This window comes from Lactuca saligna, chromosome 9 (genome assembly GCF_052625555.1).
Source record: "Lactuca saligna cultivar CGN05327 chromosome 9, ASM5262555v1, whole genome shotgun sequence".
Classification (NCBI taxonomy): Eukaryota; Viridiplantae; Streptophyta; class Magnoliopsida; order Asterales; family Asteraceae; genus Lactuca; species Lactuca saligna.
The window spans coordinates 157,602,851-157,674,939 of record NC_136425.1 but is presented as its reverse complement, the minus strand read 5'-3'; positions in this window follow the sequence as shown (position 1 = coordinate 157,674,939).

The window sequence follows — 72,089 nt, the reverse complement described above, 5'->3', positions numbered from 1 at the left end:
TAACCTTGGCCTTCTTTCTAAATGGAAGTGGCGGTTTCTTAATGATAAGGGCGCTCTTCGGGTTAAAATTGTCAAATTTTGTCATAGGGAAGGTGGTGGTTTTTCGGAAGATTCGAGAATAGGAATTGGAGGGGGTATTTGACAAAAGATTGAAGGATCCATTAAAATATTATATGATATTTATTAAAATAAAAAAACTCATAAAATGATATGTGAAAAAGAAATTAATTCAAAATAACCACAAAATAACATTACTAAATTGAATGAAAGTATGACATATGACAAAAAAACATTTATTTATTAGAGTAGATTGTTAGGCCAAAAACCTTTTCATACTTGTTATCTATAATCCACAAATTCTAAATCCAAATCTGTATATAACATTAATTCTGCGGATTTCAATTGGGAAAATGACCAAAGAGCCAACATGACGATGATTCTTTGTTATGCATTCAAGGCTATGGGTATTTTGTTAATTTTACGAGTAAGAGATAACATTAACACCTAAGGACGATAGTTGGGACTTGGACAAGGTCACTAGTTTCGGGGACAAATAAAGATCAAGGGACCCATTGCTTTCCATGTTACGTGTTCTATCAACAATGCAAATCGACTCCCGTTAGGTAGGTATTATTGGTTTGTTAAAAGGCCTAAATTTTCTCTAATTTCTATAAAACCTTGGCTTTATTTGAGCCCTCGAAATTAATTACATTAAAGATGTATCAAGGGGATAGAGGTATATTTAGTGTGTTGTTGCAAGGAGTTTTTGACAGCTTTTAGTTTTAGCTTCTAAAATAAAAGAAAATTTACAATAAAACTCTTTTACAAAATTGGTAGTTTTACCCTAATATGATATGTATGTGTAGATACCTAAACTTTGCAAGGATTTTGTTATAAATTTCATTTACCAACTAAGCACCTCCCAAACACAAGACCAATGTCTTAACCATTTGGGTGGTAGCCATTTTGTTTTAGGGTAAAGTTATAAAAGTCTTTAAATTTTTAAAAAATATTCGGTTTTACCTTTTGGTATTTTTTGGGTTCGCTAAAGCCAGAAATTTACATAAATTTTTTTATTTTTGTCATTTTAACAGATTACCAGGTTACCAACATGTCACCTATTCAAGACTTGAAAACTTAAGAGTAAAACGAATATTTTTTAAAAAATTAAAGGTTTTTATGACATTAACCTAAAAAATATATAAAACGTTTTTATACATATATATATATATATATATATATATATATATATATATATATATATATATATATAATATTTATCATATCTTTATGTTTACAATATGTATAAAACTTTATTATATGAATTTAAAAAGACAAAATTGCAAAAATGGTCCCTCTGGTATGCATTTTTTTGGAGTTTTAGTCCAAACCCCGACTTTTTGGATTAATGGTCCTTTTGAGCTAGTTTTGAAACTGAAATGACTATAATGCCCTTAGGATTTATTTTTTATGTTTTTTTTTCTATTTAATCTAAATGAAAAAGAAAATAATTAATTAATTTTGGTCTCTCTCTCTCTCTCTCTCTCTCTAAAGTCGTCTTCCACCTCCACGTCCAAAATAAATTTGGCCTCTAACCAGAACTATGTTCCTCTCATCCCTCCTCTCGACGGAAACCTCTACACATAAAAATCCGGCAACATTCAACGCCTCCCCACTCCGCCACCGTCACCTTCATTTATCATGCCAGAGATGGAGGAGGATCTACATCTGATTCAAATCTGATTCAACTCAGTGATGTCAAATCCACCGGCGATCTATGCTTCTCCATCTACCTTATGCTTCCTCCGTTATTCCCTCAAACTCTAGTGGAGACTATAGACCAACAAGCAAGTTTCCAACATCGACAACTTTAGACCTAGATCGGTGAAAATCGAAACATTCGTTTTTTTTCTTTTCCGTTTTCAACTGTAAAAGGGATGGTGAGGGGCTCATCGGAAAAGCGATAATAGGGACTGTGGGGGGTTCACCAGAAAAGTGGCGAGAGGAAACTTCTCTTTACTCACCTCTCTCTTTGAAAACCGACCTCGATTTCTCCACACACTATCTTCCTCCCATTTTCTTACAATTTGCATGTTCATCACCTTTCTTGAGCAGCGATGGTGGTGGCTTAAAGGAGGAGATGGTGGCTTTGGTGATCTCATCACTCTCAGCATTCCCCTCTCCTGTACCTAACTATCTAATATCCTATTTTATTTGATTTGATAAATGGTTCTCTCCCTCACACTCTGAATCGGGAAAGAACGAGCAATGATGAAAAAAAAATCATTGTATGATTTTCCACCATCACACTCCAAATCAATCACCATTGTTGTTGGGTTAATGTTTCTGAAATCAATCACCATTGTTGTTGGGTTAATGTTTGTGTAATTAGTGTGTACGTTAATGTGTTCCCTCACTCTTTGTGTTTATATATGTGAAGATGATTTTTATAAACATTGGGAAATTAATTAACACAAAAATTTTGAAGAGCAGATGTGTGTTTATATGTGAAGTTTGATGTATAGGTGTGTGTTTATATGATTTTAGTTGCAGGTCGTGGAGAGAGAGAGAGAGAGAGAGAGAGAGAGAGAGAGAGTGAGAGAGAGAGGTGGACCTTCTTTTATTTTTTAATTATTAAAATAAATAAATAAATCATATATTCTAAAAAAATTGAAAGAAAAATGGAAATTAAATATTCCAAGGGTATTAATGTCATTTCAATACTGAGGGATCAAATCCGCAACGAAACTAGCTCAAAATGACCACTAATCTAAAAAAGTCAGAGTTTGAACTAAAACCCCAATAAAATACATACCAAAATGGACCATTTTTTCAGTTTTGTCATTTAAAAATTATATACAGTGTTTCCTTCAATTAAAAGTGAAAATTTTGAGGGGAAGATTGTAAGCCCAAATACAGGAACCCACAACCACCACCGGAGGAAGCAAACACGCCTTCCAATACACCAACCTACATTTTTAGTTTTAACTTCTACATAATATATATATACATATATATATATATATATATATATATATATATATATATATATATATATATATATATATATATATATATATATATATATATATAGGGTTAGGTTCATGTGAGACGGCTTAATTTTGTGAGACCGTGAGACGAATTTTTTAATTTTTTATTTTATTTTTTTTAGTTAATTCAAGTTCCGAAAATAAGATTTAAAAAAAGAATTTTTTGATATTTCCATTTATTTTGCGTTTTAAAATTATTTTTAGAATATGTACAGTGTAATATTCTATTTAGAATATTTCACATATTTTAAAAAAAAAAGGATTTTTTTTTTAGTTTTTTTTTTTTTTTTTTTTTTTTTTTATCTTTTTTACTTAAATCAAGTTCCGAAAATAATATTTAAAAAAAGAATTTTTAGATTTTTCCATTTATTTTGCATTTTAAAACTATATTTTTAGAATATGTCAGTGTAATATTTTATTTAGAATATTTCATGTATTTTTCAAAAGAAAAAAAATCAGGATTTTATTTTTATTTTTATTTTTTTAATTTTTGTAATTTTTTTTGTTAATTCAAGTTCCGAAAATAATATTTAAAAAAAGAATTTTTGGATTTTTCCATTTATTTTGCATTTTAAAATTATTTTTAGATTTGGTCTTACGGTCTCACAAAATTAGAATGGTCTAAAATAAACTTGAATATATATATATATATATATATATATATATATATATATATATATATATATATATACACACACACACGTCTGAAAAATATAAAAGTTATTTTATATGTATTTAAGTATATAAAAAATATATTTATATACATATTTAAATGTATTTTAAAAATATTTACGGAATCATTATGCATAAAATATCTACAAAAATGTGTATATGTATTTAAACATATAAAACCTCATATATACATATAAAAATATATTTTTAAATATATAAATATTCTTTAAATATACAAAATACTTATAAATAAATTTAAATATGTATAAAAACATTTTAAATATATAATTTTACATACAAAAATATATAAAAACATTTTTATACGTAAAAAAACATATTTAACCTTATAGGAATGTTTTTATGTAACTTTAAACATATTTAACATATTTTTGTATACACATTACATATAAAAAAATTTACATATATTTATATATATGAAAATATTTAAAGGTGTAAAACATATTTTTAAAGTTATAAATATATTTAAAAGATATAATAAGAGTACGTTTTACGGTTAAATTTCTTTACAAGTATTTTGTACATATAAAACATATTTGTACTTTTAAAAATATATTTGTATATGTATAGATACGGTGTTATATGTGTAAATTCATATAATAACATTTCATACATATCATAAATAAGGAGATATGATAAGTATTTTCTAAAATACATTGAAATATAGATAAATACGTTTTTATACATCTAAATACATACAAAACCGTTTTTATGTATTTTTGGGATAATGTGTTTTAAAAAATATTCATTTTTACTCTTAAGTTTTCAAGTCATATGTAAGTGACCTATTGGTAATCGGGTAACCTCTTAAAATGGTGAAAATAAAATTTTTTACACAAACTTCCGGCTTTAGTGAACTAGAAGAAAATAAAGGGTAAAACCAAACATTTCTTAAAAATTAAAGGCTTTTATGACATTAGCCTTTTTGTTTTTTAATGATGCATGATTCCTTATAATACATTGTATAATAAATTGTATTTTGTATTTAAATTTGTATTTTTTTTATATATTTTTACATATTTAGTATCCTATTCATTTTTACATATATATATATATATATATATATATATATATATATATATATATATATATATATATATATATATATATATATATATATATATATATATATATATATTTGCATATTTTTACTTGTATAAAGGTATACAAATGTATTTTATATATTTTTTAAAACGTAAAAAAAACGTTTGTGTACCATTAAATATATAATGTACATTATCATAACATCACAATGTACATTGCCATCACCATAACATCATTCACAAACAAAGTAGATTATGAATTCAAATATATAACTTCACAAAGTACATTATCGTAACAACAAATACAGTTTGTCAAACCATTAAAGTACTTATGTAACGTCCAAATATTTCATAGTAAAATTTTCATTTTTTAAACAATAAACTATACAAACGAGTTGTTCCAAAACTGATTAAAATGAACATATTATTTAAACATGAGAGTAAATATTGAAAGTTGCCAATGGAAAACTCTGGTGGATGCGGTGTAGTCACGCCGAGCCCTTCCCTTTCGTATTGGGAGTACCTAAAACCATAAACATAAAGCCGTAAGCATAAAACTTAGTGAGTTTCTAAAAATACTGCATACCATACAAAAGAAAAGTAAATGCTATGGTTTAAATCATAGTCTTACTATCACTTACTGCCATGGGCCAAATCATAGTCTTTCCTTGCCATATTGAGGGCCAAAACTCGATCTTATATACAAGTGTCAGGGGCCAGATCTTGGTCTTTCATACAATTTCCAAGGGCCAGATCAGGGTCTTTCATACAATCTTCAAGGGCCGGATCTTGGTCTTTCATGCAAGTATCACATAGACAACTAGCATTCTACATAACAAAGTAATGGGTCGAATTTGGTGCCTTCGACCCATGGATAATTTGAGAAGACTCACATCTCAATCGAAAAGATTGTTGAATAGGAGACTGCTCTGAATATTAGCTCTACCGATCACCTATTCCTTGGAACATGTCCAAACTTAACTTATAATAAATATACCCAAAATACCCCTAGTTCAAACTTGATCGAACTCCTAGTCAAAGTCAAAGTCAAAGTCAACTGGGTCAACTCGGTGAGTACGCTAAGTGCACCTAATAGGTACGCGGGGCGAACTACATGTTTGACCAGAGTCGAGGGGCTGACCACGTACGTGTAACATACCCTTTGGTATGCCCAACATACGTAGCTACCACCCTTTCTTCCCATTAAGAGCTTAATCCTTAAGGTCTTTCGTCGAAAAATACAGATCCAGCCCTCAAATGATGTTCTTAATCATAAAGTTTCAAACTTTATGATCTTAGATGGCTATTAAGTGCTCAATACGAAATATCCTAACTTCTTAACTCTTTAAGACAACCTGGCTCATGAAAGGAAGGAAACTAAGGTCTAAGATTACATTTTTATGGTTCCTAATAACTCCATAATGGATAAAGTTTCCAAATTTATCCATTAAAATGGTCCAAACAACCAAGATCTACTCTTTAAATATCAAAGGGACCAAAAATGCATCTTTTTCGGCTTAATCAATTAAGTATAAGTCTCCAACCTTTCGATCTTAGACAATTTGATGTTTGGATGGATAAAGTTTCAAACTTTACCCATAACAAGGTCACAAACTTTCAAGATCTAAACTTTATGCACTAAAGTGACCAAAAGCTCATAACACCCAAAACTAGCTAGATCTAACAAATACATCATCAAGATTCAAGTTTTATACCTCTAAAAGAAAGATCAAGGTGAAAAAGTCTAGATCTACAAGCTCTAATGCAACCAACACTGCTCCAAAGAGCTCCTTCTTCTCTAAGATGCACTAAGAACACTCCAAAGCACTCAAGAACACCTTCCTATGCTCAAAGGGTCGAACTAGCGTTAGGATTTCAAAGGGGGGGGGGTGGAGAAGTGGAGGTTGAGGATGGAATGGGTTTGTGGAAGTTAAAGAGCTTAAATACGACTCAAGCGAAGAAAATAGGGTTTGGGCACTGATCGCATATGCTCAGTGTACATCATGTACGCCTAGTGTACTAGACTAAGCCCAAATCCTTCCTAAATTCAAACGGTCATAACTTCTACCTTCTAAGTCAAATTTCGATGATATTTATATCCACGAAAAGGTATTAAAGATCCCCACAATATTATCCAGATATCTTGGACTAAAAACGTCCAGAAAAAATCCATATTTCATGCAAGAATTTTGAAACATCATTTTTCCCATTTTACCCTTTGACTACAACAGAAACCAAAATCTTGGATCCCATAATCTACATTACCCATATCTAAATGGGTCTAAACCTCTCTTTGCTAAAGCCCGAAGCCTTATGATACTTGATCTTCGGGTCACGACCCAAAATTATGAAATAACTCAAAACAGGGTGTTACAACTCTCTCCCACTTAAATTAAATTTTGTCCTCAAAGTCACTCCTTACTACTTTCCAGGATATCAGATGATCTGACCATAACTTCCAAATCCATGATAAAAGTTGACCCTAACATACGATGACCTTCAAATAATTGAACCCATCCTTAACAGAACTCGCATATTGATGACGAATGAATCCTTGCTCCTGTCGACCTTAACCAATGAAGGACACCCATCACTATTCAGCTCAAATCCTAAAATCCAATACCTTATTCATTAAGTTCATGAATACTACGGGCGTTTTGGACTTATCTGATGGTTATCACTACAGACTCGTAGCGTCCGCATCGAGTTTGGAAGATCGTCCTCGGGACATCCTTCTCTAACACTTGTAACTGGTGATATTTAGATCTCAGGTCCATTTCTGAAAGGTAATTTGTTCCTTGCGGTTGGTCAACCAATTCTTTTATGCGTGGCAGATGGTAATGATTTCTAATGGAAATCTTGTCGAGGTCTCCGTTAGTTGATGCTCCTATGAAACAATCCATCTACCTTCTTGAATAATAAGACTGAAGCTCTCTAGGGGGAGGAGCTTGGTCTTATAATTCCATTGTTGAGTAGTCGTTAAGCTGAATGGACTGTTCTTGCATCTCTGTAGGTGTTAGACTGTAGATTGATTTTGTTACAGAGTCGTATTGGGTTCTAAGTTTGTTTTCATGACGATGTGATTACTCGTAGTCTTGGATAGTCTCCATCCTGAAGTTCATATTAAAAGTCATACATGGTTCATAAATCACAGTCTCGTGTGTACGAGTCGTGTATAATTAAGATTGAAAAGGTAGTTGAATAAATGATTCTTCTTTAAGCTCACATCCAAACGAGGAAAAGAAGTTAATGTGGAATCATCAATTCTAAACCTGTAGAACCTTGATTATATACCACCCTTGTGTATACATTCTTCAGCGATAGATCAACCGTAAGGGTCCTTGTATTGAACTTGACGTACTGTACGAGTGGTACTCCGGGGAGGTTTGTTGAGGTTTCTTTGGAAGGTTACGAAACATGAGGTACTTTATGCATGAGTACTTCAGAGTTCTGGAATGATGGCTTTGCTAGAAAGGCGATCTCGGAGAAAGAGATGTGCGCACGAAACTAGTATTGTGCGGATCGAATTGACTCAAGTTGTATGATAATATCGAAATCACTTGTAAATAAAGACATTAGATTTCATCATAAAGGCGTTACAGACAAAACACAATAGTACAACTTTTAAAAGAGTTACAGTACTTTAGATTTACTACAAGACTATTGCTGCGAACAAGGTATACTACAAAACGCAAGTATACGCAGCACGAGGGTCCCTTTACTGACGGGATCTCGCAAAAGATAAGACTCGAGTTGCACTAGTTTTAAACATGTTTAAAAGCATACTTAATACTGACGATTGGAAGTGAACCCATATTATAGTAGGGTCCATTTCCGTTTTCCATTTTGAGGTCAAACTCCTCCTGTTCCACTGCAGTCTTCTCTGTTGGGTAGTCCCTCGTGAAGTGTCCCATTATGCCACATAGATGGCATATCTGATAAATTTCGACATTGGTGGTTGAAGTAATGTGTTGAATCCGAGTCCTGCAGAAGCGGGTAGTATGTATGTTCTTTTTGCAGTTATAGCAGTGTAACTGATGACAACTACCTAGATGATGGAAGCTACACTTATTTCACTTCGGTAGGTTTCCATCATACTGTCTGGTTGGGTTAGGGGCAATTGGGATACCATAAGGGATGGTAGTAGGAGTTACAGATGTCGTGGCCGCGAAGGCTGCCACAGGTTGTTGTCTTTTGCTCACCCCTTGGGGTGATTTGCCTTTAACTTTAGCCCAGAACTTTCATTTATTACTCTTGGGTTTGAGATTCGAAGTGTCGTGGTAGTTCGTTACTTGTTGACGTACTTGATCGTTACTTTCATTGAAATTATTGCTAACAATCCCGCTAAAATTTGCATTGTTAACGTTAAGATGAGTCAGAACAGCTGTCACGACAGCTAAGACTGCAGCTTGAAAGGTAGTTGCATCAATCTGAAGAGTTGGTGCTTGGTTGATGGGTTGATTACTTTTCTTCAGCGACATGATTCTATTATACGAAAGAAAAGGAGTTCGTGAGAGATTATGATTGAACCTAGATGTATTTCGATCGTTCATGCAAAGAATAGAAATATGTTCTCGTGGGTTTGACCTACATCCCTATGATGTAGTCCTAGTAAAGAGTAGAAGTAAGTTTGTAGAATGATCTCAAGATGTTTGTCATTCAAACCGGGGTATTATTGGTTGGTGGATAATGTGATCCAACCTTTGAAAGAGGAATGGAAATGACTCCTGAGTTAAATTACTATAGTCCAATAACTTGACTAGATGGGGTTTCAGATAGACTCTAATGAAAGCATGATGAAAGTATTTGAACAAAGAGTGACACATAAGTTAGTCAACTGTCAATATCATTGATGTTTAAGATGTAATAAGTTTGGGAAGATTGACCTTGTAGTAGGTCTTACATCATATTCGGAGTAGAAAAGTCTTTGAAAACATAAAGACCTAACTAAAAGGACTTACAGTACAAGGTGATCACATAGAAAAGTGCTACACAGAACATAGACAAGAACACGATTCTTTAAAAAAAAGAAGGAAAGTAAAGCATCTCTTACTGGTGACGATCACCCCTATGGTGAACCCTTATTTCAGCTAGTTGACGTTCCATATCAAGCATGTATCTTTCGTAAACCCTCTGGCGTACTCGGAGCTCTATGACTTCTGCTCGAGTTTCAGCTAGTGCTTGCAGCAGGGTCTCATGGTTTCTCTCAGATCTCTCACGTGTGTTTTCAAGACGATTGGTGAGGATGGTATGCATTCTTGCATAGGCGTTAACCTCTTCGATACGATGGAGAGTCGTCCTGTCCTGAATTTCGTTTTGGGCACCTCTACGGATCAGGATTGGTAGAACTCTGTCTGTTGACCCCCCCTTCGCTTAAGTTGTAGAAGCTTCGATCTCCATTAAATGGCATAGGTTGATCTTGCTCTTCACTCCATGTTTCCAAGCATTCTACCCAAGGAAGCGTCGGGCCATGAAAAGTCGGACGAGGGTTAGGATTTGGAATAAGAGCTACCGGGGGTAGGTTATCAACCTCAGGCTCGGAGTTATCATCATCCGAAAGGTCTTTACAATGGTGATCATTTAAATGGATTGGATGATCATCGTATGGTTCTTCTCTAAAACATCCAACATTGCCTTCGTTCGGAAGGTACGGGTTGCCGTGGGGATGGAGTCCAGTCATGTTATCTACGCGAGAATTGGGGTAAGGAAATAGTTATTAGACGAACTAACTAGTTAATTGTAAGAAAAACTTCATTAGTTACATCACTATTTGTAAAGTGCATACCAGTTATATATAATCAAAACATGATAGGCCTTCGAATAAGTGACCTTAACTCCAAATTCACAAGGAACAGGGGTAAAGCAAAAATTCACCGATTTTAAGTCTATGACATCCTAGTTACATATAACCTTAGCGTATCTACTTAGCAACTATTGACTTAGTAACAAAGATCCTTTTTAGTTCTCAAGTAAGTAATTATAGTAACATAAAATACTCCTATAGTAGTTTAGACTTATGTCCTGTTCTAGAATTCTTATTGTAGTAGTGTTGGTAAGTTTTTAGACTTGTTGCCACATCACAACCATTATTGGGCATCTGCTAATCACTCCTCGGACCAACATAGTTGATCAGGCTATGCCGCTCCCAAGACTGACCATACATCCCCAAGCTTACTTGTGATATTCAACAATCATAATTCTTTTGTTCTTGTCATTGTGACACGGATTTTAGTAGGAATGCAGGTATGTATACTTAGTTAAATATTTTATTATTTAAAAGTATAAACTCTTGGTCAGAGTATTTTTAATCCCATTGTATTTATAGTTAGTATATCTTTTATGGGTTGATATACTCAATTCACTATAAACAATGCTCTGATACCAATCTGTCACACCCTAAAACCGAGATCGGCAGAAACGTTCTGGGGCGGAGGACGTCATGTAATGTATCACAACAATGCAAAGTAGTAAACAAGCAACAACATCATCCATTGCATTAGTAGTATAATTTTAATTACAAGTGTGTTCTTTCATAGTAATAAACAACATAATGAATACTCAAAATAAAAGATGATTCTTGACTGCTCCGTCTTCACAAAACCTGGCCGTCTTACCTGTCTATTTGTGACCCGCCGAACAGTACAACCGTAGACACCCATCGATATGCATTTTCCATACTGTAGCTAACAGCCTTGGGGTGGAATGGTAAGTCCGGAAACGTATGTAATAGTATCTATGTAAACGTATATATGTAATTGTATCTATGTAAACGTATCTATGTAATCGTATCTCTTGTAATTGTATGTAATCATATCTCTTCTTATAGTATGTAATGTATTCTTATTTCTGTAATTGTATCTCTTCATATAGTATGTAATGTATTAGTATGGACTCATGAATGAACCGACTCTTGTGTGATTCTGTGTACTTGGAATAGTAAGTAGTATCTCCTAACTATACCTATTATAGTTACTAGTATTGTACGTATATAATCGAAAGTATACCTTTGCTACCCAAAGGTACTGAACTGGCTGAAGGAACTTTTATGTCTATGTATGTATACATGATATATAACTAATATTTAAACGAAATTCGGATGAATAACCGATACCCTAAAGCCATATCCAAACAAGGAAAGGGAATTAAAGCGAGCTTGTCGTCCTAAGTCCTTTAAACATTACTTATATAACTATACATATATAGGCATGCATTTGAAAATCAAAAAGTATAAAAGAAGTTTTGTAAAAACCTTTGAAAAGTTTAATAACTAAGAAATGATGACTTGATGTCAGTTTATAAAACGATTTCAAAGTAGTTTGTTTGATAAGACAGTTTTAAGTATAAGAAAACCTTTTCTTGAAACACAACTGTAACAGAGTTTGAAAGGAAACATACAGTATGTAAGACAGTTAGATAAAGAGTTTTAACATGTAAAAACATTTGAGAAGGTCATTTGAAGTACTATGTTTGAAAAAACAGCTAAAAGTCTAGTAAATCCATTTGTATGCTAGTTATTAATCACATGTGATTGATATAATAATTATCATGGTTCAACTTGTATTCCCTCCCATAAAAGCATTTATAAACATTTAAAAGCATTTAAAAGGTTAATTAAGGGGTATGAACTCACCTGCAGTGAGTGGATTGGATGGAAGTGTTGGACAAGTGCTTGGTGTCAAGTGAAGACTTAAACACACACAATGATCCTAATAACATATAAAGACATATGTATATATACAATTAGTGATTATAACACTAATTAGACAAGTATAAACATCCTAATGTGTGTAAAAGACTTTGGTCAAAGTGTTAGGAGGCCATTAGGTTGCAACAAAGGATTGCAAGGCATTATATTTGAGTTTATGGTTTATGGACCATACTTAATGGAGTTTACGGCCCAAGGGAGTCTACTCCTAGCCGTAAACTCTGTAATGGGTCATGATTTGTGTCTTAAAGGTAATATGTCATAAGTGGTGAAGTGTTTCAAGGCTTAAACAAGAGGCTAGGTGAGTTTAAGGTCCAAGAATAACCTTAACTTGTGTTTACGGTCTAGGGACCACTTCCCCATGAGTTTACGACCGTAAAATCATGGTGGGAAGTACCATTTCGATGTTTGAAGTCCCTAGTTCAATGGTGGTTGGTTTTGGGCTAAGTTCTAGTCATTTGGAATGACAAGAGGGCATCATTGCACCCTTAAAGGGAGTTTATGGCCTTGGGAGATCCTTGACCATAAACTCTCATTCATCCATTGATTCTTGATGTTTCTAAGCTCTAAACATGTTAAAGCTAGATTACAACAAGTTAGAATAATAGTACTTACGATCTAGGAGCTTGAATGGTCGGTTTTGGCCAAGAACACTAAACTTGAAGATCTACACAAATGGAATGATTTCACGGATGAAATCATGTAAGATCACTAGTTCATGTAAGATATCAACTAGTTAGGGCAAGAAACTTACGAGTTTTGAAGATCAGGAATGAAGAACCCGATGATACTTGAGAGAAAACTGAAGTTCTTGGGTTTGAAATGTGAGAAATGGCTAGAAATGATCAAGACTCAGTTATATGGGTGGGAGTTCACGGCCTTAATGAGTTTATGGCTGTAAAATCCATGTTACGGTCGTAAACCCCATCTTATGGAGTTTAGGGCATGAATTTTGTGCTGAGACTTTAGCAGATAAACCCCGACACTTATCCCTTAAGTGTACAAGGCTCAAAATGCTCAAACAGACTCTAAATTGTGCTAAATGATAGCAGGAATGAGTTTTGCTTTCAATGAAGTGTTTCAACTTTTCATGACCAGAACCCGAAGCTACATTAAACATCGGTTCGGTTTAGATAATGATTTTGGATAGAGTTAGAGGATTTTGAGCTTTTCCCCCTTGTTGCTTATCGACCACCGGCTCCGTAACACCCTGAATCTGACTCAACATTTGAATAGTGGGAAGAAGTTTGGAAATCATGTGATTCCCAACACAGTTTTTAAGAACTGCCCGCTCAGTATTAAGAGATGCAATCTCCTTTTGAGCATGAGCAAGATGAGAAGATTGGACTTCAAGTTGGGCAGTCTTTTGAGCAAGGTCATCCTTAACCTTGTTATCAATAGCCAGGTCATCCTGAAGTTTCTTAATGCTAGATTTGACCGAGGTGAGAAGAGAATTATGATCTGCTTGAAGTTTAGAACGAACTGAATCAAATTTGAGTTTCTCTTCTTGAAGTGACTTGGAGAGGTTATCAAAAGAGGTATTAACTTTTACTGCATTTGAATCAACATGGCCCTTGAACAAGTCCAGAAAAATTTTGGATTCTTGAACAAGTTCTATCACTTCTAATGTCGCTTTCTGGCAAGTAGAGGTGGAAGCTTTTACTGCATCAGGTTATTTGTCGATAGAGGAGGTATATTGTTGCATAGCAGTATCAAGAAAAGCTTTCAACACCACATCAGAGTAAGTGGATGGGGAAGCAAGCAATTTATCAAGTTTTGCATGAAGACTCTGCAAATTTTGCCTTGTAACTAGAGCTTCATCGTCATCTTCACTGGGAAATCTATAAGGACTTTAATAAGTGGAGTAAAAATCAAATTTTGCACCTCACAGAATGGACTCAGAATCTGTTGAAGAAGATGGTGAGGTAGGTTTGGTGATAAAAGGGGTTGAAACACCAACGGTATGTGACCCCGTATCAGATATGTTGACACTCACCAAAGGTCCAGTTGCGGTGGTTATTGTTGTTGCTTGAGAGAAGTCTGGAGGTGGTAGTGGAGCAGTAGTAATTATTTGAGAAGTGACAGGCAGTGGAATTGGAGGAATTGGGATTGGTATTGTGGTTTCTTTTGGAGAAGGAGGAGGAGTAGGAACATTATCTTGTACATGAGGAGTTGGAGATCGATGAGGAGTGTTTCCCCTTGGTGATCCTTCATGTTGAACCTCCTCTTCTTCCTCATCAGATTGCTCCTCTTCATTGTAATCCTCAGGCGAAGGTACCTTAAGTCGTTTGGCCCTCTTCTTCATCTTTTTCTTTTTTGGGAGCCGAAGGTGCAGCTTTATCAGCCTTACGCTTTTCGTAGATGAGGGACCTTCAGTCTCAGTTTTCTTAGATTCTGGTTTCTTCCCCCTCTTGGCTAGTTTATCAGCAGCATCCAAGATACTCTGCATCTCAAGAGTGAGTTGGTGTGGACCCGAAGGTGTCAACTTCTTGTAATCAGCCACGATATTGCTTTCGCTTGAGACACAATGGCTCATCAATTCTGGAATAGAACTGACATATAGAAACTTCGTGCAATCAGAGAAAATTATTTGTGTTGTGTGAAATTTATCAACCAAAGACAGAAGAGCATCCGCCATAACTGGAATTTGAAAAGTCTCAATGGCCCTGCATGTGACTATCATCCAAAAATGACCACATGATATCTCTGAATGTTTAGATGAGGAGTTGAGGCTCTGCACCAAGTGTGACTAGATTAATGATCAATAATCTAAATGGATTCCGTTATAGAGACCATAGAGAATGGTTATGAAGCCTTTACTTGCCCCATCAGATCCTGCAACCCTTTCTGCTAATCCCTTGTAGATCAGTGTAAACAAACCATTCAAATGTGGAGGTAAACATGACTTCTTGATTTCATCACGGTAGTAAGAATGTCTGTGTAACCCATCTAATAGAACATTGAAAACAGTTGAGATGTTGTGATAAAATCCGGAGAGATTAAAAAGGCATCAGTACTAAGCCCTAGAAGGGAGCAAAAACGTGTCTTGTATATAGAGGTTTTGTGATTAAAGTTATCATAGAAGATCTGTTCTTTGTTTTTGTCGTATGAAGCCTATGAATAGACCTGAGAAAGAAGGGACATTGCTACTGACTCGATCTATGTGAGAGCGATCACTAATAGAGAATACTTGAGACATTCTACCACGTGAAGCATATATGAATCATAAACGAAAGGATTTAGTTGAAAGATCAGATTCTGATTGGGTTTAATCGAAAGCAAAGTGGATGAAGTTGTTTGTTCTTGAAGAGAGGATGATTCCGCCATTGTTGCAGTGAAGAAGAAGATGAAAAGTTGTATTCGGGAAAGAGGTTGAGGAAGGTGAGAAGGTACAGTACGTGTGAGTCCCCCTTGTATACCATCTCCTGGAGAGAGAAAGAATCCACTGTGGTGATTATACGATCTCTGAAACGGCGCCTAAAAAATCGCGATTTGATAGCTTGGAATTCCTAGATTTACGTCAGCTGGTGTGGCTATGGGAAACATGACAAATTCATGCGCTGAAATCTTATCCCATGTGGAATTCTTATCTGATTACTGTCTCCTCAATTCCTCAAAGTCAAGTACAACCATCTATAAATGAGACTTAGTCATTCTCTTCATAGTCAACAACCTTCACTCCTTCATAAGAAAGTAAACCACCTTAGCATTTAGAACTGAAAACAAAAATCTGAAAAGTGCCATTAGTACCACAGACAAGAGTTTGGATAATCATAAAGATCTTCATGCAAGAGTGTGACAAAGAAACGAAATAAAGCAAAACATGTGTGGGATAAATGTGATGTCTTTGAAGACATAAATTGAATGATCCTGGGCACAAATCTCTTCCTTCAAAGTCAAGAGAGACTAAGAAGTGTCTGTGTGGTTTCTCGTAAAATACAATCAAATGTTTATAAAGAAACACTGAAAGGCATATTTTCAAGTATAGGCCTTAGTGGATGGTTTATCTTCAACCGAACTTTGATACTTAAAATAAGACCGAAAGTAGGATGAAGTACTTGTGAGACCGATGTGGCCTGTTGAATTAGTAGGTTTGATAAAATTTAAAGTGACTAGGTGATTATGACAAATCTCATAAAAAAAATGAAATTGGATCTTATGTGAAGAAATGTCTTAGTTTTAGACAATTTAATAAAGACCACTCAAAAATAAAAAGACATTTCATCAAGGTAACAAGTAATAACTTGAACATTTTATCATTCATCTTCAATTCATTCAAGGTGTTGGATGTTGGGATTCACTCAACACGTGGTGAACATATCTAAGATCATCAACACAGATGTTGTGTAACAATAAACCTCATTGGTAATTGTTGAGAGTCTCAAGGGTTACAATTGTGGAACGAAACGTGATGAAGAAAAATGAGGTTGTTAAAGAACCAAAAGTACCTCTGCTAATTAAGAATGACAAAGCAGAAAACTCTTTACTCAATGTGAGAAGACTAAGGTAGCTAATGACTTGAGTGAATTTAGCCGCCTATTTGGGAGGAAACGATAGGTGTAGATCGAATCATTAAGGCTTCACTCAGAGTCTAGGAGGCTTCGGTCTACATACAACAACATGTTTCTAGGGACTCTTAACTAGTACATAGATGAAAAGAGATATACCTGCCCTAGCTCCACATGATGTAACTGTTGGATTAGTGTCTAAGTCCATAACTATAATTGGTATGTACTTGACCCGACTTGGCATGGTCCATTTGGGTTGCATGGCATTGGAACATTTGGATAGATCGTTTATGAGAAGAAGACATTTGTGACCTATTAATATATTATATGTTCTAATATATTAATATGAAATCATGTTATTTAATTATTATGGATCAAGAATTAATTTAAACTTAATTTAGTGATAAAAAAAGACTAATTAAATATATGGGGATTGATTGTTTAAATCATTCATTCTTATATACGTGGGCTTATGATCAATGATTCCTTATGTTGGGTTTAACCCATGTGGTGACCCATGGATTCTCCATGGAGGTTAAAACCAATGGAGCATAAGGAATGGGAAAAGTCTTGGGTTACATGGTGTAACCCTAATGTACACACTATATAAAGACCCCTTTAGTTCAAGAAATTAGACTAGTGCATAATATGGAGGGCAAGCCAATTTCCAAGTCTTATGTCTTCTTCTCATGGTTATTCCAAGTGTTGATGATGTTGTGTGAACCATTTGAGATGTCACACTTGGGACACTAGGCTCTCGAGCTACATGGAGTCAAGCTACATCAACAAGGTATGTATTTTATCTTGTTATATTACCCAAGTATCAAAGATTGTATGCTAGATAGGTTAATACCTTGTAATATTCATATTTGTATGTATAATAGAGAAAACATAGATCCAAGGTATTTAGGGTTAGAATGCTCAAAACACAACAGTGGTATCAGATCCTAGGCTTGTTTTCTTGTTATACTTGCTTAAATTGTTGAAAAAAATGATGATTTATGTTGTCTGGACAGGGGACTCGATGAGTCCATGAAGGGACTCAACGAGTCCAAGTACAAACTCATCCAACTCGCCGAGTTGGTTCTTGCACTCGACGAGTTGGACCCCCTGACAACATATCTTCATGTTTTAAAGCTGTAATTGGTCTAGAATCATTACCTTAAGCTATTTTGGACTTATAAAACATGTTTTTATAGTGGTAATGATTATAGTAAACCAATTTCAAGGTTAAAATCAAAATTTGAAGTTTGATTTATGTTGATGTAATTCTTGAAATTGTTGATATGGATTGTTCATGCTTATGAGTTTTGGTAGATTGTAGGAATTATTTACAGAAAGTGTTTGTTAGTTAATTCTTAATCTAAATTTATTTTTAATGGAGTCCATAATTCGTCCTCAAGTTATGGATTACCAAAAGTTTTTTGTGTTACCTTATTTTATGAATTATTTTAGATTAATGAGAAAATATGTGTTAGTTGTTTTCAATCCAAATTAATCGAAAAATTATTCATAAAATGTGTTTTTGTAACTTGTCCTCAAGTTATATGAAAAGTTACATTTATGAATCTTAAAACCCATAAAAAATGCCTTAGGTTACAAAAATGAAAAGTCTTTTTCTTATAAATAGTTTTTATGGCTCCATAACTTGTCCTTAAGTTATGGTTGTCCAAGAGTCTCTTCATTAAATTTTTTTAAAAAATCTTTAATTAAAACTAATAAGTTATGAAATCCAAGAGTTTTGAATAGTTTCAAAAAACATTTCCTCAAATTTTGGAATTTGTAAAGTTTTCCCATGCATACTTAGATTCCAAGTTAAGCCCTTAAAATTTTTAAAAGTTAAAATTCAACCCTTATACTTTATAATAGTATAAGTAAATAATATATATATATATATATATATATATATATATATATATATATATATATGTATAAGAGCATGTCAGTCTTCGTTAGTAGGTCTCATTCATGAAGCCGGTCTATAAGGGGGTATAAGGTTACTGCCTATAAAATGGCAGTTTAATAGGTGTCCACTCTCAGCCACCACTTCCTTGAGTGGTGGAGGGTCGTTAGCCGAACGGGTAGGACAAGGACTATAATTCTCCCTTCATTAAAAGTATTAATGATAAATACTAAGTAACTAAACTCTTATTAATACCTAATCTTAGTTACTTAGGAAAATGTGAATTTGGTGCTAACCCATTAAATTACACTTTGCACTTTGCTTAAGTCGGTTAGTGGAGTGCGCGTGGTTAACAGGAAAACTAGCTTGATTTAACAAGGTAGGCCAATGGTATCTTAATATTTATCATAATATCGGTAGAGCGTGTGTGGTTAACCTGCGCATCGATTAAGGGGTAAATATTAAGGGTACCAAGTATATTTGCATGGTTATTCACACCCTTTTTATGATCCTCGGCATCCCAGTCACAAAACTTGAGAGGGCACAATCGATATTGAAACATGTCAATGGAAAGTTCAATGAATCTCAAAAAAATCTAGGAGTTTCAAATCCAATTAAAACCTAATAATTTATTTCGTTTTTCATGGTGGAAATTCGTGTATCGTTATTCACCTACCTTCACATATTTTATAGCTTGGATTACGGCATCCCTCTTCTAAGTTATAAAATATTGTGTTGTGTCCTAGCCTTAATATTTCATATTGGGTGTTATATTGAGGACTTTAGATCAACAAACTTGAATTTCTCCCATTAGATGTTTGGTTTAGCCATATATGATCTTCCCAAATCTCTTAGAACCTCACTTCCTCCACCTCCTCCAATTAATTCTCTCTAACCCACAAATTCTTGAATAGTTCAAGATCACTCAAGCCCTATTGGCAAGCAACGTCTAGGTGTGATCGCATCTTGGAGATGAGGTCACATATTGACAAGTCGGGAGAGTTAGGTGTCAAAATCTTGAGAAAGTTGGATGTTCAATCACTTTCTATGTCACATAGTGAGTTTCTTTGGGACTACTATGGAATAGACTATGACATGACCCTTAATTATCTTATATATTTGCTTGGTGCTTTTAAATCATCATTAATTTTTGAGGACTAGTAAAGCAGATTTGATTAGAATATCAATTTCCCAAACTTCCATGGACATTTACAATGGTACATGGTAAGGGGCATTGGTTGCAAAGCTGCCACATTTACCTGAAAGATCATAAGGATGGTAAAGTCAACAAGTCTAACTCTACTTCTGGTAAAGTCCACTATCAAACTCTGATAAGTTTTTATTTTGATATTGTTATTACATGATATGACCGGGTCACATGTTGATGTTTAAGAATCAAAGAAAAGTGAAGAAACTTAAAGGAAGTATATGTTGATTCTGATCGCGAAGATGGTTTTCAATCACATGGTTCGGTGATTAGAATTTTGAGTTGTTGCTTAGGAGTTAAGATATATTTATTAGGAATAGATAACAACATGTTTTTCATATGCTTTTGCATTGTAAGGATAAGTTTTCCGCAATTTGAAAAGAAAAAATTGCAAAAATGGTCCCTGTGGTATGCATTTTTTGGGGTTTTAGTCCAAACCCCGACTTGTTTTGGCTTTATGGTCCTTTTAAGCTAGTTTTGTTGTGTTTTTAGTCCCTATGAATAGTGAAATAACTGTAATTCCCTTGGGGTGTTTTTTTTTTTTTCTTTTTTTTTTTTTTTCATTTCTTTATAAATCTAATATACCAATTTATTTATTTTAATAATTAAAAAAATAAGAAGGGGCCCAACTTCTCTCTTTCTCACTCTCTCTCTCTCTCTCTCTCTCTCTCTCTCTCTCTCTCTCCTTCCTTCTCCTGTAAACGTCTGATTCTTTCTTGCCTGAAAATAAAAACAAATCCAATAAACCAAATACACACAAATACGTTCCAAATTACCCATCTTTTATGTCCAGAATCTCCTATAGAAAACCCAGAGAGAGAGAGAGAGAGGAAGAGAGTTGTGTTCCAGATCAATGAGAATGTAGATGGAGGTTTCAAAAAGGATAAATTGAATGTATCCTAACCACTAATTCCCTCTCCTATTCTCTTTCTTCTAGATCTATGTTCATCATAGGGAGGGTCTTACGCATCAGGAAGAGTGGCGAACGAGAGAGTAGATAAATATGAAGGGAAATTTACAACTTATGGCATCATTGTTGCTGTTATTGGAGGCTCTATTTTTGGCTATGATATTGGAATTTTAGGTAATATTATCTTCTCTAATTCTTACCAAATTCTCAACAAATTCACTCCCACATATGAAACAAAAACATAAGGAGATTGATGAGTACTTGTAGCTTTCTATTCTGCTAAGTTATGGTGCACAATTTGATGTTCAGTTTGCCCATTAATACTTCATAAATGGTGTTTGGTATTGATCTAACAGGGGAGGAATGTATTCTTGATCTTTAAATAATGGTGATTGGTGAGGCAGTCCCTTGATAAGTAACGGAAGAAGGCGGCTAGGAGCCTGAGAGAGGGCCGATGAAGGTTGCATTGGAGAGGATCTGAAGACGCCCAAATTGATGTTGAACAAAATAAATCTCAAATAAACCTATATTGATGATGTTCAATGGGAAATCACATATATTCTTCTTCATTTGAATCTTAAAAATTGAATAGAATCGATCTTAAATAAGCCCAGATTGAGTTGTAGTTGTGTGTATGTGTGTTTCTGAGTTAAAGGTGTGTTGTTTTTGTTTACTGAGAGGGAAGACTATAGTCGATGTATGAGTGTGTGTGTGTGTGTGTGTGAGAGAGAGAGAGAGAGAGAGAGAGAGAGAGAGAGAACCATTGGGGTATGGTTGAGTGTTTTTGTTTTTATTTTATATTCCTTTTATTTTTAAATTAACATAGTATAAAAATAAATATAAAAATGTAGAAAATAAATTATAAGGGCAATTTAGTCATTTTAATTTTACGAGGGACCAAATCTACGTACAAACACGGCCAAAAGGACCACGAAACCAAAAAAGTCGGGGTTTGGACTAAAACCCCCAAAAAAATGCATACCACAGGGACCATTTTTGCAGTTTTGTCATTTTAAAATAAAAGGGAAAAAATTTTGATTTTACTTATTTTAAAAATCCTTACAATGGAATTATATGATTCCATTGATAGCAATATTGGGAAATGGATTTGTTTCTTTCATTTGTGGTAATGTCTAATTTACCAAAAATAAGGAAATATTCTCATCAGCCAAGTTTCTACTGGACTGAAACTTGGAATCATGCAAGTTGTATAGTATGATGAATGAGAATTTTCATCTTTCGAAAATTAAGACAAATTTCTTGTTCACATGTATATGTGAGTCAAGTGAAGGATTAAGAGATCAAGTACACATTTATGTGCACTGGTCAAGTCCACCACAAAAGATCGTTAAGACCATTCATCAGATTTACTAAAGTTAGTAATATGGTTATACTTACAAGTTTAATTATAATTCTGAAACATTGGAAAAGCTTCAATGTATGGCAGAGCGGATGAGAAGAATCAAATTAGGCAGAAAGATCAAAGTTTCTCAAATCTGAAAAGATGGGAGAGTACTTTAGTATCATGTTATATGATCATCTTAATGATTAAGAGACCTTATCATAATTCATCATCTAAGTGCATTCTGATTGCTAAGAAAAGGAGTCATGAATTGTTGAAATGGTTAAGTCAAGAAGATGATTCATACTTCGTTCCAAAAACAGTTTTTAGAGTCATACTCCAAGATTGTAACGTGAGTGACATATCTTTAAAAAAATGTTGTTAACACTTGTCAAATTTGAGAGTAAAACTGTCCTACTCTTGTACATTTGAAATTGGTAAGTTGTGATATTTTGGATAAAACAAAGACCAACTAAGGCTAATTGTGTGAAGTGTTTGTCTTGATAAAGAATCTTCACTATCTCTTGAATATTTGGCAAGAAAGTCTTATAGGTCAAGAGGATAGTGGGAGTCCAAAAGATCCTGAAATAGTTTCAAGAACTAATCAAGAATAAAACTTGTATTTCATCACTAGCACACGACGTGAGGTTTATAACCTGTCGTGTTGACATATTTCTATTTCTATGCCTATTCCATTTAAATTTGGCTTTGCATATGAGTTATGATAGTTCTTAATTGGTTGCATAAACAACCTGGAAGCAGTGGTAGGCCCTTGTACTGCTAGGTGGCAAGAAGTTAAGATTGCACCAGTTCAATCCACATGAGTATAGATTTGTCACTAACCTGATCTTGTGATTAAGAACTCATACACCATAAGATCTAAGTGTCATAACGTTTCTCTCCAATTCATGAAAATGATGGTGAAGAAACTCTTTCACTAAGTAGATTTTAAGTAGATAGCAATTGTGATATTTTCATTCTCAAAGTCATTAATGGAGCGTGTGGTTAACCGGAACACTAACATGGACTTATGAGAAATAGCAAAGGTCTAAATAATTGAGACTATGATTACGACATACCTTTTCATGGTTTTGAAACTGTTTAGGCACACCTGTGATCTATCTAAGATAAGGTGTGTGATATTGATAAAGTCTTATCAAAACATCTCGTATCAGAAATCTGAACTTTGGTAAGAAAGTCAACAAAGTATTGATTTCTAGAAGTTCAACTGATTTCTGAGTACATGTCAAAACTAGTGGGAGCATAAGTGTTATGCTAACAATCAAAATGTTAGTGGGAGCATGATAATTGTTATTAGTATTTCAAGATAGCAATGTTAATTATAGAAAACAAAAGTTTCAATTCATGAAGTTGCAGGGGTTGAAAAGTTGTTTTGCTATAATTAAGGAAGAGGACATTATACTTCATTTCAATTCTAAAAGCTTAGATTGAGGTTTTAATCATTTTTAGTCAAGGATATATATGAATTTTGTGTTGGAATGGCTCAACATAAGGAAATTCTATATATGGGTCCATTATTTGTGTTCTAAAATTCGATTATGATTACGACATCCCTTTTCATAGCCTGAATTATGAGAACTTGGCAAATAGAAATATTTTTGAAAAAAGATTGGTCTAGTATCATGTCTTTATGTGACACATCATGAATTGTGTACCATATGCTTCAGATATAGGATCGATTGCATGTGCTATAATATTCCTACTTTCTAAATTTTCAAAATGCTCAGGGCATTAAGAGGGGAAAAGATTTGGATATGACTAAAATGATTAAGCAATTGTCGAGGACAATCTAAGGTTTACCAAAGATTGGTTGCTTAGGGACAGTTGGAAGTATAATGTTAATTTTAGAAGGACCATATTGACATTTTCTGAAAAAGAGGCATCTCTGGTTCAGAAGTGATAGTCAAAATGGGAATATGGAAATGTTTCCATATGTGGAAGTTATTCAATTTGTGTAAGATTAGAAAAACTTAATGCGAGGAAGATATTCAAAACAATGTACTTTGAATATGAGACTTTATTTCCATAGAACTGATCTCCATTGGAATACTCCGTAATGTCTGTTGACAAGTCTTTGTGACATTGTACATAGTAATTACAAGAGGGTCTGTGCATATAAGTTTAAAATCTAACATATTTCGATAAATGATAGGAATTTGGAATTCATACATTTTCAATAAGGATTTGGGAGTCTGAAATTAGAATCATTGAAATTATGTTCCATTGGTTTATTTCACAAAGTAAGGATCATAGAAAAACATAGAGTGCATACTTGGTGTATGGCAAACCTATTGTTTAGAAAAACATAGTGTACATGCTTGGAGCATGGGACAACTAGTGTTTTTAATGCTAGTATACCGTTTATAAAACCGAAAAAACGAATAATGAGTAATCAGTATGGTAATAAATAAAAAGTATTCTATTTATATTCATAGGCTTTGATACCATATTAGATTCAATTATTCTTGTGTTTCATTTTCCATGTTTTGACTTCCAAAATAAACTAGTTTATTCTTCCCTATTGACTATGTTATTCAAACCATCCATAGTCGGTCATATGTTGGAAGTTGATATGAATCAAGACTGTCATGAGTTGGCTTGTAGATGCATAAGATTTTGGACATAGCAAAGAGGTGCTACAACACTCATGAGTGCTCATAAGTTCTGAGTATTATATTCAACCCACGCTCATTTAAATCAAATCATGGATTTTATCACGAGTGATCATGAGAAGATAATATCTTATATTCTTCAAACCTAGAGATATGAGTTGTTACTATGAGTTGGCTATACATTGATTGCATGAAACCACATTGGTAACACGATGTTATAAAACGTGCTTTTGTGTATGACTCAACAAGTCGTAGAACAAGCCATATGAGTTGATGTTTATCCATTCCTTTAACCTTCGGGATAAAAGAGAGATTTATGGGACCCTCGATGATTTAATGATGACACATGTGAGTGCTTGGCCAAGCCAGGACTGATTTGATCTGTTCAATAAGTCATTCATCTTGAATCGGAAATCGGGAAACAACAAATGGACAGAGAGAATGATTTATAATCCATGTCTCAGTCTATATAATATCTAGAATAGAGGAATATATGATCCCTTATCTAATGGTCAAGTCATTGAAAAAGTTCAGATTTCAGCAACAAGGTCAGAGTTCGACAGCGGCTTTTGAGAGCTACAATTGCCAGTTAGGTTTTGAAGTCATACTGAATAATAGTTTTGGACTTATCCAAGTGGAAGACTGTTGGATTAGTGTCTAAGTCCATAACTATAATTGGTATGCACTTAGCCCGACTCGGCATGGTCTATTTGGGTTGCATGGCATCGGAACATTTGGATAGACCATGTATTAGAAGAAGACATTTGTGACATATTAATATGTTATGGGTTCTAATATATTAATATGAGATCATGTTATTTAATTAGTATTGATTAAGAATTAATTTGGAATTAATTTAGTGATCAAAAATATTAATTAAATATATAGGGATTGATTTTGTAAATCATTCATTCTTATATATGTGGGCTTATGATCCGTGATTCCTTATGTTGGGTTTAACCCATGTGGTGACCCATAGATACTCCATGGAGGTTAAAATCCATGGAGCATAAGGAATGGGTAAATTCATGGGTTACATGGTATAATCCTAATGTGCACACTATATAAAGACCCCTTTAGTTCAATAAATTAGACTAGTGCATAATATGGTAGGCAAGCTAATTTCCAAGTCTTATGTCTTTTTCTCATGGTTATTCCAAGTGTTGATGATGTTGTATTAACCATTTGAGGTGTCACACTTGGGGCACTAGGCTCTCAAGCTACATGGAGTCAAGCTACATCAACAAGGTATTTATTCTAACTTGTTATATTACCCATGTATCAAAGATTGGATGGTAGATAGGGTGATACCTTGGAATATTCATATTTGTATGTATAATAGAGAAAACATAGATCCAAGGTATTTAGGGTTGAATATACACTTAGGAGTGTTAGAATGCTCAAAATACAATAGTAACAGCTGTGATCATTAAGCCTAAGAAAGAAAAGAAACAAACACAAAATGAAACACAAAAAGAAAATGTTTTTGAAGTTTTGGAAAATCTGAAAAAAAATAAAAGCAGAAAATACAATTTTTGGAGTTTTTGGAATTTCTGAAAAATAATAAAAACTGACAATAAAATATAAAAGAGAAATAAATAGTAAGTGAAAAGAGAGAAAAAAATATACAAAGTATACAACAGAAACTAAACTTCATAAAGATGAAGTGAAATGGGTCGAGTGTTCGGTTCATTTCGGTTCCCGAAAATTACGGAACTGAAATAGATCGAGCGTTCGCTCTATTTCGCTTCTCTAGTTTTAAGTGAAACGGAAGAGGTTTTGGTACCAACTCAGCTTCCATCATTCCCAAACCTTGAAGGATTTTACTACAACTCGCTTCCAGTAGGGACCTAGTGAAGATGTCAGCCATTTAATCATAGGACCGAACGAAGTGAATTTCAACATTTACATATTCAACATGGTCCTTAATGAAGTGGTATATTAGTGCAATATGTTTATTCTTTGAGTGTTGCACGAGATTGTGACATATTCCAATCGTACTTTCATAGTCACAGTAGAGGGGAATCTTCTTCATACATATGACATAATCTCTAAGTTGGCTTTGTATCCAAATGACGTGTGAGGTACATGATGATGCAGCTATGTACTCAGCTTTGGCTGTTGAAAGAGAAACACATGTTTGTTTCTTTGATTGCCAACTGACAAGTTTTCCATCAAGGAGCTGACACCCACCAATTATGCTCTTTCTATCTAATCCACACCCACCTAGATCAACATCAGAAAAGGCTTGAACAAAGAAACCAGATTTAGCAGGATACCAGAGACTGAGAGATGAGGTTCGCTTCAAATATCATAAGATGTTTTTCACTGCAACCATATGAGGTTCTCTTGGATTTATTTGCAACCTAGCACAATAACATACAGAAAACATTATGTCTTGTCTACTAGTCGTTAGATACATTAATGACCCTATCATTTAACGATAGAGAGTCAAATCCACAACCGGTTTCTCAAGAGATGGAGTCAGCTTCGTGCCAAATGCCATTGGAACCTTTACTTTGGAATCTCCCGTTATGCCAAACTTCGCAAACAGATTCTTCATGTAAGCTTCCTGATTAATGAAGATGCCTTCTGGTCCCTGTCTAATATTCAGTCCAATGAAAAAGTTAATTGGACCCATTGCACTCATTTCAAATTTAGTCTCCATCAACTTCCTGAATTCAACCGTGAAGCTAGGATTCGTGGAGCCGAAGATGATGTCATCAACATAAATCTGAACTATCATTAAGTGTTCGCCCTCTTTCTTGCGAAAGAAGGTTGGGTCATCCGAACCTTGTTTGAATTTTGTCACTTTGAGAAAGTGTGTTAGAGTTTCATATCAGGCCCTTGGGGCTTGCTTCAAGTTGTAGATTTCTTTATCCAGAATGTAGCAATGATCAGGATACTTCTCGTTCACAAATTAGGGTGGTTGTTCAACATAAACCATTTCTTCTAGTTCTCCGTTCAAGAAAGAACATTTAACATCCATTTGGAGAACTTCGAAGTTTTTATGCACAGCATATGCCGAAAAGATTCTTACTAATTCCAACATTGCTACAGGAGCGATGGTTTCCTCATAATCTATTCCTTCTTCCTAAAAATATCCTTTCACCACAAGCCTTGCTTTGTTGTGAATCACATTACACTCTTTATCTAACTTGTTCATGAAAACCCATTTTAAAATGACTACAGATGCATCCTTTGGTGTTGGAATCAACCTCCAAACATGATTTCGTTCAAATTCATGATGTTCACCTTGCATAGCTTGCACCTAATCAGAATGATCACGAGCAACATTTACCATTTTCACTTCAATTTTGGAGACAAACAAATTAAACATGCAAAACTCTACTTGAGAGAATAAAGCAGATTGTTTCCCTTCCGTTGAGAGCATGTGAGAACACCCTCGGATGATTCACCGATGATTTAAGTTTTAGGATGATCCCCTATCCTTTTTATGAGAGGAGGATAATTTGAATCGAAGGCGGGATCCAATTCAACGTCGATTTCTTCTTCCAATTCTGATTGATCTCCTTCGTCATTTGTATTTTCATTCTCCCCCTCAAATGGCGAAGCGTATCCCATATTTCAATCAGAATCTTTCCCCTCAGGTTGACTTTCATAAGTTGAGGTTTGTGATCGATTCTCCCCCTTGAAAGGAAATTCGGTTGGTTTTGGTGAAGAGGACCCATCCCCCTGGAATGTAGAGTTTCCTGTTGGAGGGACAGTTGAAGCTAGACTTTCGCCTGATTCAATTGGTTCGCTTGGTGTCTACTTGTTGACTTGAGGTTCGCTTTCCATGTCTTTTGTAGCTTCATCAATGATCTTCTTCAAGTGCTCGATTTTGTTATCTGTTGCTTTCGCTTCCGAGCAGACTGCCTTCTCTGGTTCATCAAAGAGTAGCACATATTCCTCATATAAATTTGAAGTAGGAATCGAGACTTGACTTGATTCTTGAAAGATGTCCTTCGTTAAACTTTTGCTTGTTTGAATCTTCTTCATGTAGTTATCATCAAAGGTTACATAGTAGTTTTCTTCAACCTTCTTTGATCGTTTATTGAGAACCCTATATGCCTTTGAAGTAAGCGAGTAACCAAGATAGATCCCTTCGTCAGCTTTTACATCGAACTTGTTTCGGTTCTCTTTTGAGTTGAAAATAAAGCATCTTGAACCAAACACGTGGAAAAACTTCACATTAGGCTTGCGATTATTTAAGACCTCGTATGGTGTGGTGGAAAACCGCTTGTTGAGGAACGATCGGTTCTGAATGTAGCATGCAGCAGCTATTGCGTCCGCCCAGAAGTATCATGGAAGAAAAGAGAAGGTCAGCATGGTTCTGGCTGCTTCACATAATGAAAGATTTCGCCTTTCAATGATTCCATTCTGTTGTGCAGTCTAGGGAGCAGAGAAGTTGTGAGTTACTCACTTTTCAGCCAAAAGCTCTTCAAAGTCTTTATTTTTGAACTCTAGACCATTATCGCTCCTTATGTTTCTTGCCACCTTTCTCAACTGCACTTCAACTTTCTTGATAAAAACCTTCAGCTTGGGAGTTGTCTCTGATTTATGTTTAAGAAAGAAACCCAGGTGAAACGTGAAAAATTGTCTACAATTACAAGTATACACTTAGTACCACCGATGCTTTCGATAGCCGAAGGGCCACATAGGTCGATGTGCAGTAGTTCAATAGGTTTGATGATTTTTGTATTGATATGAGAAAGGTGACTCTTTCGGCTTTGCTTGCCCATCTCGCATGTTGCGTACGGATGTTCCTTGTCAAATTTGAGAACAGGAAGTCCACGTACGTGATCCCCAAGCACCAGTTTATTAATATATTTGAAGTTCAGGTGCGAGAGTCTTCGGTGCCACAACCAACTTTCATCTGAGTTCGGCTTTTTCAGGAGGCATACATCTGGCTTTCCTCTTATTGGGTTGAGATTCAGAGGATACATCTCGCCTTTACTCTGGAATTCAACAGAATTTTCTTAGTTTTCTTCTCAATGATTTCTAAAGCCACATCATCGAATGAAACCTTTAATCCAGTTCCCACAACTAGTTGAGAGACACTAATTAGATTATGTTGCAATCCTTCCCCATAAGCTACTTTACGAATCAAAAATGCGTTGTTTGTTATCATCCATCCTTTGATTGTGCCATATGAGTTGTTTCCATATTTTACACATCCACCATCCTTTAGGGACCAAAACTCCCTTAACTCTTCCCTCATTCTTGTCATGTGACAAGAGAAGCCACTGTCAATATATCATTCATCATCGAACTGCTCGTCACTGATAACCTGCAAAAAATTAAGCAGATTTAGGAACCCAAAGTCTCTTGGGCCCTGGTGAGTCTTTTAAAGAATAGGGAATTGCAATAGAAAGATCAACCAAATATGTTCTTTTTATTAATGTGGTTTCATCTTTTCGTTTGATGGTGAAAACTTTGATTTTATTTTTATCTTGCTTCTATTGGGGTGTATTTTTGTTAGTTTGTTTTTCAGTTGAGTTTTTCTTTGGATTCCTAAGATTAGATGCCTTCTTCTCAACTTGAGCTTTACAATCAGAGATGAGCTTTCCCTTTCCCTTGATATCATTCACCGGGTTTGGTTTCAGTTCCGAGTGAGGATAATGGGGTTTAGGACTGAAACTTGACTTTCGGTTCTTGGCGTAGTAAGAGTTGGGACCAAAACTTCTTTTTCGGTTTGTCTGACTACATGTGTGGAAATGCTTGCAAGAAGGAGATTTGTCCTTTGATTTGTTGTTTGCATTGGGATTAGACACCTTTTTCGAGTGAACATAATTAGGGTTTTGGGACTGCCAAAATTGCTTTCTCTCATTGAGATTCTTCATGTATCTCTTGTTCCTCTGCCGTTTCTGTTCAGCAAGTTGCTCTTGAGATTTATGGATATTCGCCCTTGGTTTTGGTTTCTCTTTTCTGGCTTCGGTTGTGGTTGAAGATGCACCAGATGCTTTCATTGGTTCGTTTGGTATTTCTTTCATGCCACTTAATCTTTGCTTATCAAAACTTGAAGGTTTGTTGATGGGTTCAGCCACGTATCTGCCATTGACTCTCCATGAGGTTCGCTCTAATAGGCCAACCGTTTCGTCTGCATTGTCGATGGGTGCAGACCAGAAGTAGTTGTCACAACCTTCAACGTTATCTTCATCAACCAAGGAGGTCAATTCTATTGTATGTTTCTTAGTTACACCTGTAATAGTATACACTTGGTTCAGCACGGTTTGCACCTTTTGATAGACAACCGTCTTCTCTTTGAAAACCTTGGACTTGTCCTTGGATGTTCAAGCAAACTCAACAAAATTTTCAGAAATGAGTGGTTTCGGTGACTGGGGTTTGCTCTAAAGAAATTCTGAACAATCGACCTTGTCTTCTACTGAGATTTCGCTCATCTCACTGTCATCATCAAATTCAGAACTGTTTTCTATGTTTATCTTATGTTCTGAACTTAATTTGGCATGTGACGAGTTAAACTTTTGTATGGTCTCGGTCTTGATTTTTCATTTATCATTTTCATCTAGCAAATTCTTTAACATACATTTATTTTCTTTGGACTCGATAAAAGACTCAATTATGTCTAGTCCATATTTGTAGGATATTGAAATATAATCTGAGTACATTATAGATTCACATTCAGCAATGACTTCGTCCTCCTTAAATTCAAGGAAAGGCAAAATAATTTTGTGAATCTTTTTACCTATCTAACAATCTAGATGAAACTGGGTGATATTAGTGTACAAACGTTTAGCAATCCAACAAAAAACATTTCTTTTTTTTTTTTTTAATTTTCAAATTGTCTCGTTGCACATAAATAAGCTCATCCCTAGCCCTAACTAACTCTGACCCCTTCTGTTGTATCCACATCCTTCTCTACTCAATCTTGGAAGACTCCCTGCTAAGTTGGTCAGTTAGGTTAGAATTTGCTAAGCGAGTTTGCATAAGACTACCACTTAAGTTAGAAAACTTGAATTTTAATTCGTTTGATTCTGTTTCATAGTTTGATACAGGTATGTTATGTAATTCAAGGATGGATTGTACCTTTTTGATCAACTGATTGCAATCGCTGATATTTTCACTCACAGGCTTAGCAGTGAAACATTTGTCTTCCTTAAGCTTCGCTTCCTCATGCTTACCTTCAGTTGTATATCCTGACACTCCTGCTGTCACCATTAAGCATCTCCCAATCGACTCAGGAACTCCTTCTCTTTCCGCATAAGCTTTTCCATGCGAGGGTCTACGTACCACTTCATCCTTAGAGTTTGTAGACCATACTTCTACTCCACGAAACTCATCATCAATAACATATTCCTGCACAATTAAATCATTCATAGAAATGTTAGTTGATTTCTTCTTCTTTATCTCCTCCAACTTTCGCATGTGGTATGCTTCGTCATCTTCACCCTCCTTTTTCTCAGACATCTTTCTCAGCATGGAATCCTTAGCAAAGTGGTTCTTGCCATGACAGAAGTTGCAGTCATATCCTGAATTTCCCACAAGCTTGCTCTCGTTCTTCTCATCATCCTTCTGAGCAATGTTCTTGCTCTCCTCCTTCATTTTTTCAGAGCTATAGCTTCCTTGCCAATTTTGGTTCTTGTTGACAGGGAACTTCTTACGAACAAACTTCTTTGGGTTTGTAACCATCATTGCATATTCATCATTAGTCAGATCACACTCTGACATGTCAGTTTCTTCTTCTTCGTCAACCACATTCTTGCTCTTAGAAACAAGGGTCAGAGAACCCACACCCAAAACTACCTTCGCTTCCTTAGTCATCACACTTTCATGAGATTTTAGTATACCCATTAGTTTCACCAATGAGTAGGACTTAAATTACTCATGTGCCTTTACATTCGAGACCACAACCATCCATTCGGGTCTTAATGCAATCATAAAGACTAACTTTTGTTCGATCACTTCCCTTCCAATTCCATGCTTCATCATCTTACTAAGTAGATGGTTGAAACGATCAAATGTCTGAATGAGTTTTTGTTTAGGTTTTTTGTTTCAAAGCACCGAACTCAGAGAGCAATACGGTTTGGATCGAGTGCTCTAGATCTTCATCAGTTGAATATAATGATTTCAACCTATCCCATATTTCTTTAGCTGTAGAGCATGAGATCACCAAACGGAAAGTATCGGCTTGCAAAGCGAATCTGGTCATCCTCATAGATTTAATATTACACATCACCATGTCTTTTTTGTCCTGAGGGATCTTTTCTACATCAATCAAGAGTTGATTGTACTCCTTTTGAGTCTTGACAGTTCTATTCATTCCAAAGTGAACAAACAAACCAATCGTTATTGCCTCCCAGATAAGATAGCCATTATCTTCAGTTCCATTAACGTAGTCCTCAAAGTGGTGCGCCCACACTTGATAGTCTTGAATGTAGAGAATGGGAATCCTAGTAGTGGATCTAATACTATTGGAGATGTTGATGGGATTGGATTGACAGTCGTCGTGAGACATGTTGATCTTTTTCTTATCTCTGCTAGAATCAGACTTGTAAAGATGAGCTTAGGGTTTTATGAAACACATGATACACTGTCGATCAGAAGAAGACGACTTCTCTATATTCAATAAAAGCGGAAACCCTAAAAGATTCTTCAAACAGAATAAATGTGTATGAATTACACAGTCTCCTGCTCTGATACCAGTTGTTAAGAATATTGCTCTATTAGATCGATAGATTCTAAACAAATTAACACGAATAACAAAGTAAAGAACACGAGAATGGATCAAAAGGTGTCCAATGATTAATATCTCACACCTCAGAAGAGCTCGACGAAGAACCTCGATTGTAGAGGTGTGTTTAGGGTTACAATGCAATCGCTATTAATGAAAACGTTAACCTCAAAGCTCTACATGCATGCATATTATATAAGCTAAACCTAATGCTTAAACCACGGTTGGATAGGACCAAACCGGGTAATCATAATATTAACAAATAAGCCCATATAATGCAACACTCTAATCCTAACAGAAACAATATAGATCTATATCTTAGAACCTTAGTTTTGAGGAAAGGACTAAATAGAATAGAATGAGAGGAATTTGGCGACTTCATAAAGGAATTCGACGAGTTGAGTTGATCATTCCTGATTCTATTAACAGAACTCAGCAAGTCCACAAGGGAACTCGACGAGTTACACTAGGAAAGTCTCATTTCTGTTAATAAGGAGGAACTCCGTGAGTTGGAGGAAAACTCGATGAGTTAGATCACGATTTATCGATTCTGTGGTTCATGAGAACCCGACGAGTTGAAGGGTAAACTCAACGAGTTGACTCAACTCGAAGTGTTGACTTTGACTTGACTTTCACTTTGATGTGACCAGAGTTAAACCTTAAGGATTATGAGTACGAAATGAAATCTAAGGGGTTGTTTTGGTTTAGGGAGTGAGTAGAGTTGATTCCGAGCAGAGAAGTTTTAGATATCATCTGACAGTGAGGTTAGTTTCCTCCTGGTTTGAATAGGTCGAAGGCACCAATATCAATCTGTATATGTATGTGTACGTTTAGTTAGCCGAGTGTAGGCAGGGCCCGTATCTCATAGTTAGTGGAGTATGGGTGGCGGCCGTATCTCCTAGTCAGTCGAGTGTGGGCGAGGCCCATATCTAAAGCATTATTAGAGTACGAATATAGGGACGACTGATAGATTTGACTGTAATTGTTGTCTGTATGATACTTGTATGCATGTTTAGTTAGAATAGTGTGGGCGGGGTCTGTATCTCATAGACATCGAAGTGTTGGCGAGGCTCGTATCTCCTAGTTAGCCGAGTGTGGGCAGGGAACGTATCTCATAGTCAACGAATTATGGGCAGGGCCCGTATCTTCTATTTAGCCGAGTGTGGGCGGGGCCCATATCTCGTTGAGTGTGGTTGGGGCCCATATCTCATTGAGTGTGGGCGGGGCCCGTATCTCCTAGTAGTAGGAGTATGTGTATGGTATGTGGTAGTTTGGGGAGACTCACTAAGCTTCGTGCTTACAATTTTCAATTTTAGTTTCATGTACTTCCGGTAGCCAGGGGAAGAGCTCGGGATGACTACAGTGCACACACCATTTGTTTAGTGTGGGATGTTTTACTCTGATATTTTGACATGTGTTTTGATATGATACTATGATGTGATACGATGACTTATGTTTTTGGATGAAATGATTTTGATGTCTATGGTTTATTTAATAATTAAAAATGACATTTTTGGTCATGATTTTTAGGATGTTACAAGTTGGTATCAAAGCCTTGGTTTGAGGGATTCAGGCGTACTCTTGGGTATGGCTGGACTCAAACTGAGGACATGGTATAAAATTTTTAAATTGAAAACCATTTTTATAAAAAGGATTTTGAAAGGAGAAAAGGGTGTGGTGCATGCAATTAGCCGAGCACAAGTAAGTTCTCCCAACTTACCCATACATGTTGTTTGTTATGATATGAGAAGTGCATGTTATATTAGGGCTAACGATCTATAAAGGATGGCTTATATGCCTGTTATATGTATGAGCTTATTGAACTGCATGCTAGTATAGATTAGTCAGTGATATGATAACCTAATTAGGAAATGCTTGGTTTTGTTTACTCAATGCTCGAATGTTGCTTGCTTTGTGCTTCTAGGATTTCTAGTTACCTTTAACTAACTAATAAAAAAATATGTTAAATTACATATTATAATGACTAAATAATTTCATAGGGTTAGGTTTAGCCTTATTTCGCAGCTCTCGTTTGAGTCTAACCATTATAGGGAGAGATCTCTTACTAGAAGAATTATATGGTCTTAGTAATATATAATGGTAGTCACGATATAGTTTGGGAAAGGTAGCAGGGACTTCTTATGCAACTGATGGTGGAGATTAGGACAGAGATTACCCTAGGTCAAACCTAGGATGAGATTAGCGCGTGAAGCAGCAGTAGTGAAAATGGACTTGCTACAGTCAAGGCAGTTATTGAGGAAGGTACGGATAGATGTGGAAGGTAGTATGGGCCCGTACTACTAAAAGCAAAGGATCCATACTCGAATCAAGAAAGGCTAAGATGAATCCATGGAACTTGTAGTATGTGAGAACCCTCGAGTTATGATGAGTATTCTGATGTTTATTATGGTATATTTTCAGTAAGGTGACGCTACGCACTAGGCTGGTTAGCAACTCTGGCACCGGTGAGGGATCAGGCTCGGGCTCTGGAGTCGGGCAGCTCGATCAGCAAATCAGAGAGTTCATTTCATTTGAGGTCACGAGTAGTATACTGGACCAGACTCCTATGATCTTTGGTATGGTTAAGGAGGGTATTTTGGAGATTATTGGTGAGAGGTTGGGTGCCTTCCGCACCAAGATGACGGCTATTGTAGGGGCGTACACGATGACATTCAGGGAGTTCTGAGCTTGTGGAGCTCCAAAATACCATAGGGCTAGGGTCCCCATTGCTAGCAACAGGTGGTTAGCGGATGTTGCCGGTGCCTTCCGTACCAGCAGATGTCCCGAGGAGGACAAGGTCCAACTTGCTTCCTGTCTCCTGAAGGACAAGGCATGCGATTGGTGGGAGGAGGTTTGGAATGCTATTGGTGATGCTTCCCTTGATACTATGACCTAGAGAGACTTCTCGACTAGGTTCAGGGCCGAGTTCGCACATGTGATTGAGGTGCAGCAGCTAGCACGGGATTTCCAAGATCTCCGGCAGACAACTGAGATAGTGATGGAGATCACCGTTATGTTTAGGGAGAATTACCCTTCTTGTTCCGAAGTATGTGGTGGATGAGGAGATGAAAAAGGCCCGGTACCATGAGATGTTGAGGAGCGATATTCGGAAGTTTGTGATCTGATCCAACTGTAAGACGCCAGAGGATATGATTGTCAAGGCTATATATATATATATATATATATATATATATATATGTATATATATATATATATATATATATATATATATATATGTGTGTGTGTGTGTGTGTGAGTGTGTGTATATATATATTCATTTAGAGATGGAGAGGAAGAGGAAACCATATGCAACATATGGTGTAGAGGTTTCGGGCAAGAAGCCCAACATTGATTCCTAAGGGAAGGGCCAACAAGGTTGAGGCCACTGCGGCAAGTGTGGTAGGTAGCATGAGGGGACGTGCAGGGCGGGAAGCTCGGGATGCTTCAAGTGCGGCCGAACGGGTCATGTCAAAAAGGACTATATTGCTACCACCACCACGACGATAGTATCTGATCTGATTTGCTTTTAGTGCAATCAAAGGGGCCACAAAAGGTCCTAGTGTTCGAGTTTAGCAGCAGCAGGACAGGTGGCAGCACCCGCTCCTGCTATCTTAAGAATTACATATGTAACACCTGGTATGTTTTCTTTAGTATATGTATTTTTCTCTGGGACTCGACGAGTTGGAGGATCAACTCGTCGAGTAGGGACGTGGTTGCGGACATTTTAAGTGAACGACTCGAAGAGTCAAGAGATTGACTCGGCGAGTAGGTGCTGGTTAAGTGAAACCCTAAATCTGAGGGTTTGCACCTTATATAAACAACTTAGCTCAGCCTCCCTTGTCCCTAACACTCTCTTGAAAGCTTCATATCAAACCCTAGTTGTTTGTGTGTGAGTTAAGGGCATTTTTGGTGTTCTTGTGTGGATTGTAAAGCATGGAAGGAAGAAAGGAGCTTGGAAATCGAGTTGGGGCTTGTAGATCTGGAGATCTTACTTCATTTTCAGCAGCTTCAAGGTATAATGCCCCTATCTTGACTCATCTATGTGTTTATTCAACTTTAACTTGGGATCTATGTGGATTTCTAAGTCATTTTTCGGATTAGGAAGTGCTGAGTTGGTTTTGACTTCAGATCTAGGCCTTAAGAGGGGTCTCGTGGCATAAAGGTGTCAACTTTAGGGCCATGAGAGCCCCATGCACATTGTAGGACACTTTATATGGATTTTTGAGCTAAAAACCCCATGCATGTGCATCAAGTTTGTAACTTTACGTATAAAATGGACATTAGGAAGCCAGATCTATGGTTTTGGAGTGTTAGACCTCATTCAAATCGACTGTATGGAATTGTAAAGGTTGGACTCGGCGAGTCGCTCTTGGCACTCGACGAGTCGGTGACCATTGTGCACCAAACCCTTTCGGTGAATGGGTAAGTGTTAGGAAGGAAGTTCCTTGTGGGTTTAGACGCAAAAAGGGACCTGGAAGCCATGGGACTCGCCGAGTGGTATGAGCAGACTCGGTGAGGCCATAGCGACCTCCCAATCTTTGAAGATGGACTCGACGACTTGTTCATACATCTCGGCAAGTCTAGACTGGACAAGTTCTTAAGTTGGAGATGAACTCGATGAGTTCAAGAAGGAACTCGGCGAGTCGGATGAAGATGGTCCCGATGTTATGATTGAAGGAGAACCCGTCCAGTTTTTTCTAGACTCAACGAGTGGAGCCGGGGTTTTGTGTGGGATCAGAGAAGCATGGACTCGATGACTTGGCAGGCCAACTCGGCGAGTCAAGTCAACTAAATGTTGACTTTGACCAATGTTGACTTTGATTGAACTTGGGCTGACCATGTTTAGGGTTTTATGTGATGTGTGTTGACTTGAAGGTGGTCGTGTAGGGATCGAGGAGTCGTATGGATTCGACTTGTGCGCCGAGGATAGTTCAGACACTAGACGACATTGAGGTGAGTTACCTTCTAGTAGGGGTGGGTTTAAGGCCACAATGCCGGCCCACCAAAAAGGGGTATTTAGAAGATAATGGTCTTTGTGATAATTATCTTGGTCTGGTTATGTGTTGGTTATGAGGTTTATCTGGGTAGTATGTTATGTGTATGGTAGGGATCAATTTCCCTGACAGTGGTCCTTAGGACCCAAGGGTAGGTCAGTACCCGGATATGCCTGACTGTATGCTTATATCTGTTGATTGTATACTAGTGGTCGGGGTGAAATAGTCTCTGGTTACCGGTTGAAAGAAACCGATGTTGATTATCGGTTGAAAGATACCGATGATGGTTACCGGTTGGAAGATACTGATGAAGGTTACCGGTTGAAAGATACCGATGGAGGTTACCGGTTGAAAGATACCGACGATATTATATGGTATGTGGTATGATGGGGGAACTCACTAAGCTTTGTGCTTACAGTTTTGGTTTTGGTTTCAGGTACCTCTTCGTCGAAAGGGAAAGAGCCGACAGTGTAGCAGCGCATCACACACACACACACATGTTTCCGCAAGAAGTTTTTGGGACTGTACTCTGATTTTCAATACTTATGATGTTATGGTTTGAAATACAACATTATGATTTTGTAATGGAATATTTTATTGACAATGTTTTGGTCAAATGTTAATTAAATGCGTTAATTCAAAAATGAAATTTTTGGCCTTAAAAATTGGATCGTTACAAGTTGGTATCAGAGCCCTGGTTTGAGGGATTCGGGCACACCCTTGGGGGTGTCTGGACTCAAACCGAGGGAATAAAAGATATTTCAAGGAAAAATGGTTTTCTAAAGTCTAAACTGAGAAATTTTAAGAAAGACGAAGTGTGTGATGCGTGCGACCGGCCGGGCTCAAGTAAGTTTTCCCCAAGATACCCATACTTGTTATGCTATATTATATGGTTTTGGTTCATAGAACTGCATGCTAGAATAGGACTAAGGATCTAGGAGGATGCCTTGTGTTCCTGATATATGATTCTGAGAATTGCATGCTAGTTAGGGTTAAGGATCTAGGAAGGATGCCTTATGTGCCTGTTCTATGAGCTGTATGCTAGGACTGTTTTGTCAGTAGTAGGATGGCCTATGTAGGTTATGCCTGTTTGGTTACTCAAGGCACGAATGCTGCTTGCTTTGTGCTATGGGGGTTCTGGCCAGCTTCAACTAACTAAGGAGCGGATATGTAACAGTATCTGCAAGGTAGTTAGGGGGAGGTGGTGGGGACTCCTAGTGCAGTTGATGGCGGAGAGTAGGTCGGAGAGTGCCCTAGGGAAGCCTAGAATGAGGTCAGTGGAAAGGGTATTGGTAAAAGGGACTTGGTGAAGTCGAAGAAATTCTTGAGGAAAGTATGGATAGATGTGGAAGGTAGTATGGGCTCGTACTACTGAAAGTAGAGGATCCGTACTTGAACCAAGGAGGGCATGGATGGAACCCGCAAACTTGGAAAGTGTGTGTGACCCCCAGAAAGTATATGTGACCCTAAAATTTGTATGTTTATTGTTTCAGATGGGTGGTCACGGAACATGGAGCAGGAGGTTCAGGATCCGGCTCAAGATTGGGCTCGGGGGTAGGATCCAAGCATGTGGATGATGAGTTACGCGAGTTCATCGCGTCCAAGATCACGAGGGGTATCATCGATGCGGTGTCGGTTATATTCGGGTCGATCAAGGAGGGAATCATTGAGCTGATGGAGGATCGACTTAGGGGGTTCCAGAGTGACATGGAAACCAGCCAGTCAGGAACACGCACACTGTCCTTTAAGGAATTTAGAGGGAGTGGTGAGCCATATTTCCACGGGGCGAAGGACACCATTGCTGCCAGACAATGGATTGCGGACATTAAGTCTGCACAGCTAACCAGCTTCTGCACCGAGGGGTCGATGGTACGATTTGTAGCAGGGTGTTTGAGGGACCGAGCTAGGGACTGGTGGGAGTCGGTTGATGACTCTCTGGGAGCCTCGACTGTTGAGGCTATGATATGGTCGGATTTTGTGACCCGGTACAAACCAGAGTTTGCGCCAGCTGTAGAGCTTCAGTAGCTGGCCAGGGAATTCTTGGATATGAGACAGACTACGGAGACTGTGGCGGAGATCACCGCCAAGTTTCGGGAGAGGGCTTCGTTGGTGCCCCAATATGCGGGTGTTGAGAACATGAAGATGACCCACTACCATGACATGCTACAAGCTGACATCCGAGAGCATGTTAGTTCTTCAGCTTGCCCTACCCTAGAATCCATGATTGCCATGGCTAGTGAGAGGGAGATTCATCTGGAGCATATCCAAAAGAGGAAGGCAGAGGAGGGGGTAGATGGCAGGGGCTTCGGGGAAGAAGCCCAAGGGATCCGATGCTAGGCCGAAAGGCCAGTTAGGGTGGGACGTTGTGGAAACTCCAGTCGGTCACACGAGGGAGCTTGTCGCACTGGGCCGAGTTCAGGCTGCTATAAGTGCAACAAGGTTGGGCATTTTGGCAAGGATTTTACTACCCCTACTCCGGCGATACAGATGTAAGACCTAATTTGCTTTCATTGCAATCAGAAGGGCCATAAAAAGGCCAACTGCCCTAGATTGGCAGCAGCAGCGGCGCCGGTAGTGGCGCCGACTACAATGACAGGACAGGTTGTGGATGGCCGGAAGGTCAAGTTGGAGGCTCCAGTGGTTTAGAGCAGAGCATTTTAGCTGACAGCCAAGGAGGCATGCGCAGTACCCAATGTGGTAGTGGGTATGATTTCTTATCCTTATGGTTTTATAGTATGTCGCTGTGATTTTGATATATCATGTGCCTTGTTTAGGATCGTTCCATGTGAACGGAATCCCAGTTCAGGTGTTGTTTGATTCGGGTGCCACCCGATCATTTGTCTCTCTTACGCTTAGCAAGAAGTTTCCAGAGTCTCCGGGCATGTTTGATTGCCTTCTAGAGGTCGAGAATGCGGACGAGCGGTCGGTACAAGCATCGAAGGTCTATCGGGACTGTGTTTTGATGCTGTTCGAGGAGCGTTACCTGGTTCATATTCCGTTGAGGGGGAACAACGTGATTATAGGGATGGATTGGTTGAGCCCCAATGTGGCAGTGATAGATTGCGCACATCTGCTGGTTCGGATCAGAACCCCAAGTGGGGGGAGTTGGTAGTTCAGGGCGAGAGGCCACAGCAAGGACCGGCGGTATGTTCAGCAGCGAGATCTATGCGTTACCTTCAGCAGGATTGTGCAGGATATGTCGCCTATGTTATAGACACCCGGGAGGCGGGTAAGGCGGCGGTGGGTGATGTCCCCGTGGTGCGTGAGTTTACAGACGTATTCCCCAAGGAGTTTCCTGGGTTACCTCTGGAAAGGCAGGTGGAATTCAGGATCGACCTAGTCCCCGGTGCGGATCCGATAGCCAAGGCACCATATCGGCTGGCTCCTCCTGAGATGCAGGAGTTGTCTATACAGCTGCAGGAGCTGTTAGAATAAGGATTCATTAGACCGAGTAGTTCTCCCTGGGGAGCTCCGATTCTGTTTGTAAAGAAGAAGGACGGGTCGCATCGAATGTGTATAGATTATCGGGAGTTGAACAAGGTAACGGTGAAGAGCCGTTACCCACTTCCGAGGATTGATGACCTCTTTGACCAGCTTCAGGGAGCATCTTGGTTCTCCATGATTGATCTGCGTTCAGGATACCATTTGATGAGGGTCAGAGAGGAGGATGTGCAGAAGACTGTGTTTCAGACGCACTATGGCCACTACGAGTTTATAGTGATGCCCTTCAGGCTCACCAATGCTCATGCCGCATTCGTGGACCTCATGAACAGCGTGTGTAGACCGATGTTAGACTGGTTTGTGATAGTGTTTATTGATGACATCTTGGTTTACTCCAAGACGCAGGAGGAGCACGAGGAGCATCTGCAAGAGGTTTTGGAGACTTTGAGGACGGAGAACTTGTATGCTAAGTTCTCCAAGTGTGAGTTCTGGTAACGCTAGGTGCAGTTCCTTGGGCATCTCATCAACCAGGACGGGATTTCAGTGGACCCGGACAAAGTGGAGGCCATGATGAGATGGGAAGTTTCAAAGTCTCCATCTGAGATTCGGAGTTTCCTAGGATTAGCCGGATATTATCGGAGATTCATACAGGATTTCTCCAAGATAGTCGTACCCTTGACCAAGCTAACAAGGAAAGTCGTGGTCTTTCGTTGGGGGCCTGAGCAGTAGGCCGTATTCGAGACTCTGAGATAGAGATTGTGCATGGCGCTAATCTTAGCCCTGCAAGAGGGCATGGAGGATTTTGTTGTATATTGCGATGTGCCCATCTCAGGTTTGGGTGCAGTTCTAATGTAGAGAGGGCATGTCATCGCCTACGCGTCGATGCAGCTGAAGCCTTACGAGACGAATTACCCGACACATGATTTGGATCGGGGGATGTTGTGTTCACCCTCAAGATTTGGCTTCATTAACTCTATAGGATTCGTTGTACTATCTACACGGACCATAAGAGTTTGAGGTACCTTATGGATCAACCGAATCTGAACATGAGGCAGCGTCGATGGATGAACATGGTAAAGGACTACGATTGCGAGATCCTTTACTACCTGGGGAAGGCCAATGTTGTGGCTGACGCGCTTAGCCACAAGGCAACGCCGATCAAGGATATATGTATGAGGATGATGGTGGTGACTTTGCTGTTGGAGCGGATTCGGGAGGCCAAGCAGGAGGCCATGAAGGAGGAACTTCGGAAGAGCGAGCGGGTTGTGGGTCAGGTTTCCTCCTTTGACTATGATAGTCGGGGGTTGTTGACTCTGACTGTAGTGTGTGGGTCCCGTATCATGGGGGTGTGCGCCAGGTATTGATGGAGGAGGCGCTCAAATCTCGATTCTCCATTCACCCCGGGGCGATGAAGATGTATAGGGATCTTCTTCTAGACTATTGGTGGTCATGCATGAAGCGGGATGTGGCATGGTACGTAGAGCGGTGCCTGACCTGTAGGAAGGTTAAGGCCGAGCATCAGAGACCTCACGGCAAGATGCAGCCGTTGGATATTCCGATATGGAAATGGGAAGACATCACTATGGATTTTATCACAAAGCTTCCCAAGACCGCACAAGGAGCGGATTCGATCTGGGTCATCGTCGATCGATTGACCATGAGCGCCCATTTTATCCCGATTGAGGAGAGTATTTCGAACGAAAAGTTGGCCGACATTTATATCAAGGAGTTCGTGGCGCAGCACGGGGTGCTAGTATCGGTGATTTCAAACAGAGACGTTCGGTTTACTTCCAGGTTCTAGAAGAAGTTCCATGACGAGCTAGGAACTCCTTTACATTTTAGCACTGCTTTTCACCCGCAAACAGATGGACAGAGTGAGCGGACCATCCGGACCTTGGAGGATATGTTGTGGTCGTGTGTCTTAGACTTCGGAGGTAGTTGGGATACTTACCTTCCTTTGGCTGAGTTCTCGTACAACAACAACAATCACGCGAGTATTGACCATCCTCCCTTCGAGATGTTGTACGGGAGGAAGTTCAGGACCCCAATATGTTGGGGTGAGGTTGGTCAGAGGGTTATGGGGAGTACCGAAGTGGTACTCAAGACTACGGAGAGGATCCAGCAGGTTTGGAGCAGACTTCAAACTGCTCAGAGTCGGCAGAAAAGTTATGCCGACAAGCATCGATCAGACTTGGAATTCCAGGTCGGGGATATGGTTCTCCTGAAGGTGTCACCTTGGAAGGGTGTCATCCGATTCAGGAAGTGGGGCAAGCTGGTCCCCAGGTTTATCGGACCTTTCAAGGTTATAGCCCGGGTGGGCAAGGTTGCGTATAGGCTGGATTTGCCAGCCGAACTCAGTCAGATTCATAGCACTTTTCATGTCTCCCAGTTACGGAAATGTTTGGTGGACGAATTATAGGTGGTACCCTTGGAGGATATTCAGGTTGACGACAGCATGAACTACATCGAGAGACCGGTGGCAATTCTTGACAGGAATTCAAAGGATCTGCAGAACAAGAGGGTGGATCTGGTAAAGGTTCAGTGGCAGCATCGAAAGGGCTTGGAATGGACCTGGGAGCTAGAGGACGAGATGAGGGAGCATTACCCAGAGCTTTTTCAGGATCGAGTGGCATACTTCGAGGAAGAAGTCTAAGATAAGTGGGGGAGCTTTTGTAAGTCCCCAAAATTGTTTGTGTATCAATCAGATCCAATTGATGGTGCGAAATCCCAATCAATTGCATGATGTCAGATCAAATAGAAGAGAAGGGGGAGAAGAAGAAGATGAATCTAATGATGTATTGATGATATGAATTATGCTCCTTAAAATAGATTCTCTCTCACACACACTATTCTTCTCTCTAACTTTCTCTCTCTTCTTTAGCCTTACACTCCTCTACCCATTACATCTATTTATATGGACCTCCAGCCATACACATGTGTACAGCCGCACACCCTGTGTACAGCCGTTCACAGGCTGTGCGGCCGTACACACAAACCACAAACACATACAACATTACATAAAAATATATTTTCCTAGAAAAGCAAAGTATAAACCATATTTTTGACCCAACAATCTCCCCCTTTGTTTATAACTTTCTTTTCTAATTGGCCCAACAAACTCCTCCTAAAAAGTAGCTCGCTTTTTCTTGTTAATCTTCATTGGGAGCTTGGCTTCAACATTAATCTTCAAATCTCTTTACAGCATCAAGATTAACATATGAATCTTCAATAAATGAATTCATCTTGAGCAGTTGGGATTTCTGCAGAATTTTACATTGAACGCACATTGGGTAGGGATGCTTCTTGTAGAGATTCATGAAAGATGGCACTTTCAGCTTGAGAATTTTCAGAGAGAATAGAGAAAACGAATCTTCTGGATCACTTGCACGGGTTCATAGATAGCAACAAATTGATTGTGGAGGGTTCAATGCAATCTATCACATAATGTTCAAGTACAGCTTCACCATGCTTTTGGGGTTGACAAATTAAATGTTGAAAGAATAATCTTCATTTCTTGCTCCTTCGAATGAAAATTCTTCGATGCTCATGGATGAAGCTTAGTCTCAAAAATCTCGATACAGTCTCCACGAGTCTCATCTACGCCTGAAATCATTTTCAAGACAAAACAAAACTAAAAGAAAAATTAGCACACAAAAAAATATTTTTGGATTTTTGATATTTTCTGAAAAAAAAAAAAAACAGAAATTACACTATTTTTTTTATTTTTTATTTTCTATTTTTTTGTTTGATTTTTTTTATTTTTTTGAATTTTTTTTATTTTTGAATTTTTTCAATTCTCCCCCTAAATTTGTGCATAGAGGAAAACTATGAATAAATTTAACAAAAACAAAAAAATTTGGGATCAAAGTTGTTAGACACTCTTAATCCGTTTGTCAGTACCTTCCCCTTCATGAATAGATCTGGTCGATCGTCGGTATTGCCATCCACTTAAACACGAAAAAATTGTGATAAGTTTTAGGAATGCTATCGGTGACAAGACAGATTGATCCTAAGTTCCTAGATAAAACTTCCTAAGGACCATTCATCTGACGACGACCAAGGATATTGTTGTCCAGCTAAATTGAGCAGCAAGATCTATAGACAATCTAGAACTGTTCAATTTTAGATGTACTAGAACATGTTTCCCGCTTCCTGATATACCCCAATAATCAAGAACTTCCGAGATACTCCTTACTTTAGGTGAGCAGACTATTATTCATAGAGAGGATAGATTCAGATTCTTATTAATTATAGTTTTTAGAGGGATTGAGAAGTGGAAGGTTGCATATGCTGTGTACCAGGTCGGATTGTTAATCATACAAAGGAGACAACATATGGCTAACAGATAAGAAGAATTTCATAGATATAATATGCATAGATATAGATTTGCATATGTTGCAGTCCAGGTCGAATCTCTTCCAATCACGTAAATAAGACAACATGTGACTAACAGTAAGAAAGAAGGAAACTAATATTCTACACACCTACTTTATCGGAATTCCCCAATCGCTCCGTCAATACCAGAATTAAGGACAGAATCCGTACATCGAGGAAAAGTTAAACCACAGTTCTAAATACAGGTTTTCTTAATGTGACAGGTGGATTCTCATGTATATCTCCCTGCTCAACCTATCCGAGCGTCGTATTGTCAGGCTAAACGGAACTATCTAGGTCAAGATTTATCAAGTCTCTAGATTCCTTAAGTTCATCTGCACCTAGTCAAGTCCATTAAACTTTTCGTGCCTACCAGCGCATCGAACACAGAGCCTAGACAATTAAGTTTTGGTACTTTACACAGATCCAGATTGCCTGTTATCACTTGTTGATATCACTTCCCAAACAGTACCTACTAACAAAAACTATAAGAAAGTGAAAATTTTTCTTTCAAATGAATCAGTGTAAGATAAACTCAGGAGTATAGAGAAGAAAGCGCAAACCGTAATTCATCGATTGAAATTGCATCTAGAAGGTCTGAGAACAACACACATAAACTCATAAGAGATCCGAAAATTCTTCACATAGTTAAACACAAACCCCAATATGTGATCCCCTCCTTTTTTTCTTTCCCGCAAAGGACACATACTCTCAAAATTTTTTTTGAGTGTTGTACAGTTGAGAGATGCCTCCTATCATGTAACACCGTAAATTTCAAGGCAAAATTTTCATTTAAAATAATCATTTTAATATTAAAACACTTGTTAAAAATCTCGTTCATAGTTGAATTACAAAGCATAGTTTCATTTTCACTTGAATAGAAAAACAGGATCCTCCAAAATTTGACTCTTTCTCTGGTGTGTACAGTCGAGCCGGTGCCATCCCGTGTTAATGAAAGAACCTGAAAACAACATAACACAAAACACTATAAGCACGAAGCTTAGTGAGTTCCCCAATATACAACTTACGCATATACGCCTTTCCAGGCCCTGACCTTCAGGTCCACAACACAACCCGCCTTCCGGCCCTTAACATAATCGCCTTCCGGCCCATAACATATTGCCTTCCGGCCCATAACATATTGCCTTCCGGCCCATAAACATACATAGCACATAATACATTTATCATAACACATATAGCACATATAACATACATCATATCCGACCTTTCGGTCACATAACATATTGCCTTCCGGCCCATATAACATATATAGCACGCATAGCAATTACCTTTCCATTTATTGCACTTATAACACATATCATACCCGACCTTCCGGTCACACAGTCAAACCCTTCCAGGTACAGTATAGTGAGAAGACTAACCTCGCGGATACTGAAAGTTAGCAACTCCTGAAATCCCTCGTACTTGATCCGCCGAGCTACAAGCTCCCTATAACATCATATATCTCTTATTAATACTTTTATCTTCCACGTTAACTGACCCTAAGAAATCACACATGGGTCAACTCTGGTCAACGGTCCACGGTCAACTCGACCGGACTCGGCGAGTACTCTGGCGACTCGGCGAGTCTAGTCGTCCTCCAGTCCTCTAAGGTTTTCCCTTCTACTCGTCGAGTATCCTCCTTGGCTCGATGAGTTACTCCTGGAAGAATCCCGGGGCCACCCCGACTCCACTCGCCGAGTCTGAGGAACAGCTCGACGAGTCCCAGTTATTCTTCAAGCTACTCGCCGAGTCTGCTCATCTGACTCGGTGAGTCCATGCCATGCAGCCGCTCAAACTGCTCCCTAAGGTCGGAACTGCTCCGACCATTCATAGGTCTAGCCTTCCTAGACTGATCCATTATGTATGGTCCTCATTTCGGTGCTCATGCTACACCCCAAGACTTATAATTCACATGTTGACCTAAGGCATAAGGATTTCAATCCAAAACCTTCACCAATTCCTGAGATGCACAGACATGGGGGTATTCTGGACCTCCAAGGGTCCTAATACAGGGTTACAATCGTTTGGGGAACAAGGGTAACATTCAATCTATCCATAAAAGGGTTCCATAAACCCTAATCCCCAAAATACATCACCATAGCAGAGTATACACGAATTCTTACCTGGATAATGTGTTCTCTGTGTCCCCAATCCTCAGAATGTGACCCCCTTGCTGTTCCTTAGCCAAGCCCTTCTCTTCTTTGCACAACAACTCCTTCAAAATCACCAATGGCCTTTAATCTTGATCTAGATGCACACAATCGATTTAGAGTTCTTCTCAGAAGGCTAAAACGAACAATGACAGCCTATAAGTCCTCTTTATACGTCCCAAACCTAAATGGCTAGGGTTTTTGCTAAACAGCGCAGACTCGCCGAGTCCCTATCTGACTCGTCGAGTCCAGTCGCGAACCCGCGACCAGGTCTGCGATCCTACTCGGCGAGTCTGGCTCCAACTCGCCGAGTCCCCCCTTAAAACACCCCCTAAAATATAATTTTAACAATACTTGAAATTCCGGGCTGTTACAATTCTCCCCCACTAGAATCAGACTTCGCCCTCGAAGTCTCACTCTGAAAATAGTTCCGGATGCTGCTCCCGCATCTCACGTTCCGACTCCCAAGTCATTTCCGATCCCTTCCGGGGTTGCCACTGAACCAACACCAGAGGTACCTCCTTGTTCCTCAGAACCTTGATCTTCCGATCCCTGATGGCCACTGGTCTCTCAACATAACTCAGGCTCGCATCCACCTAAATGTTCTCTAGTGGAACCACTGCTGACTCATTGACTATACACTTCTTCAACTGCGACACATGAAAGTGTCGTGGATCTATCTTAATTCCGCTGGCAACTCCAAACGGTAGGCCACCCGTCCTACCCTCACAATTTCACGAAAAGGCCCAACATACCGGGGCCCCAACTTGCCCCTCTTCCTGGATCAAATCACCCCTTTTCCAGGAGAGACCTTCAGGAGTACGAAGTTGTCGACCTTAAACTCAAGCTCATACCGGCGTCTGTCTGCATAACTTTTCTGTCAGCTCTAGGCGATCAATAACCTCTGTTTAACCTGCTGAATCTGCTCTGTCGACTGAAGCACGATCTCTGTACTACCCACTACTCCCTGTAACCGAGAATTACCCACGATGCAATTCTGCTCCAAATCTCAACGATCACTCGACCCATAAGGGTTAGGAAATCATGAATCACCGGATCCCCGATCCAAAACCCACTTTATCCATTTTGGAACGACTGAGAGACACATTCACACTCTCAGAGCAACTCTCACGAGTTCCCTTCTTGTATTCGCATACACATGTTGCACTAGTCCCAACATACCTTCCTCTTCCCTTACCTAGGGAAATCCGCTTGACGACCTTGCCACTACTCCATGTATCGCACATGCTCTGGATCTGCTCGCAAGGACTCTCAGGTCCATGCGTTACCTCTCCTCAGCAATGAGGGTCCGACATCACCTCCTATGCAACAGCTCAAAGGGCGGCATACCAATGCACTAATGATGGCTGTTGATATGGGACAACTCAACCAAGGATAAATACGTACCGCGGCTTCCTCCAAAATCTAATACACATGCCCGAAGCATGTCTTCGAGCGTCTGAATCGTTCACTCTCTCTAAAGTGTCCTTAGATGTCATCAGGATAATCTCCTTTCTCATATTCCTCTTCAAGACTGAGTACCAGATCAGCTTTTGGCTCCACAGCTGAGCCCCCAACGTCACCCGTATCATGATCCAAGTGTCCCACTAACTTCCTCCCTGTGACCACTATCTCGGCCCAGTGACACGCAAGTCAAGAAATCCTCTTTTCCTCATGCGAGAAAAATACAATCCAACCGAGGATCGTCTCAACTCAAATCTCTGGTTTCTGCTCTGCATAATCCCTGCGTATCTCCCCGCATCTCCTGACAGAGACGGAGACCCCCGTCTCGCCCCCGAATCAACATCCAAGCTCCAAGAACTCAATACCAGGGCTACTCAAACCCAACTCTTCCACATCATGCACTGCTCGAAAACATTCCAACATCGAAATTCTCTTGCCATCTAGTGAGTACTGCAACTCCACGCAGCATCACAACACCCTCTGAGTAGGGAGTACTACGGCTCGAATATCCATCACAGACTCTGGAGGCAATCAACATAACAAATGCCCATCTTTGCGAAAATCCACTCTCTCAAATAATCTCCCTGGATGCCCATACTCGAAGGGCTCCCACTAGATTCACAGATACTTGATATGCCACACGTCGATTCAATTCAGGATTCACAAGTAACTCCGAAATAAAGATATCATACCCGGATATCTCAGAATACCCCAACAAAACATCACAAGATCCTGCCACAACCACTGATCTCCTGCCCCAAGCATCATATAGACACAATAATACATCTCCTCTGAACCCCATAATTAGATCTACATTTTTCCCCCATTACAACTTCGGTGCATATAATTTCTCGATTGGAATACGAGAAAACACTGACGCTACGAAATATGCTGATAATTCTCCGAAACTCTTTTTCCCGACGCTCAAGATCCAAACAAGGATACACATACCGACCCCGGGAGTTGGCCGCCTAGTCATTCTCTATCTACTTGCAACAACACCAATCACCTGTCATGGATACATTCACCCTCCTCCTCAAGTACTTCCCGCATTAACTCACTCTGACCCCTTTCCTCGATCACCGACATCTCTGGTCTCATGATTTCTTACAGCATATCTCTATACTCCACTTATAACTACTCTTGATAAATCTTTGCTTTACATACTGCACCCGGTTCTCCCCCACTTAGGGTTCGAACCATTACCAATTAGCACACAACCAACCCACGACTATTTTTCCACCAGCGAAATCGCACCTGTCCCGAAAAAGTGCTACACCACGCCCGATAATTCCCTTTTAAGGAACTCAATCAACCCCCTATACTCTGAACCTCTGATGAACTCCTCAAGAACCTCTCATCACGACTGCCTCTAATCATTCCAAATCTCATACCAATCCAACACTAAGCATCTCCACTGCTCAATAACATCCCTGTCTCATAGACTGCACCGCAAAATCATCGTTCCTCTCACCTCAACTCATCAACCAATGTTCCAACACCGGAATTTTCCCAAGGACAGGGACCCACTCCCAACATAGACGAAAACTCCCTGCACTGCAAAACTCAACTGAACTCCCCACTACTACCACTATAACACAACCTACTATTCTCAATTAGGTGTGGTGTGGTCCTCGACTACCTCAGTCCCAACTGACTGTCTGCTCCCGATAAGTCACTGCCTCGCGGCACACCTGCCACCTGCTACTCTGGGGAAAATCATCACCGATATGACCTGTAGGGTGTACCCCCAACCCAAAACTGAAACATCGGGCCTCCCGTGTCTTGCATACGAACAAAAATACCACCACCCACCTAGAAGATGACCTCTCCTCTATCGACTGATTGCTCAACTCAGACCGAAATTTTCTCCTTCCTTTAACTCCTTACCAAAATACTCTGATAGGCACTCGCCTTTCCTCTCGAGGGACGCCTCTTCATACTCAATCATGGTCTGCAGGCCTAAAACCCATAGCGTCCGATCTCTACCTCATCGATCATGACCGGATAATAAAATAATCACCAGCATCATTCACTACGAACCATGGTACTCATCCCATGACATCCCTTCTCAATCTACTCCGGTGTATGGTACCTGAACCATAGTATCACTCCTCAATCTGCTCCGATGTATGGTACTCGAACCATAGCATCACTTCTCAATCTGCTCCGATGTATGGTACTCAAACCATAACATCACTCCTCAATCTGTTCCGATGTATGGTACTCGAACCATAACATCACTTCTCAATCTGCTCTGATGTATGGTACTCGAACCATAGCATCACTTCTCAATCCGTTCCTTAGGACCTTCAGAATGCTCCCTGTAACAAGTATGGGTCCTCTGCTTTCAGTAGTACGGGCCCATACTACCTGCCACATCTACCCACTTTCCACACGGACCATCCCAGAGCTCCTAAGTAGCTGCTCGACCTGCTCTTTCACCAATCCCATCGCATGTGCCCGCTCTCCAGCCAAATCCTCTACTTTACCAGCGCACTCATCTGGCTAGGTTTACTCCCTAGTCTCTTCCGTCGTCCTCCCACTTCTTTGCTATCAGCTGCTGAAGAGCTCCTAATGATGTCAGCCATCTACCTCCTGAATATCGTCATACTCACTTAGTAGCTGACTCTCATCATCGAGAGTTCCACAAAGCACAAAGCAAGCAGCATTCAAGCATCGAAGAATACATAGGACTCCTTATCTGTGATAACTCCACCTTCTCGGCTCATCCTCGGAAATACCCCTGAACTCTGTAACTCTACCCCTCATGCGTTCTAACTGGATACTCTCACTCATCACATACTCAAAAGCATAACGCACATATAACAACAAACCCTAGGCTAAGGCATCACAAATCAGGCCACTCTAGTCCTAAGATATGAAATACCTAGCCTGTCTCTAGCATGCAATAATATCTCATAAAGTGCATCATAGATATTTCATAACACAAAAGTAAGGGTATTTTGGGAAATCACCGTTTGGCTCTGGCTGATTGTACACACTGCTCTTTCTTGCTTTCTCTTTGAACTCTTATTCGCTTTTAGAAAACTATTTATTTGAAAACTTTTTCTTACTTCCTCAGTTTGAGTCCAGATTTACCCGAAGGCGCATCCGAATCCCTCAAACCAAGGCTCTGATACCAATTTGTAACACCGTAAATTTCAAGGCAAAATTTTCATTTAAAATAATCATTTTAATATTAAAACACTTGTTAAAAATCTCGTTCATAGTTGAATTACAAAGCATAGTTTCATTTTCACTTGAATAGAAAACCAGGATCCTCCAAAATTTGACTCTTTCTCTGGTGTGTACAATCGAGCCGGTGCCATTGCGTGTTACTGAAAGAACCTGAAAACAACATAACACAAAACACTGTAAGCACGAAGCTTAGTGAGTTCCCCAATATACAACTTACGCATATACGCCTTTCCAGGCCCTGACCTTCCGGTCCACAACACAACCCGCCTTCCGGCCCTTAACATAATCGCCTTCCGGCCCGTAACATATTGCCTTCCGGCCCATAAACATACACAGCACATAATACATTTATCATAACACATATAGCACATATAACATACATCATATCCGACCTTTCGGTCACATAACATATTGCCTTCCGGCCCATATAACATATATAGCACGCATAGCAATTACCTTTCCATTTATAGCACTTATAACACATATCATACCCGACCTTCCGGTCACACAGTCAAACCCTTCCGGGTACAGTATAGTGAGAAGACTCACCTCGCGGATACTGAAAGTTAGCAACTCCTGAAATCCCTCGTACTTGATCCATCGAGCTACAAGCTCCCTATAACATCATATATCTCTTATTAATACTTTTATCTTCCACGTTAACTGACCGTAAGAAATGACACATGGGCCAACTCTGGTCAACGGTCCACGGTCAACTCGACCGGACTCGGCGAGTCTAGTCGTCCTCCAGTCCTCTAAGGTTTTCCCTTCTACTCGTCGATTATCCTCCTTAGCTCGACGAGTTACTCCTGGAAGAATCACGGGGCCACCCCGACTCCCTCGCCGAGTCTGAGGAACAGCTCGGCAAGTCCCAGTTATTCTTCAAGCTACTCGCCGAGTCTGCTCATCTGACTCGGCGAGTCCATGCCATGCAGCCGCTCAAACTGCTCCCTAAGGTCGGAACTGCTCCGACCATTCATAGGTCTGGCCTTCCTAGACTGATCCATTATGTATGGTCCTCATTTCGGTGCTCATGCTACACCCCAAGACTTATAATTCACATGTTGACCTAAGGCATAAGGATTTCAATCCAAAACCTTCACCAATTCCCGAGATGCACAGACATGGGGGTATTCTGGACCTTCAAGGGTCCTAATACAGGGTTACAATCGTTTGGGGAACAAGGGTAACATTCAATCTATCCATAAAAGGGTTCCATAAACCCTAATCCCCAAAATACATCACCATAGCAGAGTATACACGAATTCTTACCTGGATAATGTGTTCTCTGTGTCCCCAATCCTCAGAATGTGACCCCCTTGCTGTTCCTTAGCCAAGCCCTTCTCTTCTTTGCACAACAACTCCTTCAAAATCACCAATGGCCTTTAATCTTGATCTAGATGCACACAATCGATTTAGAGTTCTTCTCAGAAGGCTAAAACGAACAATGATAGCCTATAAGTCCCCTTTATACGTCCCAAACCTAAACGGCTAGGGTTTTCGCTAAACAGCGCAGACTCGCTGAGTCCCTATCTGACTCGTCGAGTCCAGTCGCGAACCCGCGACCAGTTCTGCGATCCTACTCGGTGAGTCTGGCTCCAACTCGCCGAGTCCCCCCTTAAAACACCCCCTAAAATATAATTTTAACAATACTTGAAATTCCGGGCTGTTACATATCATGTGCCTGGAATAGCCACTATCAACAAACTGAAGTCAGATGATAAGCCTCCATAGTTGTTCCGACACCGAGTGGGATCAGTTGGTCTTTAGAACCCAGACCATTTTGAAACTAGGTTGACCTTTGTCATCCTTGTATGGTACTCTCTCCCATGGCATGTCCTTCTTATCAGAAACAGAAGATGTAGAAATATTAGAATCGTTAGAAGATTTGGGAGAGTGAGCCTTTCGAACCCATTTCTTTTTCGTTCTGCTCGGTGGCTGAATACTTGCTTTTGATCTTGATGTCGACCGTTGAAATGACTTTGATTTTGGCTTCACAGGAGCATCTCTTGGATTTGGCTTCTTGGCCGACATTCCCTTCTTGACCTTGTGGGATTGATTTTTGGCCTTTGTGGCATTCCAGTCGCTATTGTCTGAATGTGGCCTCGAAGGGTTTCTTTTGGGGTATCTCCCTCTTGGTGTTTTTTGCCTGCCTTGTGCATAGTAGGGCACGTATGCGCGATTTGGACAGTTTCGGGCAATGTGTCCAGGTGTTCCACAGTGAAAGCAACTCTTTTTCTTCACTGTGTTATTTCTTCCTGCCCCTGGTGGCGTATCCTTTCCTTGTCTCTGGTTGTTCCCACATGCATATTTGCAGCAAGTCGGTTGTTTCACTTGATTTGGTGGCCTGTATTTACCAACAACAGGTTGATTAGAAGCAACTGAGTTCGAAGCAACAAATTCAGTGTTCAAGGACTCATTGGATTGTTCAATAGTTTTCTCCTTGTTCTATTCTTCTGCTACTTTACCTGCACATGTAACAGAATCATTAGAAATGTTCACTTCATCCTTTTCTGGCACAACCGCAACAGGTTTCCCATATTGGAGATGTGCCTCCTTGTCAATTTCTTCCTGTGTCATAGGGATGGATGCGTAGTTATGATTAAAATGTGGAGGAACACAATCATACCCTAAACCCTTGTTTTGATTATCTTTGAATTTTAATTGGTTTTCAAATAAGGACTCGATTATCTTACTTGACGCAGTGTAATTTTTCAAACTAACATCTGTTTTTTCACACTTAATTTTAAAAGCGTCAAGTTCTTCAGTTACAGCAGCAATTTTTTTCTTAATGTGATAATAATTTTCACACTTGTTGCTGTAATCTTCTTGGAGTTTTCAAAAATCCTTGATTTTGGTATCGAATTGAGATTTTAACGGTTTTTGTTCTTTCCTAATGGTGTATCTTTCATATTTTAAGTCCTCATTTTCTCTCTTGATTAGATCTATTGATTCTCGTAATAATTTAATAGTTTTAACACAAGATGGAGTACATGAAACTTCATATATCAGAATTGATGTGGAACTCATTTTTTTTTTATTTAAATTCCCTTTGACATCAAAACAAAACAAGAAAGTCAACCTTAAAATTCAAATTAAAAAAAAGTCAAACTTAAAAAGTCAAACTTAAAAGTCAAACCAAAAATATAAATTTGAAAATTTAAAAGTTAAACGAAAAAGTCAAAGATCAACCTGAAAGTCAAACTCAAAATTTTAAGCAAAAAGTCAAAAATAAAAGTCAAAAGTTAAAAATAAAATCAAAAAATAAAAAAAAAACTAAAATTTTTGGGTTGAAAAAGGATTTTTAAAAAATAAAATTTCGAATTTTTGGGCTGATTTAGTCAAACTGCGAAAGTAGATGCGAAAAGGAGTGTTTCCGATATCAATTGTAAGTCCCCAAAATTGCTTTTGTATCAATCAGATCCAATTGATGCTGTGGAATCGCAATCAATTGGATGATGTCAGATCAAATAGAAGAGAAGGGGGAGAAGAAGAAGATGAATCTAATGATGTATTGATGATATGAATTATGCTCCTTACAATAGATTCTCTCACACACACTATTCTTCTCTCTAACTTTCTCTCTCTTCTTTAGCCTTACACTCCTTTACCCATTACATCTATTTATATGGACCTCCAGCCATACACATGTGTACAGCCACACACCCTGTGTACGGATGTACACAGGGTGTGCGGCTGTACACATGTGTACGGCCGTACACACAAACCGCAAACACATACAACATTACATAAAATTATATTTTCCTAGAAAAGCAAATTATAAACCATATTTTTAACCCAACAGATTTGTAACACCTGGTATGTTTTCTTTAGTATATGTATTTTTCTCTGGTACTCGACGAGTTAGAGGATCAAATCGTCGAGTAGGGACGTGGTTGCGGACATTTTAAGTGAACGACTCAAAGAGTCAGGAGATTGACTCGGCGAGTAGGTGCTGGTTAAATGAAACCCTAAATCTGAGGGTTTGCACCCTATATAAACAACTTAGCTCAGCCTCCCTTGTCCCTAACACTCTCTTGAAAGCTTCATATCAAACCCTAGTTGTTTGTGTGTGAGTTAAGGCCATTTTTGGTGTTCTTGTGTGGATTGTAAAGCATGGAAGGAAGAAAGGAGCTTGGAAATCGAGTTGGGGCTTGTAGATCTGGAGATCTTACTTCATTTTTAACAACTTCAAGGTATAATGCCCCTATCTTGACTCATCTATGTGTTTATTCAACTTTAACTTGGGATCTCTGTGGATTTCTAAGTCATTTTTCAGATTTGGAAGTGTTGAGTGGGTTTTGACTTCAGATCTAGGCCTTAAGAGGGGTCTCATGGCATAAAGGTGCCAACTTTAGGGCCATGAGAGTCCCATGCACATTGTAGGACACTTTATATGGATTTTTGAGCTAAAAACCCCATGCATGTGCATCAAGTTTGGAACTTTACGTATAAAATGGACATTAGGAAGCCAAATATATGGTTTTGGAGTGTTAGACCTCATTTAAATCGACTGTCTGGAATTGGTCAAGGTTGGACTCGGCGAGTCGTTCTTGGCACTCGACAAGTCGGTGACCATTGTGCACCAAACCCTTTCGGTGAATGGGTAAGTGTTAGGAAGGAAGTCCCTTGTGGGTTTAGATGCAAAAAGGGACCTGGAAGCCATGGGACTCGGCGAGTGGTATGAGCAGACTCGGTGAGTCCATAGCGACCTCCCAATCTTTGAAGATGGACTCGACGACTTGTTCATACAACTCGGCAAGTCTAGACTGGACAAGTGCTTAAGTTGGAGATGAACTCGGCGAGTCGGATGAAGATGGTCCCGATGTTATGATTGAAGGAGAACTCGTCGAGTTTTTGCTAGACTCGACGAGTGGAGCCGGGGTTTTGTGTGGCATCAGAGAAGCATGGACTCGATGACTTGGCAGGCCAACTCGGCGAGTCAGGTCAACTGAATGTTAACTTTGACCAATGTTGACTTTGACTGAACTTGGACTGACCCTGTTTAGGGTTGTATGTGATGTGTGTTGACTTGAAGGATGTCGTGTAGGGATCGAGGAGTCGTATGGAGTCGACTTGTGCGCCGAGGATAGTTCAAACACTACACGACATTGAGGTGAGTTACCTTCCGGTAGGGGTGGGTCTAAGGCCACAATGCCGACCCACCAAAAAGGGGTATTTAGAAGATATTGGTCTTTCTGATAATTATCTTGGTCTGGTTATGTGTTGGTTATGAGGTTTATCTGGGTAGTATGTTATGTGTATGGTAGGGATCAGTTTCCCTAACAGTGGTCCTTAGGACCCACGGGTAGGTCAGTACCCGGATATGCCTGACTGTATGCTTATATATATTGATTGTATGCTAATGGTAGCGGTGAAATATCCCGAGGTTACCGGTTGAAAGATACCGATGTTGATTACCGGTTGAAAGATATCGATGATGGTTACCGATTGGAAGATACCGATGAAGGTTACCGGTTGAAAGATACCGATGGAGGTTACCGGTTGAAAGATACCGACGATATTATATGGTATGTGGTATGATGGGGAACTCAATAAGCTTTGTGCTTACAATTTTGATTTTGGTTTCAGTTACCTCTTTGTCGAAGGGGAAAGAGCTGGCGGTGTAGCAGCGCATCACGCACACACATGTTTCTGCAAGAAGTTTTTGGGACTGTACTCTGATTTTCAATACTTACGATGTTATCGTTTGAAATACAACATTATGATTTTTGTAATGGAATGTTTTATTGAAAATGTTTTGGGAAAATGTTTATTAAATGCGTTAGTTCAAAAATGAAATTTTTGGCCTTGAAAATTGGGTCGTTACAACTTATGGCCGTCAGGGCCGGGAAGAGGTGCCAGTGGCGAAGAGAAGAGTCCTCTAGTTGATCAGAGAGGAGGCACATGTAGCACCCAACGTTGTAACGGCTATATATCTTCTCTTTATCTCTTTATTTATACTGATTATTGCTCATTTTTTATGTGTTTTATTATAGGATCGTTCCTTGTGAACGGTATATCTGCTCTGGTATTGTTTGACTAGGGGCTACCTGATCTTTTGTATCACTCACGCTTAGCAAGAGATTTGTTGGAGCTACGGGGGAGCTGGACTGTCCTCTTGATGTTGAGATCATGGATGATAGGACGGTACGAGTTACGAGGGTTCATCGGGGGTGTACACTGCAGTTGTTCGATGAGCAATTTTCTATGGATTTAGTCCCTAATCCCCTACGAGAGAATATGGTTTTCGTAGGTATGTACTGGTTGAGCCCCGATGGGGAAGTGATCTACTGCCAACAGCAGCTAATGCGGTTTTGGACCCCAAGTGGGGGAGGTTTAGTGATTCAGGGTGAGAGGTCGTAGGATGGACCGACTTTGTACTCAGCAATGAGGGCGAGATGCTACCTATATCAGGGTTGCATAGGTTATGCTGCGTATGTTATGGATACCCAGGATAAGGGTAAGGCAATTATGGATGATGTACTGATCGTACGGGAGTACCCGAACGTGTTCCCAAAGGACTTGCCTGGGGTACCTCTGGAGAGGCAGGTAGAGTTCAGGATTGACCTAGTTGCTGGTGTGGCTCTGATAACCAAGGCACCATATCGGTTGGATCCTCCAAAGATCTAAGAGTTTTCTACACAGCTGGAGGATCTGTTATACAAGGGATTTATCAGGCCGAGTAGTTCGCCATGGGGAGCCCCGATTCTGTTTGTGAAGAAGAAGGACGAGTCACGTCGGATGTGTATAGACTACCAGGAGCTGAATAAGGTAACGATCAAGAACCATTATTCCCTCTTGAGGATTGATGATTTATTTGACCAGCTTCAAGGTGCATCATGGTTCTCCAAGATTAATATGTGATCGGGTTATCTCCATATGTGATTCAGGGATAACGATGTGCAGAAGACAGCCTTTGGACTCGCTATGGTCACTATGAAATCATGGTGATGCCATTTGGGCTAACCAATGCTCCTTCCGTGTTCATGGATCTCATGAACAATGTGTGAAGACCGATGTTGGATCGATCTATGATAGCTTTTATTGATTACATCTTGGTCTATTCCAAGATTCAGGAGTAGCAGGAAGACCACCAGAGGGAAGTGTTGGAGACACTGAGGAAGGAGATACTTTTCGCAAAGTTGTCCAAGTGTGAGTTCTGGTTGCGCGAGGTTCAGTTTCGGGGGTACCTTGTCAACTAGAAGGGTATTCTATTCGATCCGGTCTAGATACAGGTCGTGATGCAGTGGGAGGTTCCGAGGTCTCCATCTGAGATTTGGAGTTTTCTTGGTTTGGCGGGTAATTATCGGATATTCACCTAGGATTTCTCCAAGATTATTGTTCCATTGACCCGATAGACCAAGAAGTCGGTAACATTCTGTTGGGGGCCTGAGCAGCAGGTAGCCTTCGAGACTCTCAGGAAGTAGTTATGTGAGGCACCAATTCTGACTTTGTTGGAGGCGTCGATGATTCTGTGGTATACTATGACGCTTTGATCATAGGGATGGGGTAGTGATGATGCAGCGCGTCACGTGATAGCATACGCTTTGAGGCAGTTGAAGCCTCACAAGGCGAACAACCTGACACACGATTTAGAGTTGGGGGTTGTGGTTTTCTCCCTCAAATTTTGTGACACTGTGTCTATGGGGTTCTTTGCACCATTTACACGGACCACAAGAGTTTCAGGTACCTGATGGATCAGCCGAATCTGAACATGAGGCAACGTCGGTGGTTACATGTGCTGAAGGATTATGACTGTGAAATCCTTTATCACCTGGGAAAGGCCAATGTGGTGGCCGATTCTCTAAGCCGCAAGGCAGTGGCAACTCTGATTCAAGATATATACCTGAGGGTGATAGTGATCACTCCATTGCTGGAGTGGATCCGAGAGGCACAAGTTGAGGGTATGAAGGAGGAGCGCGGAAGGGTGAGAAGATCATAGGCCAGATGGCCTCATTCTATTATGACATTCGTGGGTTGTTGACCCTGCATTGGAGTGTCTAGGTTCCGTACTAGGGTGGTGTATGTCAGGTTCTGATGGATGAGGCTCACAAGTCAAGATTGTCCATTCATCTCGGGCGACGAAGATGTATCGGGATCTTCGCTATGATTATTGGTGGCCCTGCATGAAGTGGGACATAGCATGGAATGTCGAGCGGTGCTTGACTTGCAGGAAAGTGAAGGACGAGAACCAATGGCCTCATGGCAAGATGCAGCCGTTGGATATTCCCATGTGGAAATAGGAAGACATCACTATGGATTTCATTAAGAGGCTTCCTAGGACCGTGCGTGGAGTAGATTGGATTTGGGTCATTGTGGATCGTTTGACCAAGAGTGCTCATTTCATCCCAATCCAGGAGAGTATATCGGTTGAGAAGCTAACTGAGATATATTTCTACGAGGTGGTGGCATGTCAAGGAGTGTCGGTTTCGGTTGTGTCAGACCAAGACGTTTGATTCACTTCCAGGTTTTGGAAGCGGTTTCATGACAAGATGGGTACTCTTCTTCATTTCAGCACAACTTTTCACCCCTCGGACTGATAGGAAACGTGAGAGGATGATCCAGACTCTCAAGGATATGTCGCAGGTATATGTATTGGATTTCAGCAATAGTTGGGATACGTATCTTCCGTTAGCGGAATGTTCATATAATAACTGTTGCCACGCCAGCATAGATCAACCTCCCTTTGAGATGTTCTATGGGAGAAAATGTAGGACCCCAATCTGTTGGGGCGAGGTTGGTTAAAGAGTCATGGGGATTACTGAGGTGGTACTCAAGACCATGGAAAGGATCCACTAGGTTCGGAGCAGGCTCCAGACTGCTCAGAGTCGTCAGAAAAACTTTACCGATAGGCGCCATTCAGACCTAGAGTTTCAAGTAGGGGATATGGTCCTCCTGAAGGTGTCACCTTAGAAAGGTGTCATCTTATTCAGGAAAAGGGGAAAGTTGTGCCCTAGGTACATCGGTCCTTTTAGAGTTACGGAATGTGTAACGTCCCAATTTTCACGTCCAAAAATTTCGCTTTAAAACATTACTTTAGAAAACGTTAATAATTAAAAACATTGTTTGATCAACCACATCACATCATAAATCATGTCTAAAATCCAAATCATACAACCAATCAAATTATCAAAGTATAAATCCCAGGGAAATCTAATAGATGCGGAAAACAGCATGTGTGCCTGATGTGTCGCTACCGTGCCAGCTCTTTCCCCTTCGATGAAGAGGTACCTGAAACCAACACTGTAAACTGTAAGCACAAAGCTTAGTGAGTTCCCCCGTTGTACCACATACCATACAATCACATAACATACATAAGTTGTCAGGAATATCTGGGTGCCAGACCTACCCCTTCGGTCCTCTCGACCGGAATTTGCCTAGCATATCTAGGTGTTGGCATCTCCTTCGGTCCTCTCAACCAGATACTGCCTAACATATCTGGGTGCTGGCCTCCCCTTTTGTCCTCTCGACTGGGTATCGGGGACTATTTCACCCCTACTGCTACCACATAACACATATATCACATAGTCTATATAGTTGGGCATGACCGCCCCTTCGGCCCTATCGATCGGTATTCTGGGGGACTATCTCCCACTACTGTCACTAGCACATAACATAACACAGGTAGTAGCAACCCTAGATGAATATCACAAAGACAATCATCTAATCACATATCTCCTACTGGTGGGCCGGCATTGTGGCCTTAGACCCCCCGCTACTGGAAGGTAACTCACCTCGTAGTAGCTTCTGATCTGTGTGGCAATAGTCTGTCTGCTGCTGCTGCTCCGGAAATCCTCCGGCTGATATTCGCACCAAACACTTAGTCAAATACTGCTAACTGTCCTTTGGGTAAAATGACCATTCTACCCCTGATCATGCCCTAAGTCAAAGTCAGAGTCAACTTTCAGTTGACCCGACTCGCCGAGTCCATGTCCAAACGACTGACCTGAATTCTGCTTCTACTCGTCGAGTTAGGCGTTGACTCGACGAGTTCTCCTTCCAAACTGATGTTCAAGTCCTTCATCCTACTCGCCGAGTTGTATCAACAACTCGCTGAGGTCATCTTCATCCGATGAACAATTTATACTGTGACTCGCCGAGTTGCATGAACAACTCGCCGAGTCTGTTCTTGATCTAAGGAGATTGCCTTGAACTCGCCGAGTCTGGGCATCGACTCCCCGAGTTCCATTATGGGTGAGTTTTGGCTTCCAACTCACCGAGTCCACCCTAGACACCACACAACTCGACACAGCTAAAAGGGGAAAATCTCGGAGACTCACGACCAGACTCGCCGAGTCAAATGAGCGACTCGTCGATTCTGCTTCATGCAAGAGCCATAAACGCGATCATGCTCGAATCCAGTCCATGCCATTCATAGATCTGGGCTCCTAGAGCATGAATAACGCGTAAAGTTTCCAACTTTCCGGGTAAATATCCATCTATAAGGGTTTTAGGATTCAAAATGCACCAAAAAAGTAGATCTAAGGTTTTCATGCAACATGGGTCCATAAAGGCAGTAGATCTGAGCTCCTGGAGCTCAACCATGCCTAGATCTAGAGGTTACTCAGCTTATTACGAACCCTCACACATACAAAAGCTTGGAAATGGATCAAGAAAGACTTTAATGGAGCTATAAAGGACTATAAGCATGAAAGCAAGGGGAAAATCGAGTCATACCTTAGGGAACACACTGAGAAAACTCAAAGATGCTTGACCTCCTCTTCTTATTCTTGATCTACTCTTTTTCCCACTTCAAAACTTCAAGAGAGTACCCAAATGCTTCAAACTCACAAGGAAACAACTCTTGAACAAGGTATAGAGCTCTGAGGGTGAGTGGGGGCGAGATTGGGGCAGAATGAGAGTTTCAATAGGGTGCAAACCCTTGAAACTTAGGGTTTCATCCAACAATGGTGACTCGCTGAGTCCATGATATGGACTCGCCGAGTCGCCAACTTATTGTTGGATTAATGTCTAAGTCCATAACTATAATTGGTAAGACTTGACCCGACCCGGCATGGTCCATTTGGGTTGCATACCATCATGCACTTGGATAGACTATAATGAGAGAAATAAGACACTTATGGTTATTAATATATTATAATTTCTAGTATATTAATAATAAGAATAATAATATTATTTAATTAGTATTGATCAAGAATTAATCTAGGATTAATTAAGTGATCAAAAGAAGACTAATTAAATATATGGGTTGATTGTGTAAATCATCCATACTTATATAGTGGGCTAATGCTCCATGGATAATCAAGTTGGGCTAAAACCCATAGGATGGTCCATGGATGCTCCATGGTGTGTTTGAACCCATGGATCCAAGGAAATGGAAAGCCATGAAAATTAAGAATTTACCCTAATTGTAACACTATATAAAGATCTTATTCTTGACAAAAATCGGCCACTAGAATCACATTAGAAAGTGAAGAAGAGGGCTAGCCGATTTCATGAAGTGTAGAACTCTCTCAAGTTATTCTAAGTGTTTTGATGATTGTGATTCCATTTGAGGCTTCCACACTATTGGGGCTAGGCACTCAAGCTTCATGAAGACTTTCTACATCAAAGAGGTATGTATTCTATCTTGTTACACTCATTGTTTTGTATGCTAGATTAGGATAATACCTTGGATGTTCTTATTTGCATGTATAATAGAGAAAACATAGATCCAAGGTATTTAGGGTTGCATGTACACTTAGGAGTGTTAGAATGCTCAAAACCCAACAGTGGTATCAGAGCCTAGGCTTGTTTTCTTGTTATACTTGCAAATGGAGCTGAAAAATCGAGTTTTGATGCTGTCAGCCTAGCAGACTCGCCGAGTCCATGAAGGGACTCGACGAGTCCAAGGCAAAATGCATCCAACTCGCCGAGTTTTGTTCATGCACTCGACGAGTTGGACCACAGACAACATATTTTCGAGGTTTTTGGCTAGAAATGGACTAGGAACATTACCCTAAGTTGTTTTTGAACTTATAAACTTGTTTTTTTTAATGTGGTAATGTTCATGCTAATCCATTTTGAAAGATAATTGTCAATAGATTCATGTTTTGTATTAGTTTAAGGTTTAGACTAATTACATGAAGAAGTTTGATATGAATTATCTTGTTCTTATGAGTTGCTTAGATTAATAGAAAGGTTAATTGAAATAGTTGTTTTCAATCCATTTTAATCTAAGAGTTGAGTATAAAATGTGTTTGTGTAACTTGTCCTCAAGTTACATGAAGAGTCACATTAAAGACTCATAAAACTCATAAAAGTTGGTAATGGTTACAAAATGAAGAGTCTTGTGTCATTGAATTTTTTTTTATGACTCCATAACTTGTCCTCAAGTTATGGAAGTTCAAGAGTCACTTCATTAATAAATAAATAAATAAATAAAGTGTAACCTTAATTAATTCCATAAGTTATAAAAATAAAGAAAAGTTAATTCTTTTATTAGTTTAAAGTCTTCCATAAGTTATGGAACTTGAAGAGTTTTTTTGATTAAAACTACTTTAAACACATAAGTTATGGAATTAATTAGTTTTGAATAGTTTCAAAACTTGCCCTCAAGTTTTGGAATTTGAAAAGTTTTCTCTTATGAATACTTTAATTCCAAGTTAGCCCTTAGAATTCTAAAGAGTTAAAATTCAACACTTATACTATTTATAGTATTAATGGTTAATCATATATATATATATATATATATATATATATATATATATATATATATATATATATATATATGTATGTATGTATGTATAAGAACAAGTCGTTTTACCGTTAGTAGGCCTCATTCACGAAACCAGTCTATAAGGTGGGTATAAGGTTGTTGCCTATAAAATGGCGACTTAATGGGTGTATACTCTCACCCACCGCTTGCTTAACTGGTGAATGGTCGTTAGCCAAACGGGTAGGACAATGACTTTAAATTCTCCCTTCATTAAAAGTATTAATGATAAATACTAAAGTAACTAAAATCTTAATAATTCCCAATCTTAGTTACTTTAGGAAAAATGTGAATTTGGTGCTAGCCCATGGAATTCACACTTTGTACCTTACCAAGTCGTTGGTGGAGCGTGTGTGGTTAACCGGCACACTAACTTGGACTAGTACGGACCACGAAGGGTGACTTAATGTTTGTCATAGATCAATGGAGCGTGTGTGGTTAACCGGCACATTGATTAGGTGATAATATTAAGGGTACCAAGTGAATTGGTATGGTTATTCACACCTTGTTTTGTGATCCTCGGCATCCCAGTCACAAAATTTGAGAGGGCACACTCGAGATTGAAACATGCCATTGAAAAGTTCAATGAATCTCAAAAGATCTAGGAATTTCAAATCCAATTAAAACCTAATAAATTATTTCATTTTTTATGGTGGAAATTGGTGAATCGTCATTCGCCTACCTTCAAATATTTTATAGCTTGGATTACGGCATCCCTCTTCCAAATTATAAAATATTGTGTTGGGTCCTGGCCTTAATATTTCATATTGGGTGTCATATTAAGGACTTTAAATCAACTATCTTGAATATCTCCCAAAACATGTCTAGTTTAGACATTTATGATCTTCCCAAATCTCTTGAAGATGATGTTCCTCAACATCATGCTTCACTTCCTCTATCTCCTCCAATTATTCTCCCTCACCCACAAGTTCTTGAAAAGTCACTCAATCCCTATTGGCAAGCATAGTATATGTGTGCTCACATCTTGGAGATAAAGTCACATATTAACAAGCCGGGAGAGTTAGGTGTCAAAGTCACGTGAAAGTTGGATGTTCAATCACTTTCTAAGTCACATAGTGAGTTCTTTTGGAACACCTATGAAACAGACTATGACAAGACCCTTAATGATCTTATCTATTTGTTAAGATCAACTTCCTAAAACTTTATGGACATTGACAATGATGACATTGGATATCTAGTAAAGCTCTCTCTTCCCAGTGGAAAGGGATCGGCCATAGTCAACTCGGTTGACCAAATGGTAAAGAGAAAAACTAAGTCTGTGATAGTCCCGTGTACCATTATCAAAGGGTCCATATGTTTATATTGCCAAAGAAAGGGGCGTTGGTTACAAAGTTGCCATAATTTACCTAAGGATGTTAAAGTCGATAAGTTTGACTCTACTTTAGGTAAAGTCCACTATCTAACTCTGCTAAGTTTCTATTATGAGATTCTTGATACATGATGTGACTGGGTCACATGGTGATGTTTTAAGAATCAAAGAAAAGGTAAAGAAACTTAAAGAAAGAATATGCTGAATCTGATCGCGTAGATGGATTTCTTTCGCGTAGTTTGAAGATCGGATTCTTGAGCTACTTCTTAGGAGTTATAATATATTGCTTGTGAATAGATAACAACAAGGTTTTCATGTGGATTGTAAGGATAAGTTTTTCCGCAAAGTTTTAAAATAAAAGAAAAAAAGGGTTTTAATTTTATTTATTTTAAAAAATATCCTTACAATGGCATCTGTGGAAAATTGTTGCTTATATGTTTCCAGTAATAGCAATATTGGAAAATGGATTTGATTCTTTCATTTGTGGTAGTGTCTGAATTTACCAAATGAAGAAAGTTTTTCATCACCCAAGTTTCAATTGGACAGAAACTTGGAATCATACAAGTTGTATTGTATGATGAATGAGAATTTTCATCTTTGAAAAATTAAGACTAATTCTTTGATCACATGTATTTGTGAGTCAATTGAAGGACTAAGGAATTAGGTACACTGGGTGTGCACTGGTCAAGGTCCACCACAAAGATTGATTTGTCATGATTTACTAAAGATTAGTAAATATGATTATACTTATAAGGTTAAGTATAATTCTGTAACATTGGAAAGGTTCCAATGTATGACAGAGCGAATAAGAAGAATCAAATTAGGCAAGGATAAAAGTTTCTCAAATCTGAAAAGATGGGAGAGTACTTTAGTATCAGTTTTATGATCATCTTAATGATATAGAAACCATATCACAAATTCATACTCTAAGGACATCTTAGTGCATTGTTGTGGCTAAGAAGAGAGGTCATTAATTGTTGGATTGGTTAAAATCAAGAAGATGAGTCATACTTCATTCCAAAACAATTCTTAGAGTCATACTCCAAGATTGTAACCGTGAGTGACATAAAGGAAGATTTATTAACACTAGTCAAATGTAAGAGTAAAATGTTTTCTACTCTTGTACATTTGAGATTGGTAAAGTTGTGATGTCTTGGATGAGACAAAGACCAACTAAGACCAATTGTGTGAAGTGTTAGTCTTGATAAGAATCTGCACTATCCCTTGAATATTTGTTTTGTCAAGGAATGGTTCTTGACTGGGGAAACTTATATGTCAAGGGGACAATGGGAGCCTTAAAGATCCTGAAAGAGTTTCAAGATTTAATCAAGAGTGAAACCAGTAATTTATCACTAGCACACGACTTAAGGTTTGCAACCTATCATGTTGACATAATTCTTATTTCTGTACCTACTTCAAATAAGTTGGATTTGCATGTGAGTTATCAGAGTTCAACTTGGAAGCATTGGTGGGCCTTGTGCTACCAAGGTGACAAGAAAGGAAGATTGAATAAGTTTAATCCATGTGAGGCTGAATTTGTCACTAACCTTATCTTATGATTATGATTTTGACAAATTTTCATGGATAGGAACTCATACACTATAAAATCTAAGTGTCATAAGGTTTCTCTCTGATTCATGAAAATGATGGTGAGGAAACGCTTTCACTAAGTAGATTTTACGTAGATATCAATGGTGTTATTTGCATTTTCAAAAGTCGTTACTGGAGCGCGTGTGGTTAACTGGCACACTAACATGGACTTGTGAGAAATGGCAAATGCCTAAGCAATTGAGACTATGATTACGGCATACGTTTTCATAGTTCTGAAAATTGTTTATACACACATGTGAGCTATCTAAGAAAGGATGTATGAATCTAAATTTCAGAAGTCCATCAGATTTCTGAAAATATGTCAGAGCTAGTGGGAGCATAAGTGTTATGCTGATAATCATCGTGTTATTGGGAGCATGATTATTATGATTAGTATTGCAAGCTAGCAATGTTAATTATAGAAAACAAAGTTTCAGTTCGTGAAGTTGCATGGGTTGAAAAGTTGTTTTGCTATAATTAGGGGAGAGGAAATTATACTTCATTTCAATTCTAAAGCTTAGATTGAGATTTTAATCATCTTTAGTCAAGAATATATATAAATTTTGTGTTGGAATGGTTCAACTTGAAGAAATTCTATATATATTGCGTTTTCAAAATTCGATTATGATTACGGCATCCCTCTTCATAGTTAAATTTTGAAAACATGGCAAATAAAAAATATTGTAGCAAAAGACTTGTCTAGTATCATGTCTTTATGTCTAACATCATGAATAGTGTCCCATATGCTTCGGATATAGGATCTATTGCATATGCTATAATATTCATCCTTTCTAAATTTTCCAAATGCTTAAGGCATTGAGAAGGGAAAAATCTAGAACTGGATATGACTAAAGTGATTAAGCAATTGTCGAGGACAATCTAAGGTTTACCAAAGATTGGTTTCTCAAAGACAATTGGAAGTATAGTGATAATTCTGGAAGGACCATATTGACATAATCTGTAAGGAGGCAACTCTTGTTCAGAAGTGATAGTCAAAATGGGATCTGGAAATGTTTCAAAGTTAGAAATTATTCAATCTGTGTAAGATTAGGAAACTTAATGCAAGAAGGATGTTCCCAAGGAGCTGATCTCCTTTGGAATGCTCTGTAATGGTTGTTGTCAAGTCTTTCTGACTTCGTGCATAATCATTATAAGAGGATCAATGCATATAAGTTTAAATGACATGAATGTGGAATTCTTGCATTTACAATAAGGATTTGGGATTGTGAAATGAGTATCAATGGAATCATGTTCAATTGATCTACATCACAATGTAAGGATCATAGGCAAACATAGTGTGCATACTTGGGGTATGGCATAACTATTGTTTAGAAAAACAAAGTGTACATGCTAGGAGCATGGGACGACTGTTGTTTTTATTCAAGTCTTATGTTGATTATTTGAAACATTGAATAATGTGTAATCAATATGGTGATAAATAAAAAGCGGTTTTATTTATATTCAAAAGGGTTCTGAGACCATATTAGATTCGATTATTATTGTGTTTCACTTTGCATGTTTTGACTTCCAAAATTGCTAGGTTATTCTTTCTGAACGACTAAGTTATTTAAACACTCCACAGTCGTTCATATGTTGGAAGTAGGTATGAATCAAGACTGTCATGAATCGGGTTTGTAGATAGCTAAATGGGTTTAGTCATGGCAGTGGTTGCTACAACATTCATGAGTGCTCATAAGTTATGAGTATTGGAATAAACCCACGCTCACTTGTATCACTTCATGGAATTTATCTCGAGTGATCGTGAGACGGTAATATCATATAAATTTTCAAACCTAGAGATATGAGTTGTTACCTATGAGTTGGTTGTGCATTGATTGCACGTAAACGCATTAGTAACTTGATGTTATAAAAGGTGCCTTTGTGTACAATTCAACAAGTAGTAGAACAAGCATATTAGTCAAAGTTTATCTGTTCCTTCTAGAAATAGAAGCGATATTTGGGCCCCTCGATGATTTTGTTGTGACCTATGTACCGGCCGGTCAGAACTGAATTGATGTGTTCGATTAAGTTCTTTGTCAAACAAATCGAAAATCGGGAAACAAACTGCTGGACAATAAGTACGACGTTGTTCCATGTATTTGTCCGGCTGATATCATGAGAACAGAGGATTATATAATCCCTTATCTAATGGACAAGTCATTGACAAGATCAGAGTTCATCTATGTGACAACCCTATTTTTCCCAAAAGCATTGTAAACATTCGAAAGCTAAAAACAACGAAATTAACCTCGAAAACAAAAAATAAAGTGTTCAGGTATCTAAGTTGGGATGCATCGAATATTAGATATCATACCCAGGTTTCCAAAAACATAAAGAACACTCAAAACCGAGTTATATTGAAGAAATTATAACCACTCGTATAATTACGACACGACGTTAAAACATAATTTGACGTAAAAAGTGGAATCTCAATAAAATACATTTTAGCCTTAACGTATCTAAACAAAAGTCGTAGATCTCGTTGAAAGATGAGCGTGCATAAAAAGGTCGCCCAAATTGGACCTCGTATGAAGAAGTTACGAATTTTCAAAGTTTCGTAATAGTAGTAGAGGGCTAAAAACTCGGATTAAAGATCGAGTGTTATTTAGCTATCGCCACTAAACGGAAGTTGAAGATCTCCTCGGTGGTAATAAAACAATTAAAAGACAAACGAAAACCGACGTCGAATAAAGAACCTATGAAATTTTAACGAACTTTAGGAGGCCCGGCCTATTAAAATTATATCATTAAAAATAAATTCAAAACTAGCCGACGGAGTCTAAATGAAAGTTGTAGAGCATAATCTCACCTACGCGTGGATATAAAGAACGTGAAAAATGGAGCTCGTACGCGAAAGTTACGGAATTTAGAAGTCGGGAGCAGGGATTACGCCCCGCGTACTCTGGGAGTACGCCCCGCGTACTAGACCCAGAGTCGGGTCTCATCAACCCGCCCAAGCTACGCTCGGCTAGACCCAGTAGTCCCATCGACCCGCCCAAGCTACACTGGCTAGACCCGAGTCGTAAGCCATGACGCCACTTTACGCCCCGCGTACTCCGGAAGTACGCGCCGCGTACGGGGTTTTCCAGCCCTATAAATGGAAGGCATAAGCTTCGAGTTTAGGCACACCTTCACCAT